This window comes from Passer domesticus, chromosome 4 (assembly GCF_036417665.1).
Source record: "Passer domesticus isolate bPasDom1 chromosome 4, bPasDom1.hap1, whole genome shotgun sequence".
In the NCBI taxonomy this organism is placed as follows: Eukaryota; Metazoa; Chordata; class Aves; order Passeriformes; family Passeridae; genus Passer; species Passer domesticus.
Window position 1 is genome coordinate 52249933 of NC_087477.1, and position 60700 is coordinate 52310632.

The 60700-nt window shown below is 43.9% G+C and overlaps 1 protein-coding gene and 3 long non-coding RNA genes across 17 annotated transcripts; 2 read left to right on the forward strand and 2 right to left on the reverse strand.

Moving 5' to 3' along the window:
• Positions 1-5091: 5091 nt before the first annotated feature.
• LOC135299209 (uncharacterized) lies at positions 5092-8889 on the forward strand. Its single transcript, XR_010361249.1, has 3 exons — positions 5092-5483; positions 8123-8226; positions 8364-8889. It is a non-coding gene; the product is annotated as an uncharacterized LOC135299209 (long non-coding RNA).
• Positions 6564-46424, reverse strand: IRF2 (interferon regulatory factor 2). Of its 13 annotated transcripts, none has more exons than XM_064417863.1 (12): positions 46131-46424; positions 43330-43414; positions 41847-41922; positions 29524-29657; positions 28499-28606; positions 23519-23618; positions 22732-22908; positions 20892-20938; positions 17316-17427; positions 14305-14469; positions 9262-9308; positions 6564-7906 (listed from the first exon to the last, which is right to left on the reverse strand). In XM_064417863.1, exons 4-12 carry the CDS (start codon positions 29527-29529, stop codon positions 7595-7597), a joined length of 1074 nt encoding a protein of 357 aa, XP_064273933.1. In that variant the 5' UTR covers positions 29530-29657; positions 41847-41922; positions 43330-43414; positions 46131-46424; the 3' UTR covers positions 6564-7594. The 13 variants fall into 13 exon arrangements, with proteins under 13 accessions (XP_064273933.1, XP_064273927.1, XP_064273938.1 ...); XM_064417857.1 differs by lacking the exon at positions 46131-46424 and adding an exon at positions 45165-45449; XM_064417868.1 differs by lacking the exon at positions 46131-46424 and adding an exon at positions 45165-45446 and having other exon boundaries at positions 29528-29657.
• On the forward strand, positions 16963-22082 carry LOC135299207 (uncharacterized). 2 transcript variants are annotated; one of them, XR_010361248.1, is made up of 5 exons: positions 16963-17065; positions 18195-18314; positions 19670-19812; positions 20615-20701; positions 22064-22082. It is a non-coding gene; the product is annotated as an uncharacterized LOC135299207 (long non-coding RNA). The 2 variants fall into 2 exon arrangements; XR_010361247.1 differs by lacking the exon at positions 22064-22082 and having other exon boundaries at positions 20615-20896.
• A 7054-nt stretch (positions 46425-53478) lies between the features above and the next one.
• LOC135300003 (uncharacterized) lies at positions 53479-54873 on the reverse strand. The gene is made up of 3 exons (XR_010361861.1): positions 54777-54873; positions 54235-54382; positions 53479-53605 (listed from the first exon to the last, which is right to left on the reverse strand). It is a non-coding gene; the product is annotated as an uncharacterized LOC135300003 (long non-coding RNA).
• Between the last annotated feature and the right edge of the window lie 5827 nt (positions 54874-60700).

Genomic DNA, 60700 nt, shown 5'->3' on the forward strand with positions numbered 1-60700 from the left:
CGGACAGCAGGCATCTGGCCACGGGCAGCAGCTCCCGGCGTGCCGCTGGGGATGTTTGTGCTGCTGCCAAGGGAAGGGAAGCCAGTGCGCATCCTGAGGGCTGCACCTGAAGTGACCCAGCTGGGACATTGTTTCAGCTTGGCGGGACTGTGGTGATTATGTGCACCCGAATGCAGCCGAATGTCCTGCACCCAAATGCTCTGAGTCCCACAGAACAGCGAGAAGCTTCCTTACACAAGAAGGTGTTGTTTGGTTAATTAAAGCATCTAAATAAACATCGCTTCACCCTGACTTACTGGGATGGATGGTCCTTTAACTAATCCCTTTTTTTAATTCATCAAGGCTGTGTTACCTCAAATTAGCATTTGCTGCAGACAGTGAGAGTGGATCAGTGGGATGGGATAATTTGTCCGTTCAGCTAAGCCTGCAGTGAACTTGCTTTATTATCCTCTGTCTGCTTTTAAGGACCTTATTCAGATGGAAACTTAAGAGATTTCAGTAAAACTATTTAGAACCCAGTTTACCAGATTTCCATGAATAAATGCAGACTTGCCATAAATGTCATTCCCTTCTATTTATCGTGCTGCTCTGGTTTTGCTTTTCTTCTATCCCATCTGGAACCTGAAAGTATAAAACCCTAAAATGAACAAGCTCAGGTGAGGATAACTTCAGCAGAGTGGCCACTTGGCTGTGTGAAGGGAGCCCTGCTGTCCCAGTGTTGTGAGCTCCCCAGCTCTCATTTACCAGCTGCTGTGCCAGTTGTGAGCACATGATTCCAGCTGTGGCAGGAGCTGGCTGGGACATTTGGGTGCATTCCCCAAGGGAGGGTGTTTTCAGCCTGACACAGAATATGTGGGCGCCCAGGCAGACTCCCCCAAACAGCTGAGGGGCCAGGCATGGCAGAGTGGGTTTCTGATCCCTAGGTAACTGATATTTCAATTTTTTTTCTTTCCAAAAGCTTGCACTTATATTTTAGTCATAGAATAATTTACTCTTAGATCATCAAGTACAACCTTTAAGCTAACACCACCAAGCCCACAACTAAACCATGTCTCTAAGTGCCACATCTACACACAATTAATTTTAGAACTATTCATTCTGTTAGAAAGGCCTTGAGGGGAAGCTGTGTGAGGAGTGGCTGAGGTCACTTGGTCTGTTCAGCTGGAGACTGAGGGGAGACCTTACCATGGTCTACAGCTTCCTTGTGAGGTGAAACAGGCAGTGATGTCTTTGTGATGACCTGTGACAGGACTAACAGGAGAGGCAGGAAGCTGTCAGGGAAGGTTCACACTGAATATCAGGCTCTTCACCCAGAGGGTGGTTGGACACTGGAACAGGCTCCACAGCATCAACCTGACAGGGTTCAAAATGTGTTTGGACAATGCCCTCAGGCACATGGTGTGACTCTTGGAGTTGTCCTGTGCAGGCCAGGAGTTGGATTTTGATGGTCCTCGTGGGTCCCTTCAACCTCAGGAGATTCTATTATTCTATAGAATTAATTTTATATAACTCATTTTAGAAGAACCCTTTGAAATGCTCATGAAGAGGTGTTACATCAGCTTTGCTCATGCTTATCATTTACATTTTCCCTGTAAATTTTCCTCTACCAATAAACATCAAATGCTCACAAAGTGTCTCTGTGATACCAAGAAACTTGTGTCTCCAAAGGGGAGTAGCAATATTCTCCCAAAATGCACTGAGCCATGGCACTGTAAGGCCTTCCAGCAAAACAGGAATTCTCTCATTTTCTCCAGCAAAGTATGGCAAAAGCCAGAGGAAGCTGCAAAAAGTTCAAACACAAGGATGAGTCACACCGCGTGTGCCGGGGCAGCGGAAGCCTTCAGGGAAATGGCTTTTAGGGAAAGCCACCTCGAATGGCGTCATCCGCAGGCTCCCCTGCCCTCTGCCAGCAGGGATGTGCCTGTGCACAGAGGGGACCACAGCACCCCCAGGAACATGCAGCCCCCCCAAAGGCACTCGGAATGTGCGGGTGGGAGTGAGTGGGGGCACACCCCCAGCTCGTGCCCCATGCGAGGAGCAGGGCAGAGTTTTGGGGCAGGCGAAAGCTCCACACTGGTGACCCAGGGCTGCTCCAGGCCACACTTTATGTAATCCCTGTGGATTGGTTTATCCTCTTCCATCATGTGGCTGTCCACTGGAGGAAAAAAGGCTTAGGTGGCACAGTGGGCAGTTCTGGTTCCAAATCCAAAAAATAGTCTCCTCCTAATACTGTGAAGAAAATCGACTCTACCCCAGTCGAAACCAGCACATTCTCCACTCCTTATCCCACACCATTTATGTCATGCTTAGGTCCCACAGTATCCAATAAATCCATATTAACCACCACCCCCTTCCCATCCTTTGAAAATATACATATATCATTCCCTTAGGACCACCCCGCAAAACGTCCATAAAGTGTCCACAGAATGTCCATTAAGTTCATTTATTCCAAGAACCAATGTCCATTTTGGCCCCAGCCAAAACCAGCACAGTGCCCCAAGGGTGGTACAGGATTGAAGTATTCCCTACAGGTACCCAGAGCACTGCTGGAAGCTGCTTAGGATGAAAGCACCAAGTCATACTGCTGGGGAAAATTGGAGGGTGGGGCTGGCAGGGCCCGACAGACGGATGGGGGAAGAGGGCAGCAAGGCAGCCAGGGAGGAGGATAAAGGAGGACCACACTGGAAAGGATATGAGGCACACTCCAGCTGCAGGAGTCACACAGTGCACATGTGAAATGCCTGAATCCTGGCTAAAGGAACCAAAGATGTGAAGGGAAGCCAAATGGGAAACAAAAATGAAGGCAGGAGGAGCTGGGCTGGGCTGCAGCAGCCCTACAAATGCCCAGGTGGCTGAATGTGCACACAAATGGCATGACCACCTGAAAGCCTGACACAGCCTCCCCGGGCACTGAGACTGACCCCACCCCAGGCACTGGAACACATCTAACAGCCATCAGCCCTTGAGAGCTTGCACCAGAAATAAGCCCACACCCCTGTTTATGTGTCTATATTTTCTTGCCCTCAAGAGAACTGTATTCAGAAAAGTATCTCAGCTGCTGGATCTGACAGACCTGTGCCTTGTCATGTGCAACAGGAACAAAAAGTGGCCTTTAAAATATTGCAGTGACTTGGGTGGCAGCAATTTTAAGTTCTTTAAAAAAAAAAAAAGGGGGGGGGGCAGAGAAAAAAAAAAAAGAAATTGCCTGAGAGTAAAAATACTACCGAAAACTGAAACTTAACACCACTGACTGTGAGAGATAACATCTCTAAACGGGCACATAGCACCCGCCCAGCTTCCTGCTGCTCCCCCACGTTCAGGGCACAAACTGTCAGGGGTTAATATCACAGCACCTTGGCAAATCCCCATCCTGCTTCCTGGTTTGGACACCTTAAAAGTTCACCTTTTCCTAAGAAACAGTCTGGAGAAACCCATACAAAGGGAGTAACTTTGAAGGGCAGGATGAGGTGTAAAAATCAGCTGAGAAACCGTTCCTCAAAAGAGCAGAGGGAATGAAGGCAGTACCACAGCAGGCACTGTTGTCTCCAGAGAACAGCTACAGCACAGAGGTCTGACAGAGGTGTTCCTTACAAAATTAAAATAAAATCAGTGACTCGGATTCCTCTCCACTGTCTCTACACCAGTATTAGCCTGAATAAAACAAGGAGCTATTTCCACTGACATTTCACCTTCTGACACCAGTCCAAAATTAGCTCTGAACACAAATTCACCACGGAGGCTGGGCAGTGCTTGGAGTTGCAGTGGTGAGAAGCTTGGCAACACACCTTTTAGCTGCTGCTGAATTATTTAGACCATGGGTGTGTAATTGAGAGCAGAACTAGCCCAAAGGAGCTACCTATCATCAGCTACTCATCAAAAAGTAATACACCAAACTTTGATAGGGCTTTCTGTGCCTTTGCTGAGTTATTTAAAACTGCCACACTCAGAACAAAAGCTCACTTGAAAAGCTGTAATGTACTATAGCTGAATTTCGTGCATCTGAAGCCTTTGTGCAACTGCCTTTGCCTCCTCAGAAAGCCTGGGGTCCCGGGCAAAGCACTATTTGTGGTCCCCATGGTTTCCTTCCTCCCCACTGCTATTTTCATTATTGTTGACAGAAACATTGTACACCTGCTGCTGTTACTGCAGAGGTGGAAATCCCCCTCAAAGCACTCACCAGAAAGGTCATTGAGCTGTTTCTTCTGCTGTAGCATCAGCAGGGAGACCGTGCACCCTCTCTGGCTTAAGAAACACCCACCCATGTGCCAGCACTCCCCTCACCAGCCCCTTGTAATAAATCCAGTCGGCAAAAGTAATTAACAGACAGACTGCAAAAGCAGCTCACCTAAGGCAGCAGGGATGAAGCCAACCTGGCCTGCACTACCAGGTGGGATGATGCCAGAGGGGCACAGGGGCAGGGAGTGTTTCCCTGAGGCATCTAAGGAAGTGAGATGGGCATCCTGAGCATGGTCAGTGCCTTGGCACTGTGGGAGCTGCACAGGGGGAGCCTGAGCCTCACCAGCCTCCCATCAGAGATTCCTCAGGCTTGTCAGCTGAGCACATCACAGAATTGCACAAGGTTAACTTGGTAATGCTTGTAGTGCTAATGGACAGGCACCTGCTTCCCAGAGTTTCAGAGCTGAACCAGCAGTTAAAATAGCAATTTAATTGCTTTTATCACTTTGTGCAAGCACAGGTAACAAATGCAATTGAACTCTGGCTTCAGAATGAACATCTGATGTCCCAGCCCAGAGAAATCCTCTGTTGTATTACATCACCCCACAGTGCATTTGGCCTGAGCACACTGCAGAGGTGTCTTTGCAAGGTGTATGCTCTCTTTGATGGATCAGTGCTACGGATACTGTATATCCCATACTGTAATCCCATGCTTGGATACCTCTTGGAAATGTTTCAAACACACAAGCCCTGGGAAGAGGGGATTTTGACAAGCTTACACACTGTTCCCAGCGAGGGGAGGGTGTGTCTCCTACTGCTCAGCTACTGGAGCAGCGTGAGGGTCAGGGGTTTTGCAACTCAGTTGCCCTCCTTGCAGGATCTAGGGGACAGCAAGCCAGGTTGCCTGGCCATCTGCATGCTGGTGTCAACCCTCACATGGAATGACCAGAGCAGAGATGTGGCCTCATAACTTTCTTCAGCTATGTGAAACTTAACTCATGGGTTAAGCTGAGGGTGCCTGCCTTTCCCTGCTGCCTACTCCTAAGTTTCAGATAGGTGATGCTAAGAGCAGCAAATCCTTCTCCTGGCAAGTAGTAGCTCTTACTTTGCAAACAAGCATTTGTATACCCCAGGGCAGCCCTTGGGCAACCATCTTTTCACCCCAATGACCAGCTGGGCTTACTGAAGACAACTCAGGCAGGACACAATAAAAACAGCTTAGCCCTCACTCTGCTCTGGCAGCCCTCTTGGGGGTCAGGCTCTATGTAGGCAGCTGAATCAGCCTTAGAAATAAAGAAACTGGAAAGGTAAATGCACAACCAAATGGAAGGGACAGAAACTAGGAAGTTTACGTACACAAATTTAACCCTTGCAAGTTTTTAGATCCATTCCAAATACTGCTTGGGCATTCCTCTTACTCCCAACTCTAACCAAAGCTCTAACCTTGTCTTCCCAGGACACTGGGCAGTGGGTGACAAAATTACAAGTTTCACACGGACCTGTGATGAAACTTGGAACTGTAGGATCAGGTTAAGAACACAGCAAAATTCTTCTGTTTACTTTCCCTTTTCAATAACCAGCTAGCAGGTCTCCCTGTGACGGAGCCATTTTTGTGCGTGTTATTGCTCATCAGCCCAATTCACTGCTCTCAGCTCACACACCGGTCAGGCTGGTAGGGAATGGTAATCACATCTGAAGGGCACTCTGTCCACACATTTTATATACCTGAATCAGTCTGTGTCACACCCAACAGCTTAAAAAACTGCAAAAGGGTGAGTGCTCTCAACTTCTGTCCATGCCAGCCCAAAGTGCACAGTGCTTTGCAATGGGCACAGCCTGCCCACTGCCAGAACCATGCAAGTCATTGTCACCCTTACTGAGATACACTGCACCTTTCCAGGAATCACAACTTGCATCATGCAGTAATGTTGAAAGCTCTGGACAATGCCAGCTCGATTTCGGATTCATTCCATTAATTGGTCAAAACTGCAAATGAGATTTTTCCAGACAAGGAAGCTGCAAGCAAGTCACATGGGGATATCTCAGGAGCAGTGGAAGTACAGCTGAGCTTGCCTTGGGTGGGGGATGGATTTTGACACGATCCCTTCCATGAGGTAACTTGTTCAAAGAACAGCCATGGAATAACAGCTGAAAACGTGCCCCAGCTCCAACCTCTATTCTGAGGCTTGAGAAGTCACCTTTGAGTTCTAGTTGCTGTTTCCACCTTGAGCTGCCTCAAGCACAGCACTTCCCATCCTGTTGGATGGGTGCTCCAGAAATTGCAAAGGCAGCTTACGCTAACTGCTCACTCTGAGAGGTCACATTCACCTATCAAACCCATGCCATCTGGGGCTTCTGAAAGATTAAAAATGAGACAAACAAAAGGATTATTAAAAATTTAACTATATACCATATTTATTATCAATCCACAGGATAATCTGATTGCTACATGAGCTCATAAAAGCTATTTCACCTTTACAAAATTAAAAAAAAATGTGCCACAAGGATGTCATAACTGCTGATAACCAAGGACTGAATCTTAAAATTATAAATTTTGCTGTAGAAAAGATTAAAAAAAATTATATCACTTTAGAATTTTACTTTGAATAAAATATTCCCCTGTATAAAAAATAAAAAAGCTTGCTCTGGTTAGAATTAGAGTATTTTTCTTCTTTTTTAAATCTGGGAATTTGCATAATATCTCTGTAATAAGTTTTTCTTTTTTCTATTGTACCACGCGGCATTCAAGCATAGCAGATTAGAAACAAACATGATGAAAGCAGTCTCAGAACGTATGAAATCCACACGGAAAGTTTTAGTTTCCTTTCCCTTCCTCTATTCTTTAAAGACACTTTAGCAAGAATAGCCTTGGAAAAGAATACAGGTGGAGAGGGACCTTCAATGTGCCATTAAGTAGAGCAAGGTAATAAAAGGCCTTTTGTAAGTGCTTTCTTAATAAGGTGCAGAAGCAGACTGCAACTTTGCTAGTACTGCACTATGTACAATATTCACAATAGATTTTTCTTTATTTAAAAATATTCCAGCTAGTTCACATTTTCTCTCCCATTCTGAGGCTTTCAGTCCCATCAGAGCCTTGACAGCAAGAAGCGCAGCAGCACCACTTCCCTTGTGGTCGCTTGGTCCTCTTATGAAACACTGGAACCTGTGAGTGGGCCAAAGTTCTTGGGTTCTTTTCCTATGTAGCAACCTTGGAAATATGGGTTCAGGTATACACACTGACTGCTGGAGTCCTGAGTTAAAAACACTCCGGCACTGGAGTCAGACACTGCAAGGTTTTATATTGCCAAGGCTTTACTTTAGAGTTTGTCTCGTGTGCGCCAAGGGATGAACCTCTCTTAGAGAAACGTAAAATACAAAATCAAACTAAACAAAGCTAAAAAACCACACTGTCAAAGGCTTAGCAGCTCTTGACTCTTGACTGAGTGATGTCTGACGTTTTCTTGATGACGCTGGCCCGTGTCTCACGGTCTGGCTGGCTGCTGCTCGTGGAGGCTGTGGACACTACTTGTGGCAGAGGGATGTCTGGGAAAGGAGGCCAGGAGCTGTTGTAAGGCAGTGGGCAGCTTTCTTCTTTGACGGTGACTTGGAGGTCAGGCTTGTTGGCTACAAAAGTTGCCATGCTGGGAAGCATATGAGAAGTGTTCCTCATTCCTAGATTGCTGAGATACTGTTTGCCCTCAATGTTTTTTTTCTGCCAATGAAGTCGTCCCTAGAAATGGGGGAAGAAACAAAGAAAGGAAGACTGTATAAGTGTACACAACTTCGTGAAGTACTCCAAGTAACAAGATGAAGATAGAAATATCCACATATTGCACTGGAATTATCCTGCCTCTAGGAGCCTGAGCCTCTAGCCACTGGCTTAGGATGTCTCTCAGTCATTTCTCCTTTTCTTAAGTCATGTGCTTAAATTTTGTTTGCTCTCCAGCACTCAAGAGGCACTATCTGCTCTTCTGAATGGAAAATAAAGACCTTATTCCCAGGATGCCAGATGGATGGAAAAATGGATACAGACATTAAGAACTCCAAATGGTAATGTCTCCTCTGTTACCAGAGAGAGCATCTTCCTGCCAAGAGGCAGGCACAGAGACCCAACACTATCCAAGCCAGCAATACAGGTGAGGCTGCTGGGAAACCACTGCCACTTAACAGCACCTCCCTCATCACAGGGAAGAAGTTCATCAAGGGAAGATGAGCATCCACTTGTTTGCCCACCACAGATGCTGCAATGGCGTGTCCTGGTGAAGAAGTTGTGTGGAGTCATGGCTGGCAGTCTGCATATGGGCACCACCCCAGCCAAGGCACCAGAAACCAGGTGGGTTAGCCGTGCTGTTATACAACTGGTGCTCCTCCAAGGAGGATTCAGAGAGCCTTTGGTGGGGGACACAGCAGGAGAGAGCTTTGCAAAAGGCCTTATGCAAAAATACAGCTGGAGCACAGGGCATCCAAGAGCCCTCAATGAACTTCACTTGGCCTTTAAGTACACATGGAGATCAGTGCCTTGATGGCAACCCCAAAATAAAAGGCAAGTGGTGTTTTTTATATGTGCAGCTTAGGTTATTTTCCCCATGGATTCATTTTCAGCCAGCAATACCCAAGTGACTGCTCAGGAAAGCTTTCTGCCCCACCTACCTCAAACATTCTAGCTTCATTTCAGTCATAAGTGTAAGCATTTCCTCCAGTTATATGAGTTCAGATGCCATTTAAGGAAAACAAAGTGAGCAAGCTTTCAACTAAGATAAAATACTCACTACCCAGCAACGTCAATGCATCATGTTAACATACTAGTTGGCACTGGTGATGGCACTGCAGAACATCTTACTATGCAAACTAATCTTGTTGTTTGGACAGATGAGAAGAAGTTAATTTGTAGAGATATTAATTCTGTGACAATCATCCAAATGTCTGTATCCCCTGGACCTTCCTGGTCTGCTTTTCTCCCGTAGCTATTACCAAAATGAATATTCCACTGGTAGACAGAGTTGCAGTAAAGAAGGGGTAAAAATATCTTAGGGCATGGATCTTGAGACCTTGGTCCAAACTGCTAAAAATCCAGAAAGCACTTACCTCTGCATTTTCTTCATCGCTTGGAACGCTGTCTGTTGTTTCACTTTCTGTCAAACAAAATAGAACCAAAAATGAAACTCATGCTGTTCTATCTATAGTAACAAATTCCAGCTCAAGAGGCCTGATGTATGTCCAACAAGTGGAAGCAAACAGAGTCAAGTCAAACAACCAGAAAACAATGGAGAAGCATGAAGACCTTGCCACAGCAGGGCTAGACAGCACAGCTGCCTTGAACAACTGGGGTAAATTCACATGGTTATCACAGTTAACCTGTCTATATTCTGGAAAAGACAGCAATAGAGAGGAAAGAAGTAGATTTGTGCTTTCTGGGAAGAATCCCAGCAAGCAGGGGATGCCCCCTCTCCCTTACCACTCTACAGCCACTTCAGGCCCTGCAACAGACAAAGTTCTGTCCAAGTCTTTATCTCCTGGCAAAATCAGTAACAACTCCATCCTAAAGGAGATAAATGTGGTTTTGTTTCATGAACAGGCTGTTATCTCAGCCTGCTCCCTCAAGGGCTTGTTGTCACTTCTGGGGCTTTATTACTGTTGATATACTCTGGTACAGTTGGTATGGTTTTGCTTCTGCCACCACTCCCTAGCCTGTTTCTCAGCCCTTCACCCCTCACTTGAACAAGTGGCAATACCACAGTCTCCAGCCCCACCACCTCTCCCCACTGCACATGGCCTCCCTCATCCTCTTCACTTGAGCCAGAGCACAAATACAGGGGCACAGTTCCAGTGGAACTTCACATCCTCCTGCAGCTGCAGCCCTCCCTTGCAGAAAAGGCTGAAATCCAGGAATTTTTACTGTATTTTCAAGCCTACATGTGCCTGAAGACATGTCTCCTGCTGTCTGAGGGTCAGGCTCCTGGCCCATGAGTGGTTGTGCCTCAGACACTTCTGAGACAGGGCAAAAACCCCTCTTTTCAGTCTGCAGTGATGGCTGCTGCCTTCAGCACAGCCACTGGGTCCCCAGACAATGCAGCAGAGGCCTGGACTGCAGGTTTCCTTCAGCTTGTGGGGTTTTGAACCACTGTGTCCTGTTTCCTGGGAGGATAACCCTAGGCATCTATCAGGACACCAACACTCCAACCACCACAGCAGGGCTGCACAGACAGGGTTTATCCACAAGGAACACAGAAATCACACAATTCAGGGAATGATGTGATGAATTATCATAGCAGACAAGAGAGTTCTGAAGCTCCAGTTTTCACTCTCAGCTGTGTTATACATTTTACTCCAAGCAAACTGCTTGCACAGTCCCTGCAACTCTGCCTTCCCAGAGACCACTCTCATACTCTGCACAGGACATAAGTGCTAAGAGTGCATGGCTCATGCCTTGTGGATCCTGCCCCTGCAAATCTTCAGAGAGACTGGCAGTACCTTGCCATCCTCTCAAGGCTTCACTAGGCATTAGGTTTAGGCAGAAGACTGTAAACCAATGGGCTGAACCACTGTTTCAGCCCCCAGGATCTAAACTGTACCCAAAGTCCTTTTACTCCAGCCCAGTTACTCCAGACTGCTCCTTCCAAAACCAGCACCTCTTCTGTGCCAGAGTCTCCACCACAGTGTGCAGTAAGCAGAGGAATAGTCCAAAACATTAAATCTAACTGCAATGCCCTGTGAAGCTAATGCACTACAGGGCTTCTCATTCACTGACCCGGGCAGAGAAAGATGTGCCAATGTGACTAAGCTGGCTAATTAAGCCATACTGGGGGGAGGAGAGGAAAAATTAATTCACACAAAGGAGAAACAGCCCTGAAGACAGAATCAATTGAAGGAATCCACATAGAGACAAGTTACAGATATTCCTTGACGTGAAGAAGCATGTCACAACAAAAACAGAGTGATGCAGCTGAAAAGGAACCCATCCTTGGTGTTTATACATAACAAAATGCTGAGTAAGAGATAGCACTATAGTTAGCAAAGCCAGGGAGGCTGGCCACACAGGCATGGAAAGTTAGAGAGGTTATTTCTATCAAGAAGGGTATTTGAATCAGTGTCAAACACAACAGGCAGTTGACAACAGCCTTGGTAATAAAAACCAAAAGGATTTCATAGACATCAGCGGATATATGAAAAAACTCACGTGGGCAACTCACGTCATTTGCCTGAGTAACCTCAGAAAGGAACCAGAGGTGTTTTGAAATAAACCAGATTTATGTAGGACAGCTGACATATCTGGCTACTTTTTTTGGTTGTTGTTTTAGAAGAGCTCAACTAACTGTTCCTGCACAGCTGTTATGGTCATCCTCTTTCCTGCCATTCAGCCAGTAGCACCTGACAGAGCAAACCCACAAGCACAGAGCCAAAGTTCCTGTGGTTCTATACAGGTCGGTGTGGAGCAAGGCAAAGCAGAAATAGTCGTAAGAGTGTTCTAGAAATTTCAGGGTTCTAACAAACAGACTTCTGTCCTCGCTTCAGCCTCAAGAGCAAATATATCCTTAAAAAAACCAAAGTGGTTCATGGAATAATTCAGGTTGGAAGGGGCCTCAGGAAGTCTACAGCCCAACCTCTTGCTCAAAGCAGGGCCAGCTACAGGACTAGATTAGGTTGCCTGGGGCCTTCTTCCCTCCATCTGAGGATGAAGGCAGCACAATCTTTTTGGGTATCCTCCTCCACTGCCTGACTGTCCTCATGGTGAAACAGGGATACTTTTTCTTATATCCAGCTGGACTGTATTTTTTTGTTTCAATTTAGCCTGCTGTTTTTCATCCTCCTACCATGCACTGCTGTGAAGAGCCCAGCTCTGCCTTCTTGGGAACATCCCTGTGGTAGAGGCAGCTGCTATGAAAGCCTCAAAACCATCTCTTCTCCAGGTTGAACAAGCCTCAGTGCCTCTATCTTCTCACAGAGTGAAAGGCCATGCCCTGTGTAGCTCTTCTCTGCACTTGCTTCAGTTTGTTTCTAAGTTTCTTGCAATGGGGAGTCAAGACTGGATGCAGTACTTTTAAAGTAGCGCAACTACTATGGAGTAGAGGGGGATAATCACTTCCCTAGATCTACTGGCCATGCTCCTGAAAACTGGTGGCCTTCTCTGTAGCTGAGGTGCTTTGGCGTCTCACGCTCAGCTCAGTGCCTACCCAGCTTTCTGCAGAGCTACTCTCCATACCATCGGCCCCTGCCGCTATTGCTGTAAAGATCTCTTCCTTCCAATGCACAGGACTTCACATGTGCCCTTGCTAAATTTCGTAAGGTTTCTGCTGACCCATTCCTGCAATCTCTCCAGGACTCTCTGGATGATGGCTCTGCCCTCAGACATATCGACTGGTGTGCCCTATTTGGTGTCACTTCCGAAGCTCACAAACATGTCTCCAACATATCTTCTGCTCATCGATATATTCAATAGGACTTTTCCCAGGACAGACTCTTGCAGTACTTCACTTCCTACTGGCCTCTAGCTACAGTAGCCAGGATCATCAGAGCTGCCTTGAAATGTGCTCAAAAGCATGCCAGTGGCATGAAACTCTTATCTGAGTTCTGGGCTAACAGGTCCGGGTATAAGTTAAAACAACTGAAGGTCACCAAGGTACTAAGACAGCATAAGGGGATAGCAGAAGTACTTCAGTCATTTTCCTTACGCAGGCTGGTGGCAATGCCTTAGGACAGGTAGGTCATGATTTGCTCATGTCAAGGTAGTCACCATCATTCCACTCCAAGAAACCACCATGACTTCCAAACCAAGACAGTGACTTCTGTCTGCATTTCAAGAATTTACATCCTATAGCTGAAGATAAAAGATTCCATCATTGTCATGTTTACATAGATGGAAAAGTTTTCCAAGATGCATTTGTAAAGAGGAAAGATGTTTCAAAGGCCTTGTCTCCCTTCTGCTAATAAATTCAAGCACTCTCCTATCTCCCTGCCTTATGCTTTGCAAAGGTCTTCTAAATGCTTTGGTCATTGCAGACTAAACACATTGGGAAGCATAATCGTTTATCAACATGTGTGAGACTAACAGTGGAAACAATCCAAAAGGAACATCATACTATTCACTCGGGCCCAAAGATAAAAATTACTAAACACATACTTTATAAAAATGTGTCTGGAAGAAATTTCAGCCTAATAAATCAAAGGCAAAACCATGTGTAAAATAATAAAATGCATGGAGAACTATTTATACTTAAATTTACCTTAAAAGGTGACATTTGTATTTCTACCCAGTCTCCTAAGGCTTGCAAATTAGCACCATGTTAAAACAGAAAGGACAGGTTGGATCTGAAACTTTTTCTACTTTTAAATGTCTACTTTGTCCTGCTTCCTATGAAATAAGACTTATATGATTGTGGGAACTCTATATAGCATGTCCACACGTACATTTGTGTCTGTTCACCCCTAGAAACTTCTGAACACACTGTTAGACTTGGATAAGGGACAAATGAGTGCCAAAGACTTCCTACAGTTATACGAAAATAAGGGGCCAGATGAAAAGGGAAACCATAACCACCCTCACAGGGAGTAGGGGGAAGCCTGTTATCTCATCCTCTTTTTAGGTATCACAGAATCCAGATGGCAGGCAGACGTTGGAAGCCAGATGTCCACAGCTCTGCTGTTTGAAAGATCACTTTTTATCAGTCACTACATGGCTCTTCTAGTCTGCAGCAAGACAGACCCACTCCCCACAGGCCCTCAGTTCCATATCTGCATATTTACCATTAGTGCAGCCCTTAGCACTGCACACTGTGCTAGACACTGAGTAAACAAAGATCAAAAAAGACCTTTGATCTTTGGTAAGGCAGGAGGCATGTCATTTGTACCACTGAAAATCCCCCTTTAAGAGAGCTCTGCAGTATACCTAAAAAGTTCTTTTTCCACTACTCACAAGCTAAAACCTGCAGCTCACATTTCCAAACTCAGATCTGTTGTTTCCCAAGGAAATGAGCAGAGGACTGTGCATTTTTGAGTTTCATTAACAATTCAGAAGGCAGATGGGTACACATTTCTGAATCTTCTTTAGCTAGCCTGGAAGAGCCATCTTTTCCCCAGCGTCTTCCCAACATTTCCAGAAAAAGGAGTGTAAAGAAATACCAAGTTGCTTACCTGCATAGGATGAGACAGGGGAGATCTGTAGAGGGTACAGCTGGCTCATGCTGAGGGGCTGTTCATCACTTTCTGTTGTCACCTCTACCACCTGACAAACATCAGGAGGGTTGGTAACTATCACCTGCTCCTCATTGCTGCCATCAAGGTGTGGCTGTCCTACAACTTGGGATTAGAAACAAAAAAATTGGTTACTGATAACATCTCAACCCTGTTGAACCTCTAAGAGCCTGCTTAGCATCTGAGTCTTCAATAGTCTCAGCACTTTTTTCCATGCCCACCACTTGCTTTCAGGGGATATAAGTTTCAGTAAGAGTTCTAAAGGAAATCTGTGATCCTCAACAAGCAAGCTGTAAACCATCCCATGATCTCTGAATGCTATAATGTAAACTATACAACAGAAGACCAGAACTAGCATGCAAAAACCTGGCCATGGGGTCAAGCAAAACACTGTGAGACTCTGATGTACATATGACATGAATCTATGAAAAGTTTCTGCTTCAGTTAGATGGCTGTTGTCACTGACCCTCGCAATGTCATTGATGGTATGCAGAAAATAAATTTCTACTGCAATCCCCACAGTCTGTGACAGAAAGCTACAGTTTGGTTAGTTATTAACAGAGGGGTTTCCTATTCCCCCAGGCACAGGATATTTAATACCAAAACAGCACATGAAATTTAATATCAAAGGAGTGTTACTTATTTCTATAAAGTGAAGCAGCCATGGATGTTTTCCAAGTGTCCTGAAATGCTTTACAGATATTAGTTGTTCTACACTACAACCTTTTGAAAAAGGTTGACAAACCAAGGTACCAAGAAGTTACTGAGCAAAGCAGAAGTATGGTAAAAGCCAGAATCTCACTCGTTTGAGGCTGCTTGACAGAATTTCCTCTGTCTTATACAACTCCTCCTTTAATCCCAGCTGTATGAACACATCACAAATGCATTAATCCAGCACAGAACTGAAAGCCAACGAGTTAGATCAGAAGAATGCACAGGGATGGAGCCATCTCAGAGGATGGCTAACCTGAAACCACAGTTACCCAAGAGAAAGACTACAGATATTTTTTCACTGAACATAAAGCTTCACAAGGAACAAAAGGCTAAATTCTGTACAAACACAATGCTGCATTGTTCAAACAGTCCATTTTTTTCTTGACCCATGAGGGGAAAAACATGTAGGCAATGAAATACAACAGATCTTGCAATTTTCCAGTTAAGTAACCTGAATATACTAATTATTAAATTTGAAAAAGTCAAAAGATAGCATCTATTCCTGCATGAACTAAGAGAAACATGAATGCACATGTCTATACACACAATTCACTCTGCATTCTACCTTTACATAAGGCTTTTTGAAAAAGAAAAGTGGCAAGTATTTTTCCCAGGGAAAAGCTGCATATTATTTTGCTTTGTGAAGTGCCAGGAAACCACTGGAAAATCTTCAAAACTTAGACGTGTATTTTAAGAAACAATGCCAGCATAAAGAAAATTACATACATACCAGATAGACTTTTTTAAAGTTGATCACTACAATTACTATAATTATGTTTCAGATATTCTGTGTCACCTTTATTTCCCATTTCCTGGTTCTCAGCAACCAGCTTTTATTGAGTGTGGTGAGAGTGGCGCAAGAGCACACACAGTTAATTTTTTATCTGGGAGAGACGAATATTGCGCAACCCACTCAGGGAATGAGCAGGCCATCTGCACTGTTTTATCTCTTTCCTCAATACCTGAAAAATTCTTACCCACCCTGAGAGATAAAATGCACAGCAAAAACTACTGCTCACTTGAGCAATATGCCACAGTTTCCAGTGAGCTGCACGCATGTCAGAAACTCTGCAGGTGCTGTTTGTCTTTCATCCCCTCCAGCTGATTTCCTGTCTGTCTGCAGAACAATTCTATTTTACCTTTTCCTCCCTGTTTACATTAAAGTTCTTCCTGCAATCCTAAGTAACAGCTTCTCTCTCCAGTCTGGATAAGCAACACACCTCACATCTCAATAATTAAACAACACTGGATGACAGCTTCCTACCTGATCCTCAGTCAGTGAACAGGAAGCACTAATAGCACTATGGTGCTACTCCTTCAAGCTTTAACAGTAGGAGCATGTTCTAATACTCTTACAAAGCAACAGCTGATTACATGAACTGCCATAAAGAGAGCAAACTACTCACAAACTTTTCAGCCACACAAGTACTTCAGGGGAATGACTATGCAAAGCCCTGCGGCCTAAAAAATGGGGATCAAAAATAGTCACTGCACATGATTTCTGCCATCTCTCCAAGCAGAATACTAACATATTTGTCATATTTAAAAGTGGAATTCTAGACAAAATGGTATGTGGGACATATTACTAGGAGCTCTTGCTGCAATGACAACCTTAGCCAAAAAAGAGCTGTCAAAAGCCCAGTCCAATTCTCCTGATGACCAATTATTCACATGCTGAGATGACAGTTAATTTCTAATGTACTGGTTTCTAAATGCAGTCTTTGATGATCCTTTTCATTAGCTCAATGATGTTAAAAACTATCTCTGCTACTGAGGTGTCAGTGAAAAGAACCAAGTTTCTACATTTTGCCTGCTGGTTTGAACTTCCAAATAAAATGGTATTCTATACAAACCTCTGCTTTAAGCAATGGCAAACTGTCATCTGACTGCAGTTTAACTCCCACATGACATTGGCTACAGTCTCTTCAAGGCTGAGGACTACCCTGTGGAATAAGTCCCCACCATGAGAAGCCAGCTAAGAGTGCCTGTAAGTGCTTTACTCTCAAGGGAGCCACCCCAGTGGCACAGTACTGCTCATAGTCTCTGCAAGGTGGTGGGGCTGGCCTGCATCCACAATCTTTCATGGCCTAGGCTGCTGAGAAATGGGGCTACCTGGCTGCAACCATGGCATTCCCTGAAGTGCAAAATGCTGATGGAAAGATAAGTCTGGCAGACCAGAAGGGTTTTTGAAGTCACCTCTGTACTTAGTATGTAAAAAAAAGCATAGGAGTACTTACCTACAAAGTTCACTGTACTGTCAACTTCATTTTTTATACTGGAGGACAGGAAATAGTCAGAAGTGACAGCATTTAGCCCATTCATCCCAAAAGATGATTCAACTGGCTCTTGCTAGAATGAAAACAGTACAGTTGGGTCAGGATTACTTTATTTTAGGAGATAGCTCATCTCTTTGTTCTGAGATGGTAATAAATCCCATCACTTCTGCTTGCCATATACCCCCTGCTTTCTGTAAGACACTGTCTTAGAACAAATATTTCTCTGAGGAGAAGCCCAAGACTAATTCATTTCCAAATCTTGTGCTTTGAAAGGAAAGCTATTTTTAATTTTCAAATTTAGAGTAAGCCTTCAGAGAGCAAGGAAGCAGTAAGCTATTTACTACAAGAGATTAACATTTGAAACAAACAAGGAAGAAACATTGCTTTAAAACAGTACTCTATTTAGTATTCATCCTCAGTCCCTTCCAAATATGCTCTATCTCTTTGCACTCTCTAAAAGGAAGTCTTAGTTTCTGTACAGCAATTACTAAATTCTAGCCTTAATTTTTCTCTACAGCAAGCCTGAAAGCAAACCAAAGTGTTTACACTAAATACAGCCTTTCAGATCACATCATAAACATTACCACAGGGCAACAGCATTTGGAAAACACCACCTGTTCTACACAGACTGAGCTTTCCACAAAATGCCTCTCTGTAAGCTTGATATACTCGAGTGGGAATCTAAAAAAATCCCTTCAGAGTAGACACCAAAAAATTAATTCCATTAACTCAGGATTTCTTTAAAAAGGTTGTTCTACACATGCAACTTCCTCCTAGCATTGACTCTCTCACAGGTTTAGTGGTTACAATGTCTAAAGTCTTTTGTTCCTACTCTACCAGCCCTGCAAGGCTGCAAGTTGTCCCCTGCTTGCTGAGCCAGACACCCACAGAGAGATGCAGAGCTGTCCACACCATGCTCATTTTCAATGCTCTAAAGCATCTCATCAAAGGCAGGCTAAGGTAAGCTTCAGGACCTGCAGTGCCAGCCCATCCCAGTACTGTTGAACTGTTATCTTTGGGACAAAATACTGGGGGCACTGTGATAGGATTTTTCCAGATGTCACATGCTGTGATTGTGATCTACTCAAAAAGAATTGTCACTTCAACACAAGCACCTTCCCAGACACTAAAGCAAGGCAAACATGCACCCTGTTGCAACATTTCTGGCACATCAGAAGGGTGGAGAGTTAAGTGTTAATGGCAACTAGGTCTTTGATGAGATGCTGGCCCACAGGTCAAAGACTTGGAGAGCTTGAAAAGATAAAATTAGCTGCTATTGATCCATTGAGGATCACAACTGCAGAGATAGCTTACAACTGCACACTGGAGCCCTGAGTATCTGGTGCTGTTTGCTTTAATTCACAGCAAACACAGCATGTTTCCCCATGGAAACACTGTGCATGCAGCACTTGCTCAACTTTACTGAGGCTTGATTACAGAGAAGTTTATTTAGTAGCCCCTTTCAAGCTTCAGAAACAAATATGCATCTTAGAACTCAGGTGAAGTTGCCAGATCCACAGAGACTCGGATACTGGCACAGTTGGTGTTAAATCACCTAAATTTTCAGTGTTCAGATGTCTAGCCTAAGCTAAATGCATGGAGAAAGCTGTCACTAGGGTTTTAAAAATAACTCTCAATGTGGAACTGCATGGTCTAAAGGATACATCTAGGATAAGGTAGAAATTAAGCCTCAGTTCAGTCCTTTGTTTCAAAAGAGAGTGGTTTTATCTGGGCTGTTCTGACATTTCCGTTTCCTTCCCATTATTGAGAATTCATTTAAAAAGAATTTAATGAATTGTAATGACAGACTCTGTTTGTCCAAAAGCCCAGTGATAGGAGACCTACCTGGCGGGTGGGAGACTTCCTTGCCTCTTTGCTAAGGTGGAGCAGGGATTTGGTAAGGTCCAAGACTCTCACATGCACAGGGACAAGCAGTGACTGCCCTGAGCACCATACTCAAGCTCAGCCCACCAGCAATTGCTGTGGGTGCCCACAGGGTCCAGCAGTGCCAACAATGGGAAGCTCATTGCAAGACCCTTGCTGTGCTGAAGTCTCTTTGCAGATCTGTGCCCAGATTCTTAGCTTCTCCCTCTGCTGCTATCACCCCACCGCAGTTACCAGGCAAATCGTGGAGTAACCTCCCACTGGGCTCCACTATAAGACATTTTTCAGGGTAACTGTAAGGCATTCAATTCAAAACATGCAACTTGGATCTCAGGAATTCTAATCATCAAGCAAAGCAATTATAAGAATCTTTCATGCTCAGAAATGTACATTTGCTTTAATTCACCTACTACCCTTCTTCATTACTACAGCCTTCAACATTCAACAGTCAGCCTAAGAGTACGGGAAGAGCAGCTCTTCAAATCCAGGCTAGCCACTGCACACATCTGTCAGATGGGGGAACAGACAAGAATACTGCCTGGCCCCAGCTCAGAGCCACAAGAACTAACAGCAGGTATCACTGGTAGTAGGTGTATGTGCTGGCACACTGCTCTGCTCTGACCAAAGCAGTTTTACTGGCTGCCTCTGAACATCAGCTACCACCAGAGTCACTTGATAACAAGCACACGTGGCTGTATGAGCCACACAGGACAGTTACCAAGTGGGTCTTTTAAGACAATTTAAAAGTCATAGCATTCTGATGTGTAACTGCACAAGTGCTGTGGCAGCACCCGCTTTCCAAACCATTCCAGTGGAGGACTTTTTCCCACATTTCTGGGTACACCTGACCCAGGGAATCTCCTGGCCAGAGGCTGCAGAGCCTGAACCCAGGCATGGGTGGCACAGCCCTTCACGGGTGAGCAGCAGGGGACCAAGCTGCCCTTGCACTGTAGACACAGCTGCTACACACAGCCCAAGGACACCAATTTTACTGAAAGCTGAGAGTCTGAAATCTCTGAGATTTGCTTTTTTGTTAAAAAAAATGAAGGTGAACTAGCTCCTGCAGGTGTGTAATACTGACCACCTCGCAGAGGCCCTTGGCAGAGGTGTGAAAGGTAGGAAACACCGTGCCTCGCAGGGACAGCAGACATCAGTCTGGGCCCACGCTCTGAACGAGCAGAAATCTCAGGCTGCAACTGAAGAGCTTTACAGCTGAGGCCTTGTGACTGACAAAACATGAGCACAAGGTGCAGCTCTGACCCTTGCCTAAATGAAAATCAATTTCCAGTGCTTTACACACAGAAATTAATTGCTCCAAAAGGTAGCTCTATTGTTCAGAAGCATTCCTTCCCTAATTACTGTATTTCTCCTTACAGAGACAAACAAGTGGCTAATGTATTGCTGAGACTGCCAGTTTTCCAACCTCCAGGCATTGTAACACAAGGGCTGTGTCCATTGATGACGTAAGTCAGGGCTTTAACAGCCTTCACATTTCAAAAAAAACAACCCCAAACATCCCGGCTAACTGTAGTTGCTTAACCAAACCACAAGCATTCGCAAGTACCCACCACAATATACTGTTGGGGCTGTTAAAAAATATTTGCAACAGATTGTATTCACAAGCTCTTGCACCATTAAACAGACACTTCTTACCTTAATTTGTTTGAACTTGTCATCTTTCTCAGATTTCGTCTTTTTTCCTGCAAAAACAGAAGGAAGATTTCATAAAGTCCTGTGTGCCATGAGCTATCCATCACACTTTCTACATTCACCAACAAATAGTTCCAAAATGAGCCTCAAAATGGCAGGACTTCTCAGTTAAGGGAGACCACATTTTGCTTAATTTTACCCTTCACTTAAGACCTGGGCAGCAAAAAATTCACCTTGAATTCTCTGGCTTTGTGTTTCTTTTTTAAAAGGCTACAAAAGAGAACCACTGTGGGACCAAGGAAAGCAACCACAGTCAAAAAATCAAAGTGAAAATATGGAAGAATGACAAATTAAAAAACAAGACCTGTTAAAAAAAAAAAAGAAAGGGGGAGAAAAACATTCCTAAAGGGAAGAAAAATCAAAATATATTCCTCATCACATTTCTGATGCTTTCTCTGTAGCTACAGGAAAAGGGAGACTGTTAATTGATTTAATGTGAAAAGACATCACAATAAACTTCAACCAATATTTTTGTAAATAGTTGCAACCTGGTAGGGAAATACATATTATAATTAATGCAAAAGTGGTTTATGCAATCATGATGGGCTTGGGAATCCCAAAAGCCATACTGCATGTGACCCTCACAAAATGTCATGCACCTTGGCAGACCCAGTGCTGCTGCCCCTGCTCTGACCTGATGTAGAAGCTCAGACTTACTGGTGCAAGCTCAGCTCTGCCCCAGTGTCAGCACAGACATGTCCCAGGAGCTTTTCCCCTCTCTACTACATGATACCACAGAAAATTAGAAACGTTTGCAACCAGATTATTTTGCTCCTGTTCCCAGAATCTCAGTTTTAAAGATGAACTTTTGTTGCTCCTACACGAATCTACTGCCAAGGGGCATGTTATGGTCCAGGGGAATGTGTCTAAACATACAAAATACACTATTGACAAAAGACTGGAAACAGTTTCAAATTAAATGTTCTACCTTTTGCACATTGATCTTCCTTTCATAGTATGATTCTGCCCCAAAAATGCCATGGTTCATCATTTCCAGTCACACTGACCTTAAACTCAAAACCTGCCTTTCACTTCTCAATCTAAGAAAGTAGCAAACTGTAGCTACAGGGGAATTGAATTGGATTTTAGAGGAACACTGTGTTTTTGGTTTGCAGGTTATCTTTTCATCCAAAATTCTAGACAACACAGGATAACAGAAGACTAAGGAAACCATTGTTCTGCTGCATAAACCAGTAAGGAAGCCATATGAAAGTTAATGAGCCCTAAATAAAGCAATGTTTCCACTTTGAAAGAAACCAAATACTCATGAGATTGACCTGGTAGTTAGGTCTTCTTCTGGCAGGCAGGAGAATTAATTCCTAAATTTGGGGATTCTGATGCTTTCCCATTTCACCACTATTGTGCTCTGTGAGTTGGTTTTCCATGCTCTTTGTAACTAACAATGTGGTTTCGTGGCTTAGTGTTCTGAGTGAGTGTACTGCTCTCACTCAGCTCAAGACAGAGCCAGTTTAATTGTACCCTTGCTTGAAAAAAGATACCAAAATGTCTGCCACCATATTCTGAATGACCCCTACTGAGTTAAATGTGTTGAGCTCTAATACCCCCTAATCATATTCCTTGACTGAAGGAGACTTGGGACTAGATTCTGAACACAACTCCATCAGCTTTAACAGACAAATATAAACAGTTTGGGGGTATCACATCTCATTGATCCTCTCTGCTGAATGCAGCCCATTTTGCATGCAGCTGTTCCTAAGTTCCAGTCATTTCCCAGCCAGGGCACCATGTGCAACATTTCATGTGGACAAGCTCTCCCCTCTACCTTTTTTGGAAGGTCTTTCAGATAAGGGCAGCATCCGGTACACCCTGAAGGCATTGTTTCCTTTCTTTATACTTTTGTCCTTCACTTCTTCTATGTCAGGCAGGGAGTTCATAGCACAACGGAAGTTTGCCTTCCATGTCTTTGGATCAGGTTTATCTACTCCTGACTGGTATTTTCCTGAGCAAGAAAACAAAAGTTAGGCACATATGACATGTGATTGAAGATTCGAGGCAAATTAATAACAGCGTAGGTTAGCTTCAAGGTATCAGCCTTTGGTTCCCATGGCAAGCGTTCTAACAATAGCTGAGGTTGCAAGAGAGCGCTGTGATCTCATTCTCATGCACATTTCTAGAACAGATGATGAATGGTTTGCACTCAAGGAAGACCCAGGGCACTGCAGATCTGATGTGACTCCATAACAACGTGGAAAAGCTTGCACAGTATTTACTTTTATTATGTCTGGCTCAAATCCATAGAAAGGTATAAAAAGCCTAAGGGTCTCTATGTCTACAAAGTGCTGACTGTGTTCTACTCCTGACAGTTTTGAACCCAATTGCTAACATTTAAATCAATTAAGTTTTACTGTGTTCCTCAATGCAAATGAGTTATGGCACTTCAATTAAGCTAGAGTACCATAGACCTTGAAAAGACATTTAGCATCCCACAAATCTGGAAACTTAAGTTCACCCTCTGTGTTAGTAAAAGCAAAGACAAGAAAGAAGGAAAATGTAACTTTAAAAGGGAAAACAACGTGAAAATCTGTCCTGCAAAAAGAGAGTGCCAATACCTGTGTGAATTGCCCAGTTTCTAAATAAGGGAGCATCTTTTTCAACATCCCAACCATGTCTTGCGGCATGCATCCAGGGAATCTGAAAAATCTTCTTCTCCTGGAAGGCAAAACAAACAGGAAATGCGAACACTGAAAGACTTGAGGAGTCTTCTGATGATTTTAAGTCACTAATTTATAAGCACAGTTTCAGCATCTCCAAGTGTTTTGCTCCCTTCTAGCCCAGTGTCACTATCAATGAAATCAGCAGGAAAATATCCACTGGCATCGCCAAAGCAGAACACAGTCCAAGTGTATGAAATACTCAGAAGCCACTTCAGGGAAGATGAGCCTGGCAGCTTTCTGAGCTGACACATGGAAAAAACATGCAGTACTACATATTTCTAAGCTTTCATACAAAGGGTGGTTTTGTCAGCACAGACACTTTTATGGTTAGCAAAAATATATCTGAAACTAAACAACCACAGGAGCAGAGCAAAATCAAGGGATTTAGAATTCAGCCAATAAATACTAGCATGGTGAAGAAAAGAGATCTTGCAAATTTGTATGCCAAGCTAAAGAATATATCAGCATTAGACATCTCTCCAGTGAGGATAAAAAAAAACAGACACTCATGTGAAGAAGTGCATTGAAGACACCTAAACACATTTTAGTTTCAAAACTTTAGACTAAAGAAAAGTGCACTTAAAGAAATGCAAAGGAAGGATTTTTTAAAATTTGTTTTTTTAACACACAGCTAAATCAGGGCATGCCTTACATGGTGTCAGTATAAACCGATTCCCCAAGGGATCATGGAAGATCCCTGGCAACTACCAAGGATGATAGTTTTAGGATGTAGCTCCAGCTCTGGGGGCTCAATGACTTTCAGAGCTTGAATGACATGTTTCCTACACCCCTTCCACAAGCACTTAGCACACAGCATGCTGGGCCAGAAGGATGCTGGATCAGATGTGCTTTTATGTCATACAACATGGTAATGAATTCCTTTGTCCTGACCTAGAGGGCTGCTTCAGAACTCTTCATGCTGTTTTCTGCAAAGCCATACAAATCGAGCTCATTCCACAACACTTGTTTTTTTCTCCCCTGTTGGCAAGAATACTTATCTGGCTTCACATGCAGACATCTTGCACTATAAACTCTGTCACTGCAGGTTCACATCCAATTATCAGTCTATGAAGAGAAAAGTATTTCCAGGGCAAAATGCACCCTCCTTCTGCAGCAGCCACCTGAGCTCTGCTGCCTGAATTTCACCCTAAAAGAGCCTATTTCTCTCTACTGACTACCTACAACCCTAGACAGGCAGCTCTCATTTAAACGACTGCATTGTAGATATCTGGCTGGGTGAGATGAATCCTTCATCCTTTCCCCTTCCCCAAACAATCACTTTTCTTTCCTGTCTGGTTAATATTTCACTCATGCCAAGGTTAGGTTTATTTCCCTTCCTTCCATGTGATCTTTTCTTCTTCTGAGCCTGCATTTTGTCCTTCAATTCATCTTTAGTCCTTTCTGTCATATTTGCTTGTTCAGAATTGCATTCTTCCCTTCTTGCTTGGCTTCATCTTTAATTTGGTGCAAGCAGTTATTTAACATGTTCCTCATTCCCCTCAAGACCTCACTCTCAATATTCTTCTTAATGTAGCTACATCACTTCTGTCACATGTCTTTTGCCTCTTTATTCTTCCCTCTACATATAAGTAAATCATTAATAGAGATACTTTCCCCAACTCAAAGCAGTCAAAATAAAGCCTCAAAGCCACTATTTGTGGTCCACAACACCACTGTATTCATCAGACCTAGAATAAGCTTCTCTGCCTTTTCTCTTTCACAGACTATAATAAGCATGGGAAAAAAAATCATCACTTCAACGGAAAACAGTTTCTATCAACAAGAACTTTAAGAATAGACCAGATTAAAATAGACCATATGATAATTCAAAACCTAGCAGACTGAACAAGACTCCAGACATAGCATCCTGTCATCATCAACTGTACTTACTGCCTCAAAAGAAGCAGCAAGGACACTCAACAGCAGTCTAAGTGGTCATTACAGTGCTTCTGTTCATTACAGAAAGTTCTTCCCAATCCCAGATGTCTTGAAGCACAAGAATTATACCAAATTATAGCACAATAACAAAATCATAGAAGCTATGTGTATAATAATTTTATAATACATATATAAGTTTACACACCTATATAGAAATTACAGGTTTTCTCATCAACTATGAAATATCTAATCTTCCCTGAAATCCTGCAAAGACAGCTGATTACATCAATACCATGTAGTTGAGTGCTCTGCTCTAGTTTACCTGGGTATTTTCTATTTAAATAATACTTCTATATTTCACACATTATCCAACATTACCTATATTCTTCTTCAGCCAGTGCTGCCTAATAATGACCCTTAACAGGAAGAGGTCATCAGTGCTTTCTCTTAAGACTTGGAAAGCCATGTGCTGACTGGTCCACCACTCCATCACAGGACTTTGGTGTAGGAATCTTGTGTTTCTGTTAAAAAATTAGCCTTACCTAAAGTCAAAAACACAACCCACAAAAATTTTGCACTGTAACATGAATTGCAACCAAACTCTGGGAATATCAAAAGGGAAAATCTGTGACATTCTTAGAAACAGGCATGAAAAGTAAACTAGATCAAACCTCAGCTGGTTACAGCAGCATGGTACTACTAATGCAAAGGTTGTGGTTTCAATCCCTGCACGGGCCATTCACTTAAGAGTAAGACTTGGTGATCCTCCTGGGTCCCTTCCAACTCAAAATATTCTGTGATCTGTGATCACTTGGAACTCTGGCACTGCAAAACACTTGGAGCAAGTGCTGGAATGTGAGACCATATATTAGCTACAAAGTCATAGGACAAATGTTAAACAACAGCATCCATCCCCAAGGCAATACTCCAAGCATCCATCAAAGCAGCAGGTTGCCTCTCTGTTACAGCTCGGAATGTTTCCTTTTCCAGATCCATGAGGAACACTGACCTCTCATACTCCCCCTCCTCACATCCCCTCTGCTGAACTATGTTGTTTCGTTAACACCGCCCAGTTTTGTCTCTCTGGGAAGGTAAAGAAATACCCTTTCTCCTTCATGCCACTCAGGAGGATAACATTTTCACCAGAGGTACACAAGTATTTATGCTTTAAGCCCTATAAGGAGGGGTTTGTTCTGGAGGTATAATGATGAACTGACAGTAGGGGAAAGAATTATGTGTCACCTGTACCTGATTTGTCATTTCTAACTGAGAGGAATGTAATTCTTTCTTCAGTTCAGAAAAAGTCCCATGCCCAAGAACAGAGAGCCAATGACAACCCAGAATGGTAATAATTTCTTTAATGTTTAAACCTTATTTCCTTAAAAGCTGTGCATACACATGAGTTTCATTCCCTTGATAATCTGACACACCTTCTTATCTAAACTGTGAACTATCCTTTACCAAACTCTGATTAAAATACTACAGCCTGTAAAGTTGATTCTGCGGGTATAGAACAGGCTGTGATATACATGACACTTCATTAATTCCATGCATGCCTTTGGTTACGGTCAGGATTTACAGCAAAAATAGCAATATTTTTGGTTTAATGATCCATTGTTGGAATGAATGTGCAAATGTTTTTACACAGAAATGCTCAGGAGTGCAATTTTCTTGTTGGGCATAACAAAGGCAATCCAGGCTGATGCCACATCAGAGGGTAGAAGTGGGGAATCAGAGTTTAATAAATGTCAAGGCAGAGAAATTATTTCAGGATTAGGCAGGAACACCCAGCAAAGGACAGAAGACATAGACTGTCAGTAGGAAACCTAACACCAAAATAAAGATATTCAAGGAGAAGGACCCGAACATGGGACTCAAATTACAAAGACAACAGTAAAAACCAGTCTCCTCTTCAGCTGTGACCCATTATGCAAGAACAAGGACCTACTCAAATTCACAGTGCAGCTAACAAGGGAATGGATAAAACAATATTTATTTACCCAGCCACAGCATGAGAGTCATTGATGCAGGAAGTTACTGAGAAACAAGGTTCATAGATGAAATTTAAAGTGTTCCTGATAATTTCATAGTCATGAGCATGTCTAGCTTTTAAAGCTGAAAGAAAAGGTTGTAATTTCAATTGTCATTCCTCAACTTTAAAAATGAGCACCTGAGTACCACAACTACTACTGCTACAGGGAGGATACCAGATTATTTGTCTTAGTGACTTAACCAGACAGGCAAGTTCTATGTTTCTGCCCCTGATTTTGTGCATTTGCACCCATTCTGATAATAAAGTGGCCTCTGTAGCAAAAACAGCTTCAAGCTTTTCAGTGTGGTGAATTCTCTCCTGCATAGTGTAGAAAGCATGCCACACTTCCACAATTCATTACTATTCAAAGTCTCAAACACACTCCTAGGTTTTACTCAACCAATCAATTTAAATTCAAATTGGGCACTGACATTTTTGAGCGCAACTGCACTCATAAAGTGTCTTGAGCACTTAGTAAGAGCTCAGGACCAGGGATATTAGGTTTGAGCCTGGCAGGGGAAAAGCCACCCTATTTTCTCCCGAGTTGAGAAGTATCAGAGAAGTCACATAAGTCTGAAACAGCAAATTGTTGCTTCAACTCAGAATCTAACACAAAACATAGTCTTCCTCCTCAAGAGAGTATTTTGAACACATTCCTCTGATGCTACTTGTTGAACAATGTGTTCCCAGGTTAAAAAGTAAGTCCAAGCAGTCTCCAGAAACACTCACTTCAACAACAAAGAGCTGGAAAATGCTTTTAAACGAGCCATGAATCCACCAGGCCAAAGCAGGACGCTTCAGATCTGGCAGGCGAGACCGGAGGAACAGGTTCAGCAGGAAGCATTCAGCTTTGCCCTTCCTCCCTGTCACCCCTTTGAAAACCAGGAATGAGCTGATTTACCTACGCAGACCTCAGCCACTGCTATCGAGTTCCCCTTCAGCACATGCATGCACACCCCCCTTACCTTATTTAGCCATTTCAGCCCCGGTATTCTGTTAGAGTTGATTTGTTCTTCCAGCCAGGGCCGCATCCGCATCCTTTCGACAGGCATTGTCACCCACCTGGGAAGGAGCTGCAGGGAACAAGGGACAAGGTTACTTGTTTGCCAGGCAGAACTCCCAGCTCCTCCACCTCTACACAGTGCACTTATTAAAGCTTTGCAGGCACTGAATGATTATAAATATAAACATTATTTTAGAACAGCGTGCGAGCCTTCCCTAAATGCAACTGAGATAAAGTCTTTTTTATGGCAGAAAATATTCTTCTGGTACACTTGTATTAGGAAAACCTTCATCTGAAGATGACATAGGATATCAGCAAAAGTTTGTCTGCTGATACAGGTGGGATAACAGAAGTCACAAAGAAAAACACACTCTTGGAAACACCTCTTTTCAGTCCACATACCTGCATTTGCAGAAGACCTTATTTTGCCAAGACAAAAATATGTAATGAAAAAATAACACATGCAGAAGGCATCATTGTGCTAGCTAAAATGATGCTTCTGCTAATGAAAGGGCTTTCAAATGGCAGTTTCAGTCCCATGAACTTGACTAGAATTAGTAAAAGTACATTTTACATCACAGCAGTTTAGCAGACCACTTTGATTCTGGCTGAGTAGTTTGACCCCCTCCGTCCAGCTTTCTCTGATCAATCCACTCACTGATTTTTTAGCTGTTACTTTACATTTCAATGCTGTTCAGCTATGAAGTGAGTGCTTCACACACCCCTCTACACCATGCCACCTTCTATTATCCAGTTAAGACTTAAACTGACTTCTTTTCCTGTGTGTCTCTCTCACACACAGGCACACATGACCTTGATGCCACTTCCCTGTTTAGAGCTGTAAATTATTGACATAAGAGTCCAAAGTCTTGAACCTGAGGCAGAAAATTTTAAAAACATTAACCAACTGGCACTAGATGCAGATTAAAGTACCACATTAAATGCCTGTTAAGCACCCTAGAACCCATCATTTCCACATTCAAGTACTTGCATTTAGGCTGCTGCTTCTGCTTGCCCCTTCTGCACCGGGCTCAGCTCCTTCCTCTCTCTTTTGCTCTTCACATCTGTGTTCTCTGCATCATTCTTAACTTCTCTGCTCCACTATTCTTGTCACCTTTGATCTTAAAAATAAAAAAGAGAAAGAAAAATTTGAAAGCACACAGGAATGACACAAATGTAAATGGGTTTGTTCTCGCTTCCTATGGGAGTACAGGCATGGGACAGACTAACAATTAGGCAGTACCAAGCCAACACCCAACACAAGAGGAAGAAAAACGTTCAAAGTTTCCTCTCATTGCTCTGAGGACATGTATTTCCTTGAAACTAATAAGGAATTAAAATCTGAATGTAACAATAAGGTTCTTTGATGTGTTCAGAGAATTTACCAGCAGCCATGCTCACACTAATCTCTTAGCATACATATTAGTATTTTGTTTACTACTGTGTGAAGCTGGTCACTCATACTTCAGCTGCAGCCTCTTGCAGTAAACTAAGAATTTCTAAAATAGCTCAGAAAACGGCTGCAACTGCTCAGCTCCCTTTCAGGTTCACTTCAGATATGAAAAAACAGCCAACCCCAGGAATACAACAGCAGACAAGCCCTTGTGCATATCCCCTCTCTGTGTAAGAGGGAAGCTGTTTTCTGGGCAAGGGTGATGTGGGTTCAATTTTTTAGCCACCAGGTTCCCTCCCCTTGGAACCAACAATCCTCATCCAGGTTGCAGAATGTGTACAGGAGATCTCTATCATCTTCCCCTATGACAGTTCGAGTCAAAGCTGAAAAATGCAAATGGCAATGTACTAAAAACATGAGCACATTTTTATTTGTCTGACAAGGAAGAAACAATTATGTACAACAGATGCATTTCTTTGTAAGGTATCTTTGAGCATGGATGCACTTTGAGACAATTCCTGGAAACACTGTGCATTAGGTTCAACACTCAATATGAGCGTTCCCATTTAGCAGTCGGACTCACCTTACCTTCTGGGTAATGAGCCCCTAAGGCAAATTTCAAGCCCATCTGAATGAACAACTTAGACAGAAGGCAAAAAAGTCATCTTGAAAGCAGCAGCAATGAATTCCACTTGGGGTAGGCAACATGGAAGAAACAGAAGCTGCCTTTATACAAAAGCAATACATCTCAGGAAACAAGAAAGCTGTCAACAATTGCTACTACAAGGAAGCCAGTCTTGCCCAAAACAGCAGAGTTGAGCCAACCTGTCTCTTTCCTCCCATGTCCCTGGGGGCTTCCCCAGCTGCTCCCCTGTAGATGCTGCTGAGATGTGCTCATCTCCTTTTAGGCACCCTGGGATTCCTCTGGGATTAGCAACTGCAGCTGTCAGCACACACCTTCCCATCCATCACCCACACCAAGACAAATTAATCCAAGGTAATCAAGAGAGAAGTTTGGCTTGTGAGAAGAGAGGAGTGGCTCCCAAGACCTGTTCATCTGAAAGTAAATTCAAACCCAGGTAAAAATAATCCTAATGATGTTCAGCTGGAAGGAACAGTGGGAATCTCCCAGAGTTATATCCTTCACAAAGGAGCAAGCACAGCCATGCTTTTGCTCATCAAAACACAACCCCTACGCGGTGCTCCTTTTAGAGCACATGCTGCTGAAAATAAAGCTGGATGTCTTCAGAAGACATTCCCAGACCTGTCTGCCTTAGGACAGCAATGGTGCTAAAATGTAGCAGGGTTTTTGTCAGTTGCATGTCAACAACATTCTTTTGATGAAAATACCAAGTAAACTCTACCGAGTAACTGCCTGTGGGAAATGAAGGTGCCATATCTCCATCCAGAGCTGTCAAATGCATGCTTTATTTGTACAGAAAGAAAGAGCAGCATCTACAGTGCCTTAAAAGTGGCTCCTATCTGTCCATAAATGGCATTACTGGGCACACTTGAAGCCTTATTCCACTGGCTCCAGGTGGGAGGACCCAGAGTCTGTCCATCAGTGAGTACAGATTAAATCACCTGACTTTAAGAATCATTCCAGTTTGTAAAGACATTTGAAATGCTCCCAAATAGGCAGCAAACAAATGTAAAGTTTCAGGGGCCATTACCTAACACCACATCAGCTTCACTATTCATCAGAATATATCAATTATAAAACAAACCTACAAAGTCAGAAACTAAGGTGAGCCCTAGGTATGCCAAGTTTCTTGCCAGCTTCTCTCCAGTGTTTACCCAGATGAAAGAAAAAAAGTAGAAACAGTGAATCCTTTCAAAGACAACAAAATATCAACATTTATAATGTGGAGCTGGCTGTAAAACTAGAAGAACTTACCCACCTATCTCCCACTCCTGGTCAGCCTCAATGTTGCACTTCCCCTGCACATTAGCGCCTAGAAGAAGCTACACACAGCTGTTGGTATTTTTTGTACCTGGGGCAGGTGCACATAACAGTATTTTCAGAGCTGCCAAGGCATCCAGGTCCCACTGGCTTCACCGCCACCGTGATCTCCTGAGCTGTGGGTACCCATCTGCTGGCCTAAGGAAACCTCTCCAGAAGCCTGGTTACTTTTGACTGCCCGAACCTTCACACTGATTAATCAGGAGAAAAATGGCTTAATGCCTGCCTTGGGTCACTAGACACCATTTTCGTCCACACTGCAGAGACAATTGATGGAGCCAGGGAGAGGAACACAGCCATCTGGGAGAAAGGAAGCAGCAGAGGGAAGGGGCAGCAGCAGCTCCATCAGTGGCAAAGAAGCACCTGGTACTCCATCACTCCATCACCCTTCAGTCACATCCCAGTTTTGTTGCATGCTAACACTACTCTTCGCATAGTCAGCTTTCTGAAGAAATCCAGGAACTTAGCAGGCTTCACAGGAAAATGATTCATATTCCCAGAGATCCAAAGTTGAAGTCTTTTTGGCATTATGTTGAAAATAATTCCTATTTGTGTTTTCTTTTCGTTTCTCATGGTGGGGGAAAGGAAGACTAATCACCAAGAAAGCATTTTTCTGCCCTATCTGAAAAGGTTCTCATTTAGACACCGTAAGTAGGACTACCTGCTAGGATATCACTCTATGACTCTTAGTAAGGCATTCTTAGTAATACAGCCAGTTTTCAACAATCACTATTTTTAATCATGCCTCCTACAAATGTATTAAGACTGGTAGCTCTATTTTCTAGCTCTATTTTTACCACCTGTCTTAATATTAGAGGGGACCACAGTCTGGGGCATTTGCTGTTTCAGAGGTAGGAGCTTAAATATATTGATGGACATGAAGACATCAATAAAATTATTCCCAAACCAGTGATGAGTGGGCAAGACACCAGTCCCAGCTCACTGGGATTTGCATAGAGAGGGAGGACACTGGGAGCCTGTGAAGAGCCATTCCCACACAAGAAGCAAGGCCCATGGACTGGCTGCCACCACAGTTTATGGAGGGATTATTTTGATCTTTGAAACTTTAATTACTGCACTATTCATGCTAGTCCTGTGGTTAGCTCAGCCTATTTTTTTTAATGAGAAACTTCAAGAACATGGTGAAGGCTACTCCCCAACAAGGTATAAACTGGTTGTAATATGCATATACATATATACATATATTTTCACTCCATGATTGATAAAGAGCTTGTAGTCCCTCCCTACTCACTGCAAGAACGTTCTAGTAAGTCTGACTTGTTTTTTCCTTCACAGAGATTACACTCCTGCCATACAGAAAGTGTAACCTTTGAGAATGAAGAGCTCTTCACTAGAATTACAGCAGCTGTAGACAGAAAGTGAAAGCAATGGCATGGCAGGCATTACATCTGAGCAGTACACAATGTTCTCTTTCCTTCAGTTTCACTCTGGCAGCATCTGGATAACTGAAAAGGCACAAAGGTTATCCCAAAACCACAAGCTACTCTGTGTCTGTGGGTACCTTCTTAAAAGTATATTCCTATGGAACAAAAAAAAACCCAAAACCAAAAAAACCTCTGGAAAAGCAATTCTTTCTTCCCTGTCACAAAATACCTAGTTAAAAGATTTGCCAGTATATGGAAATACTACTAACGGTTGTGAAAAGTTAAGGTGGGATAAGATCTTGGAGACACATTTCTGAAGTAGGTCACAGCCTTTGCTCAAAGCTGTGGAAAAACATCTGTTCCTCAGAGGATATGTGCAGAATATTGCATGGTATCAATTTATGTTTTCTCTGCAAATACAGAACGGGCAATATTATTTTTTTGAGAAGTTATCTTTACTTGTGCTTTGCTGATAAACTTTTAAACTACTCTCTTTGTTTACTAAGGCTGATGCAGTTAAGAAAAGCATCAATCATCCCGTGTGACCAAAGAGATATGCTGAAATGAGACCATATGCTAAATTTAGGATTCAGAGAACTGGGTTCTGTATTTGTGTCTGTGCCAAGACTGTTCCAGCATACACGGAAACATGATCTTTTTTTAAAGAACAGTACTTGGAGCAAAATTCTGCTCTTTGGTCACAGACTGAACTCTGTCTTCATGTAGGATTTTGCAATATGACAACTTTTTTCAGCTATTCTGCTGTGAATACCACTTTCAAAGATTTCACCTTCTGTACTCTAAGAAAAGCCCCGCTTAGAAGTCAGACTCATCAGAGGGATAGAGCCTTGTCTCAGGTAAAAAAACCTGTTAGACTCATCTGCCCAGAAATACTTCAGAAATGTGAGATTGATACTGAAAGGAAAACAGAAGTGCTCTTTACTCAGCTGTTTTGACTGTGGACACCTGAACTCCCCCTGCCCACGGTGTGTGGGGAGACAAGACCTCTGCCTGGTACCTTTCCTATCTGCCATGAGGCGGAGGAGGATCTTACCACAGGTGCTGCAGAACATGCCTTCTTTCTGATAATCCCAAATTATCCCACATCTTTTTTTGGAACCAACAGCAAAACACTTCATTAAAGAGTAGTAGTAAATTATTCAAAGTAGGCATTGCCATTCTTAGAGGTACAAGGGTTACAGATTCAAAGTTAAATCCTCACTTAAATACCAAGCAAGAAAACTCATAAAAACCAGCAACAGACTTTCTGGACTCATAGCCAGTTAGAAAGCAAATGCTCTCTGGTCTTTTAATTGCACGTACTGGTGCCTCCTTTTCCTTACTATTATTCTTTCAGTGATGCCCTGTTGAACAGGGAGGGACGGGGGAGACATCACTGGCAGATTTGTTTCTCACTAACCATCTCTTACTGTGAGCTCCCTTAGAGTATTCACCACGGTCAGTCTGTTAAACAGACCCAGCTCCTGTGTTGGCTGTAACATTTTGATCCACATTGTAGCAACAGCAGTATCTTTCCTGCTCTTTCCTAATGTTTTGGTGGCAGTAGAAAAGACTGTCCTTCCTGTCCTTCACCAAGAAAGAATTCACTGCAGCCAGGAAAGGTGGTACCTTATTCACTCTGGTGCCTGCTGGAAGGAGGGAACTTCATCAAGAAAGGCCAGAAAGCCAAGAATTGGAGAACAGGCAGGGTGGTAGAGCACAGGTCCTGGGCAGAGTGGTGTAAGGCATGCCCTGGCCATTAAGAAGAACCTGTACAGGCAACCACCAGGCAATACTTCACCTGCTTCCCTAGGTTCCCAAACAAAATGTGGCAGGGCTATAACAGGACTATAGCTGCTAAGGGGAAAGCTTTGTGGGGTGAAAAACCTGGGAAATCAAGATGCTGCATGCTAGATTCATGCTAGCAACAGATACCCAACCTTCCAAAGCCCCTGCAATGCAGTGTCCAGGTTGTGCCCACCTCATTGCAAGGCAGATGGCATGCACTCCTCTCCTGCTGCTGTACCCAAGAATGATTCTACAAAGTAGAGTGAAGAGAAGCCCTTTTATCCTCAAGTGACAGAGGGCAAAAAACAACGAACCCATCTTTCCCTGAAAACATAACAAAACCCAAAGAAAACAAAGGCAAAAGTAACTCAAATATGTACTGAAATCAGCATTACAGACTGCATGTTAAACACGCCCAGGAAAATGTTCTGTGAGAACTCATACTGTATATGGAGTGTGTTTCATCAGCCCTATAGCATTTCTGTTCCACCCAAAGGGTGTTAACATGCCCTGGCTGCGATTCAGACGTTACACATCAAAACACACTCTTTCCTTTTCCATGTAGAGCTTATTCTCCCGCAGCAGCAAAGACATGAGTTGTTATTTTGGAGTGATCTCAGGCCTCATTAAAATTAGCCCTTGGATTTGCAGACTAGAAGTTCACTTAAGAAAATCCATCTTACAATAAACCCAGAAGGTTGCCCTTTTTTTGCTTCTGGACTTAGTTATAATGAAGCAAGGCTTAAGTCTCTCAATACCCACACTGAAATTTCCCTTGTGATGGCTCTATCTATCACAACACTTGAAGAACATCATCACAACACTTGAAGAATACAATGTCTTTTGCTGAGCACATCCTCTTCTCTGGCATTGCAGCAACCTACAGCAGCTGGGAATTTGGGCCAGGTTTTTAACAGATTGCTAAAGACCATCTCCACAGTAGCCTTGCCACAATGCTCATCTGCACATGCATGGATGTCTGCTAGTCTTGTGACAATACAAAATGATTACTTTAGTTTCAGCTTTAAAAGAATACTTTGTTTCCTGGGGGTTTCTTTCATTTTTCTTCTCAGGTCTTGCAGGGAGTGAAGATGGGAGATGCCAGAATCTGCTGGCATCAGGATGACAACACATCTTGCCACCTCCTCCAGGAGTCCCAAAAGCAACCATAAATCGATTATTTATAATCAGTCCAATATCTGATTTGTTTTCTTCTTAAACTTTGTGTTACATCTGATGACTGACCATGATTTGTCCTCAGTATCTGGGATTTCTAAATATTTTTCTCTCAAATGCTGCCTAAAAGAGAAGTGGTGATGTTCCTGTACTTCACTCAGACAAGTTTGGGAGGGGCTTGTTTACAACAAGAGATTTGTTGTCATGGTTGTCAGGGAGTAATTAATTCCTTGCATTGGGGAGCAGTTATCCTCAAAATAATCAATTTTATTCTGGAATGAAGCACTCACATGCAAATCCACTCCTGAATACCCACACGTAATTGCTGCTGCTGTTTAGCTGTGTCATTTGGAATACATGGAAGCCAAACTCTGTGTGTTCTTTAAAGTCACCAGGAAAATTCAGCATTTGACACCTGATTCATAAAGAATTTTCCACCAAGATGAAAACTAGAAGGCTACTAAAGTTCAAACAATTATAAACAATCACTTCACTACTGCAACTCAAGGTCTGGTTCTGTTAGACCACTGCATTCTCATGAGCTCCACGACTAGGTTTACAGGAGACATCCCTAAAACTTTTAACAAGCACTTTTACTACATGGATCCCTCTGAAAGCAGTGGGAAATTATGCATGCACATACCTGCAGGATCAGAATCTTAAAATGTGAAAGTACTTTTTAGAGCCTGGGCAGTCTTTATCTCAGTGTCTTGCCTAACATTCCTTTGCCTAAGTACAGGGTGAGTGCTTTATAGGGTGCTATACATTAGAAAAGGGCCATTGTAAAAGAAAAGTGCTTAATCTCATTGTTCCCACACTGAAGGTTTGTGAGGCTCAGACAGGATTGCAAGACCAATGATATTTTAGAGGTACTCAGGGATGCAAAGAAGAATTATTCTAGATAGCAAACACTGAGAAATGTGTTAAAGGAAGAGTTTTCACATTCACTGGCCATGACCTGCACCTGATATAATCCACCTTGCTTGGATTGGGCTTGTTTCCCACAGCTACCTTTGTTTGTATAACATAATGTTCTGCAACACACAGCAAGAACTATTTGCACACTACCCTAAAGTGTGATTTAATATTTGCTTAAAGCTTTCATTTTATTGTCTGGGCAAGGGCAGTTTCTACCACTGAAGTTAATAGCTAACCCACAGCTACACCTTTGTCACCCAAAGCTGTAATTGTTAGCCCAACACCCAGATCCAGCAGCAAAAGACACAAACTACCTCTGCCTGACTTCACCAAGAGAAGCAAAAATAGCCCTTTCAGCAAAGCAATTTCTTCTACACTTCTAAGAAAAGTATACACTATTTCAGATTTGTAAAAAACACTCTTATGATTACACAGACACTTTCTTTACAGACAGATCATGGCAGGCACAGACTTGGGGATTGGGATCCTCTGAATCATCCACTGTGAGCTGGAAACATGTCTGTCACATGAACTTATTTACAGTTACAAAAATAGCACCATGAAAGACACAGATGTGTTGAGCACAAAAAAGAAATTGAATTAGTTATTACAGAGATACTGCCTGACACTGGAGAATTTTAGAAAGAAATATCTTTCTCTCATACACACAATTGAAATATATGCACTTAAAGTGTACTAAGTATTAAATGTTTGTACTTATGCTTGTTGAAATGATACGATCTAATGCTCCTGTTTCTAAAAATGCTACTCTTTCCTAGGCCACAGGACATACAGAATATGAATAGTTAATAGGATTGGTCACAAAATGTGCTTTTAATTTAAAGTTTTTGTGTTGACCACAGACCAACAGCAATTAGCCTCACTTTGTGATCCGCAGCAACTACTTCTGTCTCAGAAGTTTCCTAAAATACTGCTGAGCTAGAGTGAGACAACTCAACTCATCTTCATTTCTCATCTAAGCTGGATAAATATTACTATACTAAACAAAGTTAGACTTCTTCATATTCTCTCAACAACCTCAAATCTCAGAATTGTTCTGGCATCCAAAAAATTTAGTTTTTATATTCTTGAATGCAATGCGTTCATATGTGTGAGAACTGGACCTCTGGAATTAAAGTTTTTCATTTCACCCCAGAACAGCATTAGCAGAGCAGAGATTGTCCAAGCTTCTTGTCAACACCCAACCTTTTTTTCAATACAGCCTAGGAGCATGCATCTCTAAATAGTAGAAGGACAAATGAAATCTCAAATCTAAACAGAAGAAGGAGAAATGAAATCTCAAATGAATGTATTTGTCGTCCATGTTTGATCATCTTTTGACTAATTCACCAGGCAGTTCTTAAGGTCACAAAGCACATTCTAGCTGTTGACTGATCTGTGGAAATTGAGTGAAACCATTCGCAGTCATTTCATGCCATCAGCAAAGCTGATACTGGATTACATCTTTTGGTTACCGTTGATCTGCACCCAATCTAAGTGGATGACCCCAAAGCTGGAATGCAAATTTAAAAAAAAAAAAAAAAAAAAAAGCCAGCCATGTATTTATACCCAGTTCTATTAGCAACTCGAACGTCAACATGACTAAAGCTCGAGCTCTCTGGCCAGCTGAATTACTGACTCCCTTTCATCATCCTGGATGCCATCACTTCCACTGTACTCCGTGTCCATGTTTGCCACAGCATTTCAGAACAGCACTTCTGTGACTGAAGAAGACACCACTTCCCATATTGCAGGGCTTTTGCCCAGACCTCTGGCTGTGGGAAGTGATACCTGGAGAAACCAGGAGTGCAGCCCTACCCTCTATTGTGTAGTTTGCTAAAGGAATTAGCCATGCAGCAGTCTAATTTAGACAAGAGATTAAATAAATGGTAAAACTGAATTAATTTTTCAAGCTCTCATGCTTCTTCCTCTGTGCTTATTTCATTTTTGCCAACTGGGAAATGAAAACCAACGAAGTCGGTTTCACTTTTGTTTATATTTGGTTTCAATTTTATCCTCAAGTTTTGCTTTCATCTTTTTCATGTAACACTGTTGGGATTTCAAATGCTGCAGGCAAGCTCTCAGTAATTTAAAAACATTATTCTCCTATCCTGCCTGTTTTCTTATTTCAGAATAATTTTTATCTTAGATAAACTTTTTAAGATGCTGTCACAATTTTAGAAAGTGTTTTGGGGTGGAGCTATTTAATTTTGAATTTACAGATTTATATGCCTCATCCAATTAAATTCAATACTTCACTATTTTCCACTTGATTAATGTCTCAGTTGCATATAGATTCCTGAATACAAGATTCAACAAAACACCTTAAAGGAGCAGCCAGCACACCAAATGCACAAATGCCCACACCACACACCAAATGTGTTATACATATATGCATGAAATGCACATAAAGAGCTACATTTATTGCTACCTTAATTTATTAACTGACAAAGGCAGTATCTTGCTCAGATAAAGCTGCAAGAGGCTTGCCTGGAATGCTGTCAAGCAACATCAATAGAAATATTACAGTCCAGGCTTTGTCTTCTGTGCACTTATCAGGCCCTTCAAGTTGCATATATCCCTCCATACGTATCAAAAGCAGAACTTAACCACAGGTCACACTTTTCAAAACCAAATGCGTAAGCAACCCTTCCTTCTTTTGTGCTGCATTAATCTTAAGTCTTTTAAAAGTACTTAAAATAATTTTGCAGCAAAAGGGAAATGGTTGGACAACATCCACTGTCACGTGCAGTTCAGAACAAAGGACAAATTTAACCAGTTTTGACACACCTTAATGTCATTCCTAACACCAGAAATATTCTGGGAGCTACAAACCAAGCCTGTCAACATTAGCTGAAAAACTGTCAAACAGAAATCTGCCCTACTCTTCAAAAGACAGGAACAAGAAAATTATTTCTTCCAAGCTTATCCTGAAAGATAGCAACAACTGAATGTTAAAATAACTTAGGAGTTAAAATTTAAATTCTGCACCTGGAGTGAAACAATATGCCACATACAGGCAGATTTGCTCCTGGATGTGTGTCCAAGCTGCAACAAGATAAAATGTTTGCTTTGTCCTAATGACTGCTGTACTTGATTTAATGCAATCTGCTCCCAAGCAAACAAAGGGATCAGAAGATTTCCGGCATACAGAAAGCTGGGCTTGCAATATATTACAAATTAAGAAATCAGACATTACTGTACTGCTTACCACTTTTTTCTTTCTTCTCTAGGTCATTCAAAAAACCAGAAACTTTACATGAACGTCCAAGAAATTGCAAACATATCCAGCACTAACTGTAAGAGCAAGTTTTAAAACCTTTTCACAGTTTATTAATAAGAAGTATGTACTGTATAATGTATTATCTATGCTACATACAAAATATCTTAATTTTATATATATGTAGATACAGAGATATGTACATCTGTATATATATATTTACTTACACATAGGCTGATATTAAACTCTAAACCATTCTAATGGATTCCATTCCTCTAACTGTTAATTGTTAATTTCAGGGTTTTTTTAGTGGCTATTTTAATCTTAACACAAGAGTTTACACACAGTCATTACAAAGAACCTTCATACATTCCAATAAAACTTCTGAAAAAAAAATGAAACCAAAACAAAACCAAAAAACCCCAAGAGGAACTTATTTAATTAAACTGAATAATATTTTACATAATGCTATTCATTCATGAGGAATATGCAACTTAACAAATCTGTTCCTCTCATTTACTGTATCCAGAATCTTTTAAGCTTACTTATTGTTTTGTTTTGCACTTAACATCTCAAAGGACAAACCAGAAAATGTTTTGCACTAACCACAGTTTGTAGCAGCACTAGCTACAATAAAACTTCTGTAAACACTGCCTCATGGTTTATGCCCTCAGTATCACAATAATTGCAGGCCTTTGAAGAATCAGGTTTCAAAAGAGCAATCTTTACAAATGAGACACAGAGATAAGCAAGAGTAATAGGTGATTAGTTTTGTATCTTTACCTAGAAACGGACCATGACTTGTAATATATGATGCACAAAATACAAGCTGAGATTCTAATCCTGCAAATGTCAGAGGAATTTTGCAGGGGTACCGCTCCAATGCAGTGCTAAATGCACACAGGATACACTGAACCTGACTGTAATTGGTATCAGGTTAACAAGGGCTGGGGTAGCAAGCCCAAATTAAACAGGATTATCATAGGCTATTTTTTTCCTGGAAGTTTGATAAAATCTTATGCTACAAGTTTCATATAACAAAGGGCAATAAGCGGCCTTGCTTCTCTCTGTTATCTGCAAATGGATGGTAGCTTATGCTTCTCAGTGGAAATTTCTACTAGCAGTTTTCAGCAATGACTCTTGATCAGCATCTGCAGTAATTCTCTGTCAGCAGTCAGTGCCCAAAATTTGATACTGAACTGTCCTGACTGCAAAGTTGCACAGCAAGTTTCTCTCCAAAAGACTGACTAATCACTCGTGAACCCGAGTAAACTCCTGACATACCCGCAGTGGCTGTGAGCACCACAATTTACGTACTGCAGGACAAGCATCTGGTTTTTTGAAGTAGCCTCCCAATTGTTTTATTTGGGTCTCATTTATCTTGCCTCTTCACTTTCTTCATGACACTAATGATTTTAAAGAATATCCCCATGGTCCCTTCAGTCACTTCTTTTCCAAGCTACTTACTCTTTCACAAAAGCTCCTTCCTGCCCTTCATCATCTTTGACATTCTCCTCTGTAGCTCAGCAAATTTCAGTACTTCCTGAAACAGGAGAGGGGAGCAACATGGATTTGTAGTGGCATGATGGTGCTTTTTATTTCTTTTTTTAACTCCTTCCTAATAATTCCTAACCTGTCCTTTATTAGGCACATCTTGGCACAGAATTTATCTTTTCATTGGATTATACAAGCTGTATGATTTTTTTCCTGAGTAGAAAGTCAGTTCATGCTTTATTTTTGTGTACAGAAAATTAGCATTGCAATCCTTTCCATACATATTACACTGAAATTGGTCTGTACTGAACTTCATCTACAAACTTACACCCACACTTTCAAAATAAGATTTTTCTGCAGACTCTGTGGTTCAGCCTTTGGGATTTTCATGCTCCAAATGAGTTAATACAACCAGCAAACTTGTACCTATCCCTTTCTCCACCCCTTGAATGGCGTAGGCCCTGGGCAGACTTGGGGTGAGGTTCACTGAGCATACTGGCCACGACTACACAGCCCAAAGCAAACTGATCCCACCTTGAAACTGGCCCTGCTTTAGTAAGGACTGCATCAACCAGACAACAGATCAGCAATACCTTTAGAGAACACTAGGAGAGTCATGACACTCAACTCCCTGCCAACAAAAGTCAGGCCTAGCCTCTGTCACTGTTTCACACTTATACCCATGTTCACTAGTCCCATTCACTAACCCTTGGCAACCAACCAAACAAACAAAAATGCCCATCCTCGAGTTCTGAGTCTCCAAAGAAACCCTGAAAAACGGACAGCTCATTTGTTACATTCTATTTCTGGAGCACCAAAGCAGGCCTACTCAAGGAGTTACACACAAGAGGCAACACATCAGCAACTTTCCATTTCGGTTGTTTCAAAACTCTGCAACAAGTATCACCTCCTGCCTTCCACTTCATCTTCCCAATGGTTAGTTCTCACACTGTGTTTCACCGACGCTTCACTTTGGAAAACTCCCCGACATGTTCACTCCTTTAAAAAACAATCTCTTGCAAAAGAATCTCTTTAAAGTCTTTCTTGGTGAAGCAAGGCTCAGGGAATTTGTTGCACTCTTCCACTGACTGTATCTTCCTTGGGCACTCCTTGTACGCATGGATAACTTATCAGCAAGCTTCCTGGGTTTGATGAGCTGCAAAGAGTATATTCTAATTGTTCCCATGCCTTTAGCAGCATGACTCTTTGGCTTACCTAATTGTGTTTGACACATTTTTTTATGTTCTTTTCCACCTTTCCCATCTGAAGACAAAACCATAAGATTTGAAAGAGGTCTTTTTACTTACACTGAGCTGCTTTGCTTTGCTTGTCAGCCTGCTCAGCTTTTCTGGTATTTTTGACAGATGACATACAACTGCTTTGAGCCTTTACTATGAGTGTCTTTGAAGAAGCCCATGCCACTTGCAACTATTTTACACTTTTGGCTGCCTCTCACCATTTGATTAACTTCTTTCCTCGCTGTATGAAGAACTACTTCGGAAGAGTAAACACTGCCACAACAACTCTTGCCTTTGCAGCTCCTGAAACAACATTGAGTTGAAGAACATTATGACCAGTGTCATGCCAGAACTGGCTTGGATTTTGAATGCAAAATTCTGAACTTAATTCTTGCTGGCCTGTACCTTGTCCAGAGTTGTTTCCCTCAGTATATCTGTACAAGCTACACCCAGAAAGTAGGGTTTTTTGGCACCTGGACAAATTTCATGTTGGGCCGTGACATAATCTACACAGGGGCAACTGAGGCCTCTCACTAACAATCATATTTCCTACTTTGGAGTTTCTCTATGCTCCCTTAATATATGACAGCTACTGTCAACATCTAGGTTGGGCAGTCACATAGCCCTAATCTCTCTACTCTTCCTACACAGGCCTAGAACCTCAACACATGGGACCCTGTGTTACTTCCCCAAACAGTTATTTCCTCTTTAACAAAAAGTTTCCCACATTATGCATGTGCAAGATACTCAGCCTCTATGCATCCACAAAGTTTTTGATATCCCAAGTATTCTATCATGGAGATGTTTTAACACCATGAAGGTGATGCACTACTTCAAGAGAGAGAGTGTCATGGCAAACCTTACAATCCTTATCCATCAGTTTTTCCCCACTGTTTGGTTTTTAAACACATACTGTTATATATACGGTATATATAAGCACATGTTTTCATTGAAGGCATACATAACCTGGCTACAAATTCATTTACATAAAGCTTATTCTTCTACTGTAGACTCTATTCACTCAAAAAAAAAAAAATTATTTTCTCTTGAATCTCAGAACCATTTTTTCTTCATAATTTTCTCAACTGTGCATTAAAACTGCCCCTAACTCCACTTGTTCCCATACATTAAAGACCTTTTCTCAATGGAGAAAGGGGCCTTTAACCCCATCCTTCCTAATAGCCTGTATGTTACTTCTCATAACTCTTGGCTACCCATTTCCACACAGCATGGCCTGGGATGAACAGCTCTCCTCTAGAGACTGACTTGACAGCTCCTAAAATCTGTCACTTCTGTCATCAGCAAGTAACCGGGTAGCAGTGCTGACATATGTGCCAAACAATAATAGTGACTGCTCTACCTGCATCTGCCGTCCTGCTGGGAGCCCCGGCCTCAGGGAGGTAACACAGGGCTCAGCAGGCTGACACCCTGCCGGGCCTGTACCTCACTGAAGAGCTGCAGAGCAGCACATGAACTGATACTGTGCCTAAGGAGCTGGAGCTCTCACACCTTTCATCATGGTTTGCCAGCAAAAAGAAAGGGGCTCATGAAGGAACTCCCTGGCAGCATGCTACCAACAGGGCCAAAGAAGGACACCAATGCATCTGAAAGGGCTGGCAGCAAAGCAAGACTGTGCTTCAGACTGAGACCATCTGCCTCACAGATCAATCCTGCTACTTCTGTGTGGCTGTCTCTGTGTTGGGGTGAATTCAAATGTTGCTGCTCCGCTCTCTTCTTATGGTACTAACCCAGGCATTCTGCAAAGATTGTTAAGACTTAAATAAAATAACTGTAAACTTAAACATGTAGTATTTCATCTCCAGAAATGGAGGTTTTCATTTACAACTGCTCATACCTTCAAGGGAATGCTGTCTGCAAGACCTTAGCATGGTAAGGTGGGCTACAAATTACAGCCGTACACTCACCGGAAGGAAAGTCCTGCACTCCGGAATTCCTTTATCTCAGCTCTGTGTCTAAAGAATTAAGGTTAAGACACAGACTCTGCTGCTTAGGAGCTCACACTAATCAAAACGAGAGTTAAAGACCCAAGTACCTCTGGGAATCTGGGCCGAGGGATCCAACCCTTCAGGTACTTGCAAATTCGATCCCAGCCATCGCAAGGCGCTGGGAATTCGACCCGGCGTACTGCGCACAAAGGAAATCCTTGTTCCTAACTTCCCTCTGGGGTTAGCCGTGCAGCGCTCGGCTCCGCGGGCTGCCGTGGGGCAGGACAGCGCCCGCAAGGGCGGCCGTGCCCGCACGGGAGGCCGCTCCCGCAGGGGACCGAGCGGCTGCGCCACTTCCTTCTTCCGCCGCTCCCGCGGCCCCGGCCCGCCCCCGCGGCCCCGCCGCCTCTGTCCCTCCGCGCTGCCGCGGCTGCGGTGCCCTCAGAGGGGGAGCGGGGCTCGCCCGGCCCGGCGGGCGGCGGCGCTGAGGGCGGGGGGCGGCGGCCCCGCCCCGCCGCTTGTGTAACGGGCCCCGCGCGAGGCGGGCGGCCCCGCCCCTTCCCGCCCCCGGCCCGCGGGGGCAGCGCCCCCCCCGCACCGACCCCCGCCCGCGGCCCCTCCGCCCGCGCCGCCGCTCCCTCCGCTCCCCTCCCTTCCCTCCCTTCCCTTCCCTTCCTTATCGGAGACACCGCAGCCGCCAGCCCGCAACAAGTGCGGGGCCCCCCCGCCGGGCCCGGCCCGCGCCGCGGCCCTCCCGACCCAGCGCCCCCGCCTTTGTCTGAGCGCCCGAGCTCGCTCCGCACCCGGGAAGCGGCGCGGACCCCCGCCCGCCCCATCTCCGCCGCGGCCGCGTCCTCCCTTCCCCCCCGCCCCTTCTCAAATGTAGCGGCGGAATCGGGCTCGGCCCCGATCGCTGCAGCCCGACCTTTTGTTTTTAAAACCGATGCGCATCTGCCCCGGAGCCCCCGCTGCCCCGCACACGGAACGGCAGCAATGCGGAAAAATAAAATGAAAATTAAACACGAAGAAAAGCATAAATAGGGGGAAAAAAATAGAAAATAATTCAAAATTACCTTGCCGGCCCGTTTTCGCGGCCCTTATATAATCCCTCAAGGTTACCGCCGTTGCCAGGGGACACGAAATGGAAATGAAAACAGGCGCTGAATAATCGCGGGAGCAAAACTAAAAGTTCAGTGCCTCCGCCCGGGCGGAGAGAGGGCCAGATCGAAAGCAAAACAAGGAGAGGAAGCGGCGAGGCCGCCGGCGCTTGGAAATCCCCCCGCCTCTCCGCCGGGCCGGGCCGGCCGCGCAGGCGGCGGGGGCAGGGCTGCGGCGGCGGGCGCGGAAGCGCTGCGCCCGTCACCGCCGCGCCGGGGCACGGCACGGCACGGCACCGCACGGCACAGCGCCGGGGCACGGCACGGCACAGCACGGCACGGCACAGCGCCGGGGCACGGCACGGCACCGCACGGCACGGCACAGCGCCGGGGCACGGCACGGCACAGCACTGCACAGCGCCGGGGCACGGCACGGCACGGCGCTGCCCAGCGCCGGGGCACGGCACGGCACGGCGCTGCCCAGCGCCGGGGCACGGCACGGCCCGGGGCCCCGCCACCGACCCCCGCCCGGCACCGGCTCCCGCTGATCCCCGCCTCCCGCAGCACGCGCTGGGCCCGCAGGGCTGCAGCGAGAGCTGGAGCCGGCCCCGGGGAGCGAGGAGCGCTGTTCTGGGACGCACAAACGCAGCGCTCAGAGCAGGTTTTCACGGAGAGCAGAGAGGAATCCCTGCCGCTCAGCTCCACCAGCACGGACTGAATCGCTCCTTGCGTCTCTAGCCCCTCGGCTGAGGTGGGAGTCTTGGTTTCGGTCTGGCACACGCGCATGCTAGAGCTGTCATTGCCTTTGGAACAGTACCGTGTCGTAGTTCCACAAGGAGGACAATTACAGATCAGATCCTTTGAACCCAGCGAGGCTCAAGCGGCTGGCTTACTTCAAGAGAGAGCTCTTGGATTTCAACAGATTTTACAAACTGCCTTTAGTTGTGGAGTCAATGTAGAGACCAAAGCTTTCTACAGGATTTTGATAATCCCGATTCAAACTACAGTAAATAAAATCCAGTGAGGTTGCAATGCGCCCTTCCTAGCCCTAGCCATAAAAGAGAAAGGAAAAGAGCACGTGGAGGCTGGAGGAGATATAAAATGTAATAGTTTCAGAGGGCTGTATATGGGGACAGACAGTGTATACATCTCCCTCGCACACATATCTATCTATCTCTACATGTGCTGCATGCACATACATACATCTTGGGGTAGCCAGGGGGGCAGCTCCCTGTGCAGACACAGGATGCACGGCCGGCAGCGGTGGAGAAGTGCCGGGACACCGCGGGTTGTGCAAGGAGTGGCACAGGGGAGTGGTTAAGGAGCTCTCCAGCTGTACAGCAAATGGAGGGGAAGCTGTTCTCCAGGTGCTGTGGGCTCTGAGGATCCTTTGTGGCAGCTTCCCTGGACGTGCAGAGGACACTGAGCTAGCAGTGAGGTAGGGAGTCCCCCCTTGTGGGTGACGAGACCTCCTGACGTGAAAAAGCTTTCCTTGCACTGAGAACATAATCACAAAACAAATTAAGTTGGCAGAGACCATGGATGTCAGCAATCTACCCCCTCCAAAAAAACCACTGCGGCCCAGAAGATGGCTGTGGTCCAGTGAGGTAGGAAAGGTCAAGGAAGAGGTTTGGGAAGCAAGACATAGGGTGCCAGGCAGGACAGTAAAATCAAGCATCTCCTTCTAAACTTCTCTAGAAACATTCCCAGCAGTAAGGAGTGGTCCATGTTCATGTGGAGGGACACAGGCTTCCAGAGCAGCTGCACAAGAGAAGCAAGGAAGGTGCTACCCACATGGTTGATACTCCAGGTATTTCCAGAAGAGACTGATTTCCATGAAGCCACAGTGAAATGAGAATGAGGGATATGGAACACCTGGTTCAAACTGGCATTTTGACTGAATAGATGTGCAGGGAAAGGAAATATTCAGCAAGACATGGCAGTGACAGACCACAGCTTATGTAGGAGGGTCAGACTAGGCCGTGGCTATAGGGAAAGGGGCTATGAACTCCATGACAAAAGAAGAGCAAAATCAGCAAACTCCAATAACTAAAGCCAAACTTTCACAGACTGATGGTCCAACTAGGATAACTGTAGAGTATTAGTGCCCTCTGAGCAGGTTGGAGGTGGTTACTATGGCCAGGTTGGATAACAGAGGAGTAAAATGATTGAAAATGAGAAATTTCTAACCAGCTTGCTCCCACTCAGAAATAAGATCTAACAGCTGCAATAACTCATGGAAGAATTGTTTCAGCACTCAGAAACTGTCCCAAAGCTGGTGAAAGATGGCAGGATGAAACACAAAGAACAGAATGGGGAGGGCTGCAATGCCTCCTGAGGATTGCTCTGGCCCACATGCAACAGGAACAGCAAAGATCCAGAGAAAAGCAACAAACATAAAGAAAAATCTGGAGCCACCCTGATGTTAGAGTGATCCAAGGATTTAAGTGACAGAGATTATACAGGATGGAGAAGTGATAAACAACAGAAAACAGTCAGACCAGAGAGAATAATGAGTAAAGAGGAGTAGGGGTGGATTATTTGCTTTCTTTTCTAATATAAGAACTAGAGAGCATCAAGTGAAACTAGCAGGTGACCAATTTAAAGCAAACAGAAGGAGGTGAATCTTCATGCAGCAGTAATTAAACAGTAGGACATCCTCCTTTGAGGTGCCAGTAGTTCTCAGGGGATCCCAAAAAAGCACCTGTACACATTCACAGAACAAAAAAAAAACTCCACAAGGTCTATTGAATGTAAAGACACCAACTCTGCCTCAAACAACCCCCAAAGCCACACATTTCTAGGGGCTACAACCTCTTTGGTAACCTTCAAAAATTCCTGAATAGAAATGCCTGCAGATGGTTCAGGGCAGGAGTGCTACTCCAGTACCTCCCTCCAAGCAAAGAGTAGAGTGACTTGGGCTGGCTTTTGCAATACTCAGTAGCTGTTATTTTTTCTAGTATGTGCTTTTAATTTGTTTGCAGAATGAGCCAGCTGTGAAAAATACTGTAGCTTATGTATCAGTAAATATTGTGTAGAAAAAATAGCATAATTTTAATACTTTGATGTCTCATTCAGAGGACACTATTCACTAAGTGGCATTGCTATGGATTACATGAGTTGGTTTTGGTCAAAGGAAACAGTGAGCTTCCCTGAGAAGCACTGGCCAAGCCACTGGGCAGAATTTGCATTTCGCTCTTGCCTTTTCCTCCTACCACCTTCACCTGATCTCAGTGGAGCACATTCAAGGACCTTGATGCATTCTGTGCATTGACAAAGGCCTTTCCTTACACAGCTCCTAGCACCACAAATCAGAAGTTATACCAGAAGTTAAATCTTCTGTTGTGATTCTTTTTTTTAATGCTGAAAAGTAATGGGAATGGGCAGCTTTAGTTTTCTAAACTTAACTTTCAGCAGTGACTCATTCTCTCCAAAAAGAGACTTTAACCTCTTGTGACCTTATTGTTTCAGTGAGATATGGCAGCTTTAGAGAATTTAACCCAGAAGCATCACGTATCTACTGCCTTTCCTCTGCAGAACTGCCAAAGTTTGCAGCTTATTCTTTTAACCACCTTCTTTAGGGATCTGGCTACTAGAATTAGTTTCTTCCATTAGCATCCTGCCTTTTCTTCACAAATAAGTCCCTTTTTCTAGCCTGGAGTTCATTTCTGTGATAAAAAGCTTCAGACTGGGAATCCCTTAAGTTCCAGAAGGTAAATCAACATGCAATATGCCAGATATTTTGATGTGCATTTTTTTAGTTTGTTTTTGTTTGGTTTGGTTTGGTTGTTTTGTTTTGTAAGTTTAATAATGTTTTTGAAAAGTTAAATAACATTTATTACATCTTCCCTTTTGCTGCTTTTCTTGTGGGTTTTACCCTGTCTTTATGTGGAGCTGACTATACCGTCATTTTTGTTCTTAAAATCACTGTCACAGGCATTGGGACTATTGGTATGTAGAATTGGAGAAGGTGAATTTTCTCATGTATGTAGAATTGGAGAAGGTAAGCTGGGACTCAAGCTTACCTACCCACCTACAGCTGGCCTGTTTATTTTTCTGATACATTAAAGTGGGAAAGCTAACTTATGTTACAGGCCAGTATCAAGCAAATGAATCAATTGCAAGAGTCATATAATTCTTACTTTAATAGTATTACCCACATTTTTCTGAGTGCCTACACCCATTTTTAAACATGATGCACAGTAAAAATTATTTTCTATTTTAATTTGTTCTTAGAAAATCATTCTGATGCCAATGTAACCTTTTGCACTGATTATTTTTAGATACTAGATAGTAATGACACATTTCTTACTAAAAAAGCAAAAAATAAACAAAAAAACCATGAGATTTTTAGGGCTAAGAAGTTTAAGTATTTGCATATTACTGTAACACAAATAATCACTCAAAGTATGATGGAAAAGTGTGCAGTAAGCTTTTAAGAAGTTCTAATTAATTTGTCCTCTGATATCAGTTTCATTTGTTGGAGACTTGGTTGTTTGGGGGTTTTGTTTCATTTACTTTGTGTGTATACTGTTGTTAATAAAAGCCTTTGGTGTTTCTGCAGCATTCTAAAAGTATTTATGCTCATGTTAAAATTCACGGAAACTAAGTCTTGTTGCTAGAACCCTGGAGATACAGCTAGGTCTCTTACCCAGCCTCTGGAGGGAAAAAAATTAACTCACTTCAGTCCCAATTGAGCAAATAGGCCCTTAAATAAAAGGACATGAGCAATTCCTCTGGAGTACAGCGAGAGCCTCCACGCATCTGAAGTTAATGTGCACACAGGCGTGGGGATGGGGAGAGCCTCCCCCCTCCTTCTTGGCCTTCATTCAATCCAGGCTCCTTAACTCAACCTTTTTGTGGTGTTTCCCCCTTTTCCCTCCGCTCCAATGGCTGCAGGGAAGTGTGCAGGTGCTGCCAGGATACGGTTCCTGGCAGGCTCAGCCGTGTCCCCTGCAAGCTGAGCCCGGGCTGAGCCGTGGGCAGCAGGACTGAGCGCCGGCAGCACCGCCCGGGCTGCTCACACAGCACAGAGGGAACTCCCTGCATGCCTTTCGGGGCAAATCCATCCTGGGATACTTCCTTTGGTTTTTGGTTGGGCTGTGCCAGCAGGGACACCTACCTGTGAGAGTTTAACAGGGTGTCCAAACCAGTGAGCTAGAGCTTAACTAGTGTCTAAACTTCCCAGCTCTGTATTCCAGCTGTGCTGTTCTTCTGATTGCTAAAAAACGAGATGGTGGGAGTGTGGCTTTGTTTTTATTGATAATAATAATTTTATTGGCAATAATTACAGAAAACTGTTCCAGATGGAAAAATCTATTTGCTCAGACCAGATCTCTAAAGAGTATCTTCTCTAAACTGCAAAATAAAACTTTTCTGTTGCAATTCAAAGCCTCTTGTACTTTCAGGAAAGCCAAGTGTCTTCACAAAGGTGTTTTTTATCCAGCCCTTAGCAAATTCAGTCAGAAAGAGGCAAGAGATGAAACAATAACCTGTAACAGATATTATTCTACTAAGAAATTGTTATGCCTTCCCAATCATGTTGGTCTGGCTACAGTCAGGTGCTGCAGGAGGACAGGTAACTGGGAAGAGCCTGCCTCCAGAGCCCAAACCAAATACATGACATAGCAGAACACTATTGAGGACTATAGAGCCTGTTCATTTTTTTTGTCACTGCTTTTATTTGTCTGCAGTACTTCAGCCCATGGCTCTGCCAGCTCAGCTGCTGTACACAATTCACTTTATTTAATAGGAGAGAAGAAAAGGAACCAGGAATTTGCTTAACAGCACTGTGAGATGGTTTTGGTTACTCACATCTCTTGGCCCACACAGCAAAATTTAGGGAGGAAAGAAGTCCTTTAAAAACACATACAGCATGTTGACATTTCAGGGCTCGAGTGGAGTTTGGCAGAGAAAGCCTGGATGGGAGGCAGGCTGCTTCAGCAGATCACACCTGAAAGTGATCCTGCTTAGCCCTGCTGCTATAGAGTGTTTCACTGAAGTGGAAGCTTTTATGGCAATTTTTCCCAGTGAAACTGAGGTAGAATATAAAGAAAAGTGATATGTTGCCTATTGGCTTAACAAAGCAGAATGAATATGTTTCTTCAGGATAATAATCAGGTATTAGGAGCTTTGCTTCATGTCGTGTATGAACACATCCTTTGATTTATTAATTCAAAACTTATGTATAGTTAAAAATAGCTAAATTATCTTTATAGAGGGGAAAGACACTTTTCTCCTTTCACCTTCCTGTTTGTAGTGGATTTTCCCATTAAAAGAAGACTTTCCAGGGATATCAGTTGCAGAAATGTTCACCAGGCACATTGCCCTGTCAATCACTCTCCCAAGCAGATCTTCCTTATGTCCTGCCATGGTCTCATGGCTTTTTGGGGAGAAAAGTTCCACCCCATGATAGGGGTGTTTTCTTCCCCTACAAAACTGGAGGATGGGAGGACAAAGGGAGCCAACCCACCCAATGGATTTACCCCAGACTGTTCTGGGCATCCCCTGACATGGACAGGTTTGTCCATGTTTGCCCACTTGGACAAACCAGCATCCCAGCTCCCATCCCCACTTGTCATGGTCCGTGCCAGTGCTCCCCTTTGCTGGGCAGTGGGGGCTGTCAGGGACCATTGCCCATTCCAGAAGGAGAGGCAAGAGGTGCTGGGATGTGCCCACCTCACTGATCTCTCAGTGGTGAAGGAGGCATGGGGGTGTCAAAAGGGGGATCCTCCTCAGGAGGTTTCCTGCTGGCAAAACAGGAAATTCTCTGTGTGCCCCCCAGCTTGTCTGACCCTGCAGCAGCCTCTTAACTCTGGCAGCCTATTTAAATACAGCTCCAGCCTTTCCTTCTTGGGGCACTCTCCAGCTCATACTGCAACACCACCCAACATGACCACAAAAAGAGGCAAAAAAAGAGGGACCCAGTTACAAGCAGTTAATTTAAGGCTTTTTTATCTGAATTTAAAATGGTCACTACAAGTTACAAATCCGTTTCCAACTCACCATTCTCTTTAAAGCTTTGGCTCTTTTACCTTTCCTAATCAGTGCTTAATTATTAACAAAAGAGTAATTTTTGGATAACAAGTCCTGTCTGCTGACTGCCTTCATGTATGTGGCCTGGCAACACCAATCTCCAGAGTGCTTCTCCATACCCACTGCACATCCAGCTGAGCATCCTCTCAAAGCAAGAGCAGATGTAGCATCTTTTGGATGTACTGTACTAGCTGAAGCTGAGCTCCTCTGCTGTACCTTCAGTGCTGCCTTGTCGAGTCCAGCAAGTTAATTTTCTGAAAGGCAGCAGCTGGCCCTGCTGAGCTGTTTCTGGAGTGCAGCTCTTCCATGACTCATGTCTCCTGCAGCCCATCTTGCTGCACTTCTTTTTTGACAAGTCATTTCTGCCACTCTGGCCGTTGCCCTGCTCTCAGGTTTGCTAAGCCACACAACTGAGGCTTTCAGAAGTGAGTGGATAATTAGTGTCAGGGTCTGAATAAGAAACCGTTCATGGCACAGTAAAAGCTGACATAAATTTAAAGTAATCTATTCCCAGAATCTTCCATTGCTACTGGTATCTTGATAGGGTTACAGGGGCATTATGTGGCATATTTTTGAGAAATCTGCCTTGAGTTCTGCAGAGAACTGCTGTAATGCAGCTGGGAAAATGCTGAGTTGGTATCCGAGCGCAAGGGATCTCAAAACCATGGACAGGGCTGCTTTATCACTTTAAAAGAAAGAAGTCGTGGGAGGGGAGGGTGGAGGAAAACTCCTGGCTATTAATAGAGAACATGAGTAGGAGCTTTATTTTGAAAGGCTTCTTTAATTAGTGACATGCAATGCAGAAGCAAGGCTCGTGATGCACTCTACCTGCTGAATTCCCAAGCGCAGATCAGAGAGAGGCAGACAGATAAAAGACCATTGCCATGCAGGGGAGTTTTGAATAGGCCAAGCTAAAATGCCCAAATTAAAAAATAACCAGGACATCAATCAACCTTGATCTTCAGAGGGGCTGTCTCTTAAGGTAGGCTACTGGAGTCAGTACCAGCTCAGTCTCAGGAAATTTAAGCTACCTTCCCCGTCTTACCTGTCTGCTGTGAGTTTTCCTCATCACCTTTATTTCTCTCAGACCTGCATGATAAGCTCCCAGAGATAACAGCCGTCTCTTCTTACTCAGTGTTGCAGTGTCTTATACAAAAGTGCCTCTGTCTCAGGAACCCTCCTCTGGTGCAGTGCTAAAAGAAATAATATTGCTTTGTATGGTGGTTCTCCAGTAGCACAGTTAATTTGTGCTTGTGTTTTTAGAATTTCAAATAAATCAACAACAATCATAAGCAACAATTTAGGCAATTTAAATCTAGGAGAAGGGTTGCTTCCTTAGCTCTGTAAGTCATGGCATGACTCCTGGACCCATGAACCCAACTTGATTTTAGTAGTACATTATGATAGTGGGACTGTTTTGAAAAACATTACTCAGGTGCTTGTGGCCACTATTTGCACCTTGCTTTCAGTAATTACATGTGGGGTGGCAAATCCTCCTTCTAATGAAAGGAGTACTCCACAGGTATGTATGTTATGATGCTCATAAGCAGTAACCAACCCTGCAGGAAAGTTTTAGTGTGCACATACCAAAAGGAGAGGGAAGAGTGAACAGTCACCAGGCTGAGGCAGAGTTCCTTCTTTCACAGTAAGGTAGTTCCATGGGAATGCTGACTCACCTGCTCCCTGTATAATAGAGGTGGAGAAAAAAAAGCAATTATGTATGATTTCACCACCTTTCTTTTCCTCCTGCACTGCCATTTCACTTGTGGAGTGGATCTGGCTAAAGAGTCAAGAGTTCTCTGTATGGAAAAGCCTTATAAAATATACCTTGGGCTGGATTCATAGAAGTCTGATATGCAGGTGTTAATAGTTCCCAATCAGCCTCAAAGAAAGGGTAGTGTTTCACTGCTTGGCAAGCCAAATATTAATGTAGGTAAACCTGTTGCAAATAGTTTGTGGAATAGTTACAGAGTTACTTTACACAAAAGCTGTTAGAAGATCTGCTGGTAGTGTTTGTGCAGACTTCCCCACTCTTTTCCAACTGAACTGCATATTTAAGGTTTTCATCACATTCTCTCCCCTTTCTTCCCAACCTGGTGAATCTTGTTCTTCTTCTTCAAACAAAAACATTTCAGCTCATCTGCAAGTACTTGCTCACCTGCTGGTACTGGTTCATCACCAGTTGTCCAAAGCAGTGTGACTTTTAGCACCTGATACTCTCAGCAGCAGCATTTAACTTCACCAGTTGAGAAGTCACAGCCTGTCCAGCCAATGACTTCTCTCCCTTGGCCAGAGCCAAATACCAATGCATTACATGGTTTCATGTGCAAAAGGGAGGAGACATGGAAGATAGCTCTGAGAAGAGCATCACTACATGGCCTATCATCACATCTGATTACTCATGTCAAGATCTTCAGCTATACTGTTGCTTTCCTGTCCCTCAACTTGACAGCACAGCTGAACTATAACACCAACCAGAGCCCATCAAGATACACTATTGTTTTTTCTCCTTAAATCACAGGGTCTGGATTCATAGAGTCAATAGAATGGCTTGGGTTGGAAGGGACCTTAAAGATCATCTAGTTCCAACACACTTGCCATGGGCAGGGACACCTTTCATTAGACCAGATTGCTCAGAGCCTTATACAATCTGGCCTCAAACACTTCCAGGGATGGAGCATGCACAGTTGCTTAGGGCAACCCATTCCAGTGCCTCACCACCCTCACTGTAAAGAATCTCTTCATACCATCTAATCTAAACCCGCCCTTTTTCAGTCTGAAGCCATTCCTTCTTGTCCTGTCACTACAAGTTCCTGTAAAAAGCCTCTCTCCACCTGTCCTGTGGGTCCCCTTCAGGTACTGGAAGGCCTCGGATAGGTCACCCCGAGCCTTCTCTTCTCCAGGTTGAACAACCCAAATTCTCTGAGCATTTCCTCATAGGAGAAGTGTTCCATCCCTCTAAACATCCTGGCATCTCTCTTACAGATTCACTCCAACAGGTCCATGTCCTTCCTGTGCTGAGGATCCCAGAGCTGGACTCAATACTCCATGTGGGGATGTCTCCAGAGTGGAATAGAGGGGCAGAACTGACCTCTTGGCCACACTGCTTTTGATGCAGTAGCTGTGATAGCCCTGATGAGCTGAAGACATGAGGAAGGTAAAAAGAGACAGGTTGCTCAAAATGCCCCTTTGTCCCTTTTGTTCATGGTTCTGGTGAAAACATGGTTTCCCCCTAAAGAGCACTGGCTCCCAGGGCTCTTCAGATCCTCATCTCCCACTTTGTGCCAGAACTTCAATGCTGTTGCTCTCACACTAAGGCTGGTTATTTTATCAGCTTCAAGGAAATGCAGAAAGGACAAAACCCACAGGGCTTGGAGGGCCCACTGAGTGTCCATTATCACAGGGCTGCTGTCCACCTGCCTTTGTTATTCCATGATTGTGGAAAACTGGGAATAGTGGATGCACAGCCCCCCAAGCAACCTGACCCAGCATGGCTGCCTGGATTTTACCAGGCCAAAGCCAGCTAATCCCCTCTGGAAGTTAAATTTCTTTAAGACAGCAGGGCTCGATGCACTGCCAGGTACCACAGCAGCAAGTGGGGGCACTCAGGTAAGACCTCAGGTAAGGCCTCTCCTCGCTGCCCAACACTGTGCCTTTGAGGCTGGCAGGGCTGCCTGTGCCTTAAAATGCCTTTTCTCCCAGCCCCCACCCAGGATCTTGCTTTATCTCATTAGATCCGAGTTTCAGTTTTCCCATTTCCCAACCGAAATCCCCACGGGACCTCAGTGAGCTGAGTTGCAGAGTTTGGCTGTGGCTGTGCTACTGTCTCCCATATATGCCTCCAAGATGTGGAGCAAAACCAGCCTGGAAATGGGTGGCACCTGCAATGCTGTTGACTTATGCCTGCAATCAGTGTTTGGAGTGTTTTGCAATATTTTTCAAGATGGCAAAACAAATGACCCTCTGTTTTAGAAAGGAGGTAAATTATGAACTCCCTACAGATATCTTATCTCTTGCAGTTATGGAGTGATCAGGACACAGTAGAAAAAAGAAGCCTGAAGCAGAGGAAACTTGCCTCTGTATTTTTACACTTTTTCAGCTCTTTGAGTTGCAGAGGTTCGTGGCATTTTGCTCCAATCTTTTGCAGGGCCCTTGCCCAGAAATATCTTGTTGCTCATTGCCACATCTACACATACATCCATGCTGGAATCTCGTTTCCCACCTTAAGTGTGATACCACCATGATTTTGGGTTTTTTTTCCTTGGTATCATGATTCAGCTGCAGGTGTGATTCTAAGGGACATGGCTTACTCAAATCCAGAGTAAGGCCAATGAGTGAACTGGCTCCCAGCAAATTTCCCCAAAGCTTCATACTTGTAACCTAAATGCAAGATAGTGGCAAGTTTAGTGGGGTAATTATTAGTCCTGTGAAATGTAGATTCTTTTAAAATCACCTCCACCATCAAAATGAAGGAATAGTAAAAGCTCACAATGTCTTTGCACTGCTTTCGTTCTGCTCAGCTGCACACAGGTTTCAACACCCTGTTAGTCTCTGGGCCACTGTAGGTGCCTGTGATGGTCAGTGCAAGAACAAATCACCCTCAGTTGCTGCCACTCACCTTCTCCCTGGTGAAGAAACATACATAAGAGTCCTTTGCCACAGCCACAGGCACCCAAAAAACCCTGATGAGACCTCACCCCTTCATATGTGTGCCATGAAAGGAACATAAACAGGAAGCAAAAGCCACAGGAAATTTGACAACTGAAGTTTCTCTGTTCTTAGAGTTTGGGTTTTTTCTAGTTCTATTGCTATGTCTTATGTCAGTAAAGAGTGTTTGCTTTCTCACTAGACCTTGGGTAAGAAACATACCCGAGGTATTATCCCTTTAGGTTATGGATTGCTTTTTGCTCTGCCTCCTGTAGTGTTACAACCTGGTAATAAGAAGCTCTAAAGATTCACACCAGGGGATGCTGAAACCCAGCCACAGGGACACAGCTTCAGCCAGAACTTGTGAAGACTGTATCAATGGGAATATTGCATTGATTTAAATGGGCTTGTAGAGCTTGGCACCTGTGAATGTTGCTGCTGTCACTTGTGCATGCACTCACTGTCAGTAATAAGACAGCCTTCAGTTGCAGGCTTGTTTCATTCACTAGGACAAGGCTGATAACTACTATTTTGTTTTGAAGTAAGGGAGAAAACGTATGTGCTTTGTAGCATCTCTCAGAGCACTCTTTTTAACATCTTCACAACACTCTGCTTCTCTCAGCAAAATTCTCCAAACTATGAATCTCATAGATGAGCTGTTTTACTCTCAAATACTCCCAACTTTCAGCAGTGAATGAGGAACACTCCATACCTTTCTCCTCCTTCAGTCCTGACCCACCTTTCCTCAGGGATTTCTTCATTCACAGACACAAACTCCATTCCCTCCCATGTGCTGCTGATCCATGATCCTGTCAAACTGAAGCCCAGGCTGTCCTCAGAGGCAGGACAGAGTGAAAGCTGAAGCTTCCAGGTCAGTCTGTCCTGAATAATCTCTCTCTATCGGTCTGCCTGCACCGTGAGCTGGCAGGGAAACAGCACAGGGAGACCTCAGCCCCTTTCCAAAGGTGGGAGCAGCCCTTCATGGGCACCAGCAGAGCTCACCTTCCTTACACACTTGCCTGCAGAGGATCCGTGAGCGGCGTTTGCAGGGCATCCTGGCAGCTACATCTCTTGCTCAAGAGCTCCACATCCCGGCTGCCGCCAGCGCAGTGGTTTTCCCACGGACAACTTTCTGGAGGTGGCTGTGCTGGTGGCTTTCCCAGCCCATGGCTGGTCATTGCTCTATTCCTCTTGCTTCTCTCTGCTGCTTCATTGTTCTCTTCCCAGCACAGCTTTTTGACACAGCTTGCTTGTCTGTTTTCAAGGCCTTTCCTGGACCCCACACCCACCAAAGCCATCCTTTCCCCACTGCCCAGCAGGTGCTCCTCCACTTTCTTCCCAGCTGCCACTCCCATTTGGAAGATGTTCTAGAGCAGAATCCTGCAAATCTCCTGGCATCTCTCTGGTCACTCCTTAAAATTCCGCTATACCTTAGAAAAACCCACAGTAGGTCTCTTTCTACACTGTCTGGCATAATTTCCTTGCATCCTTTTCTGGAGGTGCACTGGTCCTATCTGCTGTTTCCTTTGCTTGTGAAGTCACAGAATTATTTAGGGTGGAACAACTTTTAAGATAATCAAGACCAATTCTTGACTGATTACCAGCTTGTCAACTAGATCACATCACTAAACACCATGTTCAATCTTGTCTCAAACATCCCCAGGGATGATGACTCCAAAGTTGAGGAGTTTGAGTTGGATGACTCCAAAGTTTGAGGCTGCAAAGTCTGGCTTTCCAGGGAGCTTTCCAGGGAGCTTTCCTCAACTCCCTGAAATGCACAGGTCTAGCACCCGCTACTACTCAAACTCCTGGCTGATAGAACCAGCTGCCCCTGGGTACATTTTGTGCCCATCTCACAGGGATGGGCATGACTCTCAGCTAGAGCAGGTGCCTCAAGCTGCTGGTCACTCACAGCTTGCACTTCTCCTTCCCTATCTCCTTTTCCCTCTCTTTCTGCCAAGTTCCATTAAATGCTTCCACTTGAACACAATTAGCACTGATGGTTTACCTGGAGGCTTTTACTTCCTATATTTAGGGCATTCCATTACTTTCAAGTTATGCTGGTTTAGTCTTTTTTATTGTAGGTTATTGTTGTGTTTTAACTCTGAGGTAAGCCTAGCCCATGCCTGGACTGGGGTCCCTCATAGTGACTGTCCTCCCTCCTTCCTAATTTTCTCTGCTCCCTGCCTGTTCCCCCTTGTCCCTCACCCCCAGTTTTGTAAGCCAGGCTGCTTCCTCTTTCCCCTTCTCCCTGGGATCATTTTTTTGAGTATTTTTTCAGCACTTCCCTTTTTCAGACTTGCTGTGCAGCCATAGATGACAGAGACTCAGCATCTTTAGCAGACACTGGAGTAACACTCTGCTCCAGCTGCCTGTGCGGCAGCACATTTTAATCTCATCAACAACTGCACAAACTATTTATAATCAACTCTCTGATTACATTCCTGAGGTCAACATCCAAGTTAAAAGACTCAGTGTAGCTGATGCACTGCTGCAAAGCCTCTTCCCTCCCAGAGGTTTCCAGAGCTGCTGGTCAGTAGTTCAAGGCTGCAGTCAGAGGTGCCACCTTCTGACCTCCTGAGCAGGTCTCCCACCTCGCTGCTGCCCTTCTTGCTTCCCCTGCCCTCTTCCCTGCCTCTCACAGTGGTGCCTTTGGGAAAAGCTGATCAAAACCTGCCTATGTTGACATGGCCCAGCAGGAAATGCCTGCATTCCATACTCCCCAGCAGGGTCTGCCCAGCTCTGAGCCCTGAGGGGACACTGCCCTTGCAGCACCCAGCTGGTGACACAGATTCCAGTCGCTTGCCCTGCTGCTGTCCCTCCCTCTCTCAGGCTGTTGTTCTGTCATCACCACAGAGCCAGGT

Bases quoted from the DNA above. Each gene is read 5' to 3' on its own strand.
- IRF2 (XM_064417856.1), bottom strand. The intron at 20,939-22,731 runs GTAGAGGGGAGA...CTGTTTTTGCAG, and splicing joins TGAAAGACCTTCCAAAAAAG to GAAAAAAGACGAAATCTGAG. The intron at 9,309-14,304 runs GTAAGCAACTTG...TTTGTTTGACAG, and splicing joins CCCTGTCTCATCCTATGCAG to AAAGTGAAACAACAGACAGC.